Genomic DNA, 72,089 nt, shown 5'->3' on the forward strand with positions numbered 1-72,089 from the left:
ATATAAATGGCATTATGACGTGAGACTTGACTTGAGACGTGCCCTGAAAGACTTGAGACGTGCCCTGAAAGACTTGAGACGTGCCCTGAAAGACTTGAGACGTGCCCTGAAAGACTTGAGACGTGCCCTGAAAGACTTGAGACGTGCCCTGAAAGACTTGAGACGTGCCCTGAAAGACTTGAGACGTGCCCTCAAAGACTTGAGACGTGCCCTCAAAGACTTGAGACGTGCCCTCAAAGACTTGAGACGTGCCCTCAAAGACTTGAGACGTGCCCTCAAAGACTTGAGACGTGCCCTCAAAGACTTGAGACGTGCCCTCAAAGACTTGAGACGTGCCCTCAAAGACTTGAGACGTGCCCTCAAAGACTTGAGACGTGCCCTCAAAGACTTGAGACGTGCCCTCAAAGACTTGAGACGTGCCCTCAAAGACTTGAGACGTGCCCTCAAAGACTTGAGACGTGCCCTCAAAGACTTGAGACGTGCCCTCAAAGACTTGAGACGTGCCCTCAAAGACTTGAGACGTGCCCTCAAAGACTTGAGACGTGCCCTCAAAGACTTGAGACGTGCCCTCAAAGACTTGAGACGCCCTCAGACTTGAGACTTTCCATCTGAATGGAGACTTGCCATCAGACTGGAGACTTGACTTGACTTGCCCTCAAAGACTGGACACTTGACTTGAGACTTGCCCTCAAAGGCGAGAGGCTCACCTGGGACCTGTCCTCAAAGGCGAGAGCCTCACCTGGGACCTGCCGTCAAAGGCGAGAGGCTCACCTGGGACCTGCCGTCAAAGGTGAGAGGCTCACCTGGGACCTGCCGTCAAAGGCGAGAGGCTCACCTGGGACCTGCCGTCAAAGGCGAGAGGCTCACCTGGGACCTGCCGTCAAAGGCGAGAGGCTCACCTGGGACCTGCCGTCAAAGGCGAGAGGCTCACCTGGGACCTGCCGTCAAAGGCGAGAGGCTCACCTGGGACCTGCCGTCAAAGGCGAGAGGCTCACCTGGGACCTGCCGTCAAAGGCGAGAGGCTCACCTGGGACCTGCCGTCAAAGGCGAGAGGCTCACCTGGGACCTGCCGTCAAAGGCGAGAGGCTCACCTGGGACCTGCCGTCAAAGGCGAGAGGCTCACCTGGGACCTGCCGTCAAAGGCGAGAGGCTCACCTGGGACCTGCCGTCAAAGGCGAGAGGCTCACCTGGGACCTGCCGTCAAAGGCGAGAGGCTCACCTGGGACCTGTCCTCAAAGGCGAGAGGCTCCTCACCTGGGACCTGTCCTCAAAGGCGAGAGGCTCCTCACCTGGGACCTGTCCTCAAAGGCGAGAGGCTCCTCACCTGGGACCTGTCCTCAAAGGCGAGAGGCTCCTCACCTGGGACCTGTCCTCAAAGGCGAGAGGCTCCTCACCTGGGACCTGTCCTCAAAGGCGAGAGGCTCCTCACCTGGGACCTGTCCTCAAAGGCGAGAGGCTCCTCACCTGGGACCTGTCCTCAAAGGCGAGAGGCTCCTCACCTGGGACCTGTCCTCAAAGGCGAGAGGCTCCTCACCTGGGACCTGTCCTCAAAGGCGAGAGGCTCCTCACCTGGGACCTGTCCTCAAAGGCGAGAGGCTCCTCACCTGGGACCTGTCCTCAAAGGCGAGAGGCTCCTCACCTGGGACCTGTCCTCAAAGGCGAGAGGCTCCTCACCTGGGACCTGTCCTCAAAGGCGAGAGGCTCACCTGGAACTTGACTTGACTTGACTTGACTTGACTTGAAATCACCATGCTTTTCACATGGCCAGTTATATGTTGGATGCTCCTGAATTAGGAATGAAAATAATTTGCACATTTTTGCACCTGAAGGTAGAACAGAAAATATTGTGTACAAAGAAGCTTTATCATCAAAAATAGAATTAAATGATCCAATGATGATTTAAAAAATGTGCAGAACATGCTGCAATGGTGGTTTCTATTGCGTCAGTGCCTGCCTTCCAGGCTGTTCCTATTCCCCAAAGATCCCACCTGCTGCCCTCTTGGGCTGCAGCAGAAGCCAGCATTATTACATTTTTTTTGAAACGTGATGAATACAGTCAATTTTTTTTTCTATTTTCTTTTTTTTCTATTTTCACTGCAATTATGGAAATGATGTTCCCCCGTCTATTTGCATGACATTACGTGTGCACGACTCTATTGATGATGCGTATCTATGAGTTTCATCACACTGGTGTTGAAGATGCTGATGTGCCAAGCTTTTAACTGTTCCAATCGTGAGGGGAAACAAAATGCATGTATTCTACAACTGTGGTAAGATGGTGGATGTTGGGGTTATCCTTTATTATATACCAGCAGAGCCTACCCTTTACTTCGCTGAAGGACCAATTAGTTGAACTGTGTGCCAAAAATGTTGGGCGAGAAGGAAAGAAAGACAAATTTACTCAGCATAGAATGCTTTTCACACCTACTCCCCACCACCTCTCCCCATCCTCATGTCCCTTTCCACCCCTGTTCCCCTGTTTTCCCCTGTTCGCTCTGATGTCCCTTCCTGCTCGAAATGTCTCATGCATGATGACAGGTGGCGCTACGCAGTACAAATTTACATTGAGAATCTACCCCCTCCCCGCCCCCCGAGTGAGACCTAACCCCTACACAAGGTTGTATTTGTACCCCAAGTTTGGAGTTTGTAACTTTTAAGATGTCACCGTGCATGAGGAACAAAGCGAGAGAGCAAGAAGAGAGACACACATAAAATGGTCGAAGTGGTCTTATCTGTCTGAAGGATGTCCATCCATCCATCCATTGGGACCATACTCTGTGCAGCGCGTTGGTGTTGCCGAAGTAGTCTCCTTGGCTATTGGGCACAATCCTGGACGGGTCGCCACACCGACACAGGATACCAGCAAGCTGGCACTCATTTTGCCGACCTCAGAAGGATAACAGGTAGAGTCAACCCCACTTGGTATTAATTCAACAGCTGAGTGGGATTTGAACTCAGGATCTCAGGATTCCAAGCCCACCACCCAAATCATTAAGCCAACACCAGGCATATTGAAGGGTGTAAGGGGTCTGAATGTTGTTAAGGTCTGAGGGGTCCAAAGGGATGTCAGTGGTGTCAAGGTCTAAAAGTTCTAGGGGTCAAAATGGTGAAAGGGATTTAAAGGTGTGTCTGCAATTTTTCCAAAATTAGCATAATGGGTTTGAGGGTGATAAAAATAATATAAATTTGCCAATTAAAAATAAATGTATTATCAACCTTTAATGGAAAATGTACTAAATTATGACATGATTGTTACAATTATATGTGCTTGAACATGTATCTCTTTTAATTTGCATTTTAAATGACCGCCCAGTCTATCTCGGTTCGAACAATGCTGGATCAATGAAAGGAAAGGACAAGCACGGACAGGTTGAAACGTCAACAAGGAATTTTTTAATAAGAAAAATAAAGAAACAGAATAATTTTTTATTTCCTTGTGGTGAAAATAGGTGAATTCAAATCAATGAAAATAATTTCAAACAAATAAAGGATTAAACAGACATTGATAGAAAAATCAACAAAGAGCAGATGCTTATCACAATGCCTTACTTCATGATTAAACACAAAACAAGGGAACCCAGCAGATCATTCAGGGGGGAAAGAAATCCGGTCTCGGCTTACCAAGGTAGAAGTCGTCGTGCGTCAAATAAAATGTTCCAAAATGTGTGAGCGTGCCTTGGTCTGCTGCCAGCAACCTGCCACACAGTGCACCCACCTGCAAACAGGCTCGGACACCAATTGACGTCACCTCGTCACCCCCAGGAATCAAGGATGCCAAGAATCAGGTACGCCAAGAGCAGGTCCCAAGCAGAACTAGCAGGAACGGTCCAACCGTCATCCACTGACAGGGGCCACCAGGAGCCACAACCAACGGGAAGCTGTGAGGAGCTGTAAGAATCTGTAAGTCGCAAAGAAGCTGGAAGGCACTGAGGCACTGTGAGGAGCTGTCAGAAGCTGTCACCAACTGTCACAAAACTGTTAAGAAAACGGTCCTCCCGTCCTTCTTTTAGGCGACCAGTCTGGGTGAAGCCTCAAGCAGACCAGCCAAATCCACCTTGCCTATTAGCGCATCGTTGCACATGACCAACTGTCAGCCTCACGATCATTCCTTCCTCGTTCAGCCCGACATGAACAAGAGTCAGCCAGCAGCTGTGGAGCTGCCAAACGGGGCGTCAAACGTCGATGGAAAAAGGTGGACGTCAACGTCGGTGAAAGAGGTGGGTGTCGAACGTCGATGGAAAATTGGTGGGTGAGGTAAATGATCCACAGCCCTATTTGACCCCTGCGATTCATTCCCACTCAAGGTTTAATTACAATTCTACAAACTCCTCGTCGTTGTTATGAAACGGAACAATAATTTTTTGGCCAAAACACAACAACCCTAACACTGTGTTGTGGGAATGATGCTTTGGGGTTTATAAAGCTGCTTGGTATCGTTATGTCCTTTATATTTGTTTCGAATAAGCATAACGTAATTAATTGTGAGGTTAAATCTGCACACAATAACACACAGAGATGTTTGTTGTTCTAACCCCCGAGTCTAACCTCTGACTGTGTGTTTTTATGTTATTTTCATGTGTTTTCATTTCAACACACACACAAGAGCCTTGCATTCGAGACGGGGGAGAATGTGTGGCAAATGTGCATTGTGAAAGCCGGCAATTAGCTTCACCACACGAGGCCACGGCACAGCATGAGGTTTATCAGTTTATCTCGCATGATTGACAGATAGCTGCTCACGTGGTGAGACGGTCTTTGCTTGAGAGCACAAACTTTAATCGAGCTTGGAGGAGAACAGAAGGAGAAAGGGCTTTGAGTAGAACGACCGATTGTGTAGCGCTTTTAAAGCAGGAGTTTGAAGGGCTGAAAACGCTTGAGATTACCAGAGTAAAGAGATTTTGAGGACGCTGCAACAGACTCGAGTTTTCCATCAAGTAACGCCTGATTGAAGAGCTGTTATGCTGGGAATCGGCAATCGACGTGCCGATCTACGCTTCATAACTCTTGCACGGTTTTCACACCCACTGGTTTGAAAACAACCTCCCGACATTGTTGTGTATTTCCCTGTTCTGAGCTATCCTGTATTTGTCGATTTGATGAAACAGCTGGCCATAAGATGAAAATCATTAGGAATTTGCTGCTTGTTTGATTTGGACTGTTTTGACGGTGCATATCAAGTTGGGGTTAATTACTTTGTTGAACACATGGTTTTATTTTTATTGTCATTGCTTTAAAATGATTGCTCCCTTTCCGTGATTCCTTCTCGTGTGCCATTTGCTTTTTGTTCAGAAATATACCTGGTCCTGGCGTTGGATTCTGCTGGTTCTGGTTTCCTCGTTTTAATGGTTTAGATTGGATGTAGTGTCGTTCGGAAAACCGGCTCAAACTGACTTCAGAGCACGCTCAGGACCAATGGTGCTCGACCGGATTAGAAAGGTCGTGAGTGCCTGTCGGTGCTTTCTCGGGTTAATTCCACAGTCCCTTCGAGCATTGTAACGTGGCAAACAGGCCTGGGAAGTTACTTGGGTCTTTGAACTTACCTGGTGGTAGCGGTCATTTTGACCCGTCCACGGAACTTGAACCACGTAAATGGAACAGTCTGTGGCTATAACTGGACCATTAAATTATGTTGTTGCATGATGCAGTCGGGGTTAAAGGGAAAAAAACGTAGCATCGTTGTTTCATTTTAGATGTTCATCATAAGGCGTACAATATTTGTGTACGAGGATCATAACGTATCGATGCTCCTGCACTAATCCTCAAAGTCTTTTCCCTTTGTAATCTGTTTATGTGTGCCTTACTTTCTTTATAATCGATGCATGAGCTTTTCACCTGATGTCCATTCCACAGGAAACCGGAGGCCTTGAGTGGTGACCAGAAGCTGCGAGTAGTGACCTGACGCTACGAGTCCAAGACCTACAAAAGTGGCGGTAATTCAAAAGAAGCTCCATATTCCAGGCAGCATGATTGTATCATAAGCAAAATAAGTGTGCCTCAGTAATGCTACCTCAAGCAATATCTCACCATGTGCAGTTTCATGGGGGTTGTGTCCACTTTGGTAATTTCTGCATGCTCGCCTTTTATGCGTGTTCTGTTTGCGTGTTTTTGGAATAGTATTTGCGTGTTTGAGTTTATGCATGTTTGAATATTTTTGGAATATTGCGCACCTGTCATTTATACCTCTTTTTAATTTACGTTCACGAGCATTTGGAATTTCGCGATTCGAGTGCGTTCGTGAGTGATGCTGCGATTGAATTTTCACACTGAACAGCATGAAAATGTGTTTGTTATAACAGCTGATGTCGGCGAGATAGATTTCCTCCCTCGCCCTCGTTTTCCTGCCTTCTTCCCCTCCCTCAGTTAGTTTCCGGAAGGCGGAGACTCTCCATCTTCGTTTCGTGCGTTTTTTTAAGTGTTTACTATTTTGCGCGTGAATTGTGCCACTGTATTAAGTGTAGCCTTTGCAATCATGACTGGAAAGCATCCATGGTGTAGCGAGGTTGGTCGTGTGAGCAAAAGACAGAGGAAGGTCATCACTATTGAAGTAAAAATGGATGTTTTAGGATGGTATGAAAGAGGTGATCGTACAGCTGATATGAGGCATGCTCTGGGCCTTTGTGAGTCCGCGTTGCGAACAATAAGAAATTGTGCTGTTGTGGAATTTTGTTGTTAACCGACTTGGTGTAAATCCTATTTACGTTATTGTCTCTTTAAACACCCAAATCATCCACTGTCCACAAGGAAAAGTACATTTCGTCAGAGAACATTTATTTCATGGTACCACGGAGTTCAAAACACTGAGATATAAAACATCCGCAATGATATGCACTAAGCTAAGTTAAAATTTTCTGACATTTTTTGCTTACGTGGGAGTGGAGAGGGCTGGAAGAACAAACGGAGAGAGAACATGGTGACTTTCAGCTGGCCTTGGTGAGAATCAGACGAAATACTAAAAAAGCAGACAACCAAAAGGAGTACAGGATAAGACCGTAGGTTTATAGGTCTTACAAAGAAATGAATATAAGGAATTGTGTATATAAAAGGGAGTGAGTGCATGGGTCTGATAAGCATTAGGCAAAATAACTCAAACTGCAATATGTGTCCACTGGGTGAAAGAGAATGACAAAATCATGGCAAAAGTTGCAGTGTTATCAACCAGGTCACTTTGTTTCATCGTAAGACATTCCTTTTATCAACATTTAGGTCAAAAGACTCTTGGGTAAAGGGAAACATAACTGACAGCCAATTTGACTACAGCTGTGGTTCCCAACCTTTCTTTGGTGGCGACCCCATTCCAGATCTTAGCATCAGAGCGCGACCCCTCAAAGAACAAAGTCACATGTGTTCACTATGAAACATCATTATCATTCGCGTTTATTGCCCACTTATATTTTTGACAAATTATTGATACAATCATGATCAATGCGATGGCTGGGCCTGTTTCTCACCCACGAGTTTTGCAATGCGCGGCTCAACGCGACGATCACGTCTTTCTCGATTTCAAGACGATTGCGGAACTTCGTTTTCATCACAACCTTTGTAGAAAATGACTGTTCACATAAGTATGACGAAGGGTACGGTATTAAGAGCCGTATTGCCTTCTCGGATAGACGTGGATAGGATTCAAGCAAGCATTTTGCACCAGTAACTGGACAAAGACACGGACTTGTACAATGATTTCGCTCCGGAATCCTGCTTCAGTCTCACAAGCTCCTCTTGGGCGATATCATCGTCGGCGATGGCGTCGAATGGTCCACTGAATGGGTCTCGGGAAAGTAGTGTTCGAACTGATCAATCAGTGACTGAAGGTGTTCATTGATTTCGCCAGAAACATGCTCGACTTGGATGTCTTTGGATTCTTCAATTTCCAGGTGGGCAGAGAGGTGCGGAAATAATACGAAACGGTTGCAACTCACTTTATCTTTCAACAATGTTAGTGTGGCAAGAAACCCTTTCATTTTGTCATGGAAGAACATCAGATTCGTGTCTCTGCCTTGAAGCGTACGATAAAGCACATTGATACATTCAAAAATGTCACTCAAATAGCACAATTTAGCAAGCCAGTTACTGGACTCCAGCATTTCCACCCATTCATTCTTGTTTTGTGTACGTAAAAACTCTTTTAACTCTTCACGTAACTCGTAAGCACGCAGAACAACGTTTCCTCGTGAAAGCCATCGTACTTGAGTGGAGAACAGTAAGTTCATGTGATCGGCGTCCATTTCATGACAGAATAATCTGAATAACCTCGTGTTTAATGCGCTCGATTTGATGTGATTCACGATTTTGATCACCTGCGACAATACGTTCATGAGACTTTCGGGCATTGTGCGAGCAGCCAACGCCTCCCGGTGGATCATGCAATGCATCATAAATGCATGAGGAGCCACTCGCTGTAATTTAGCTTTAAAGCCAGAATGCCTGCCAAGCATTGCAGGAGCTCCATCTGTTGTCGATCCAATCAATTAATTGAAGTCCAGACCTTGATTGTAAAAGGTTTCGATTTTTGTAAAAATGTCAACTCCTTTAGTTGTTGTTTCCAATGACTTGCACATCAGAGGCTCGTCCACAAAATCACTATCTTTGATGAATCTGACCCAAACCATCAATTGTGCGCATGATGCAATGTCCGTTGATTCATCCAGCTGTATGGCATGCCAAAATGACTAATTGATATCCGTAACATTCTGTGTGGTAATGTCCTCACTCATGTCACAAATTCTACGATGAACAGTGTTATTCGAGAGAGGTATGATCTCGAGTTCACTAACTATGTCTTCTCCGATCATGAGAGAAACCATTTTCTTGGCACATGGCATTATCAGTTCCTCATCGATAGTGTGTGGCTTTTTAGCTTTTGCAATGAGCAACGAAACACGATAGGACGCTTCCACAGCATGTGCATTGGTCTGATGACATTTACCTTCTTTATCCAAGCGGGAATTCCTTAGGGCGGTTAACTTCCGTTCGAAAAATGAGCGATCTCTATCTTTGTATGCTGCATGTTTTGATGACAGATGCTGTTGTAACTTGTTATGTTTCATGGATTCACTCGAAAGTACTTCATAACAAATGACGCACTGAGGTTTCTGGACTCCACGCTTTGTCACATAATAGAAACCTAGCGCAATGAATTTGTCATTGTAAGGTCATTGTAAGCAAAGACTGGCTTGTGTGCTTCTCGGAGCTGAAGAGAGGCATCAAAGAGGGCTGGTGGATAGCTGCACAGTTCATATTTGAAGGCCGACTCCAGTTCTTCTGCTGTCTGTGCAACAGTGATCAGTCTCTGGAAGAGGAGTTGTGGGTCAACCTGGACTTGCTCTCCATCAATCTTGACAGACGACTTCATGCCGAGGGTGACAACTTCGTCTTTCCTCTTAAATGTGTACTCGGCAGGTGTTTTCCCATCCATAGATTTCAATATTTTGGCTCATACAGCATGTGCTGTATCGACGTTGACGGTGGGGTGTGCATGAACTCCAGTGGCAATTTTCCTCAGACGTGGATCACTACTGAACAGATTCCGTTCCTGTAAATAATGAAGAGCTGATAGTGTGTCCTTCCAGTCACGAGATTGTCTTGCCTTGGTCATGTCCTACTTCTGCTCTCCAGTGTTGTAGTTCACACCTGTGAGCTCCTGCATTGCCTGGTTCATTTCTGCACAGGCAGGCATTGATAGTAGCCATACCAGCCGTTGTTGCTCTGTCATTCCTCGCCCTCGTGTGAGCCCCCCGTTGGTCTTCAAACTGCTCATCAGAACATGTTCAATGATCAGGTCAGATGAAAGACCTGCCCACAGGCGATCACTTCGTCGAACCACATGGAACCCCACATCAAAACGTTGTTGGACATTGGGATGTTGAGTTTTGAGGTTGGACATCTGCTACAGATACACCTTTGCAGATTTGGCATACAGGTTGTGGCCTGTGGCTGCCAGGTAAGGCAGCATTTCCTGGATGGCCTGTAGATGTAGTGCCCAGTTCCCAGTGCTCTCTGCCCGGATGTATTTGTGTAGAATGTCTCGCATGTCCATATACTGAACCCAGAGCGCTGAAGTTCTAGAAGATATCTTTGTAGACTCGGCATGCTTCTGAAGGTGGACTTTGATTCGTTTCAAGATGTCAGACTTGCATACTTCTTCCACAGACTGGGGTTGGCAGAAGTGTGACGAGGGTTTTGTGCCATTTCAGACATCAATAGCTCCAGCTCCTGAAAAGATGTTACGTGTCATTAGGTGCAACTGCCAGGCTAAATGTAGCACCGTGAGATGCACATGCAAGAAGCACAACATTGAGTGCACTCCAGCTTGTGGAAACTGCAGGGGTTCTGGCTGCACAAACACTCCATGTGACAATGATGAGGATGATGACGACATTGTCGAGTTCTAACTTTAATACGCTTGATTTTTCTCAACATGTATAGTAAGTTTATAATGGATGTAGTTTCTGAGTTTAATGCGAATTTTCTTTTTCATTTCGAAACCTTTGTCAGGCAGATTTGATTGCCCCGAGTGGAATTGTGAATTTTGTCATGTTTCAATGATTTACATCATTATATTGTATTACCATAGACTTCATTTCATCTTGTGTCTTCAACATTTCTTTTTTTTGGTCCAGGAGTCAAACAAAATCAGTATCAGGCAAATTCTTTTTTTTTTTCGGGACAAAAAATTGACATTTTTGGACAAAAAAGCTATAATTTTTTATTTTACCCTCAATACATTTCACTTTTTTATAATTATTCTTGTATATCAATATACTGACCATAACTAGAAACAATTAGAATGCAGAAAAACATATATTTACATATTAAAATATCAATCTTTACAATTTTCTCATTTTCTCCGAAGTCTTGTGGCGGCCATATTGGATTTCCATGATTTCAGGACTTTCCCCCCGGAGGATCCCTTCGGACTTTTTTTTTTCTGTCACTGAGGACATATCCAGGAATCAAAATCTGTTGAGTTTGCTTTTGTTGCAATTTGTGGGAGGTCATCCGACATTTTGACTGGACTGTACAAGTGCTGTGCAGCGCATGAACAATACAGATGGCTCAATTTGGATATTCTTCTTGGAAATTTTAATGGCGTGTTTTGTTCCATTCAATAAATTAAAAGTGGCCCATATAATCATAAATAAAATAGAATACTAAAATTTAACTGACCTTTTCAATCCTTATGGCAGTATGGCACAAGTTCAGTCATGTTACACTGATTCCATAAATGCACAATGTAAACAGATTATAGTTATACTGCGTCTAACCCGTTACGTCATATTAGAGTAATATTAGATTAACAGTTCTATTACTATACATGATGTCTGATAAAGTGCACGAAGGATTCATTGAAACATACTCAGTTTATTACATTGGAAAAAAAAAAAATATATATATATATATATATATATATATATATATATATTTCCATTCTTTTTGTATCTATGCCCGATATAAAGTTCTGAATCAGTTGATTGCAAACACGGTTATGCCACCTTGAGAATGCTTTTATAAGATCCTCATATGGATGGACAATGGACATGGCACCTTTGTCTGTTAAACTCGAAGTATACGTAATAGGAAGGAATAAATACGAGTTAGAATAGCTTTATTTTCGTGTACTCATACATATCCATCTTTACCAGGGCGGTCTGGACTCCTGACGATGCGGCCGCAGAGCTTCGGTTTAACCCGTATATTGGCGGCCATCTTGGATTTTTAATATGACCTCTGTCGGAACTAAATTATTTTGTCATAGTAGGATAAAACATGTTATGTTTAATATATAAGCCAATTTGCAGTTCTCCAGTATCCCAGAAAAAAAAAGAAATCGATAGTTTCCTTTTTCAAACCCTTATTCTCGTTGTGCAAAAAAAGCTGAAATATCGACAAAATTTCAAAATGCCGTCAAAAATTTTCCCCAAAGTGATTTGCTCAGGACTTTTTTGCTGTGGTATTGGAGACATTGGTGAGTAGAAATCAGAAGAGTTTGATAACATAGTAATTTCTTCCCCAGATCACACCAAAAGGGATCCATTCCACCAGTATAATAGTACTTGAGCACTGGTTCAGCAGTAATCAGCATCTTAATCTCCTGCATAACTTTCTCGTGCTTCTTACCACCACCAGGTGACATCGTTCTGTGTCACTCTGCGTAGGGGCTTGCACATGTCACTAAGGCCTGGAAGGAATTTGCTGCGATAGTTGACAAACCCAATGAATCGCTGTACCCCTTGCACATCAGTTGGATTTAGTATTTGCACCACTGCTTTCACCTTTTCTGCATCTGGTTTGAGACCCTCTGAAGTGACTACATGACCAATGACGGTCACTTCTTTGAGTTTGAATTTCACCTTTTCCTTGTTCAGCTTCAAGTCTCACTCACTCCATCTCTCCATCAATGCTCTCACCTTCCTGTCATTGTCTCTCTGTCTCTCTCTCTCTCTCTCTCTCTCTCTCTCTCTCTCTCTCTCTCTCTCTCTCTCTCTCTCTCTCTCTCTCTCTCTCTCTCTCTCTCTCTCTCTCTGTGTGCTTGTGCTTGTGCCTTTCCTTTCCCAAACACCAGGATGTCATCTACTACTGACCTCACTCCCTGCACACCCTCTATTGCTTGGTGTTGTCTCCTCTAAAATTCTTCCGGGGCCATCGAGAGCCAAAATAGCATACTTCGCCATCTATATCTCCCATATGAGGTGTTGAATGTGGTCAAGTATGAACACTCCTCATCTCGTTCAATGTACCAGAAACCATTCTTGGCATCAAATACGTTGAACACCTTTGCCTCATCCAGTTCTGCCAGTATGTCCTAAATTGTAGTCATTGGCTAGTTACATCTCTCAAGTCCTTGATGAAGGTCTCTTGGATCCAAAAACTCTTCATTTCTCATTGGATTTCTCCACACACACACAAGCCTGGATACCCAGGGGGTCGGCCAGTCCACAGAGGCTACTGTCCCTGCCTCAGTCAGCTTATCTAATTCTGCATTCAGTTTTCCTTTCAGAGCAATTGGAATATGCCTAAGTGGATGCACTACAGGCCTCTTACTCTCATCAAGCATAAGATGGTATTTGCCTTCCAGCTTTCCAGTCCCCTCGAACACATCTGCAAATTCCTCCAGCAGTTGTCTCTTGTTGAGAGGGAAACTTTCTTCAGTTCTGGCATGTATGCTCTTCAGGTTGTCTGTGCGCACTGTTCTGAATGCCATTTGCTGTGCTGCCCTGCTTCCAAAAATGGGTATGCAGTCCTCTCCCAGTACTACAAATTCTGCTTTGTACTTTCTTCCATTTTTTTGGATTTTTTTATCGTGAGGTTGGATTTCCCCAGTGGGAGTACCGTTGTACCATTGTACATGGACAAAACTTGGTAGGTATTCCACAGCTTCCTGGCATACTTTCTTGTAATATTGCATATTGCACTGCTGTCCACCTGAAAGCAGACCTCTCTTCCTTCTACTTCCATTGTAACATAGATCTGCCTTGGGTATTTTGACCCCTCTAGGCTGTTAATTTTCTCCAGGTCCACTCTCTCTGGATCTAAAGTCATGACCTTTAGCTGTTCATATTCCAACATTTCATTGGAGCTGTCGGCTGCTTGATCCACAGTGTGGACTGGTCTCCCTCTGCATCGAGATGAGAAGTGGTTCTTCTTCCCACACTGTAGCACTTGCATCCAGATGCAGGGCACTTCACTTTGATGAATTCATGTGTGGTTCCACAATAGCGACACTGATGTAACTTCGAGCGAGCTTGATCATCTGATGAAGATGGTTTCTGTGTTCCATTACCTTTTCTCCTTGTGGGCACGTGCTTCACTGCATTTACCACCTGTCCATCAATGATCCCAAGCCGGTTATTTGACAACTCTGATGTGCGACAAATCTGCACGCAATTCTCCATTGTGAGGTCAATTTCTTGGAGGAGCCTCTCTCAATGCTGACTTATTCCGCAGATCATTCGATCCCAAATCAGATTGTCTTGCAAATTTCCAAAGTTGCAATTTATTGCCAGTAACTTGAGCTGAACTTCTAAATCGGCAACCATCTGCTTAGCTGCCTCAAGCTGTTCCTGCAAATATTTGTCTGACCTTGCCATACCCTGCTGGAGTTGTGCCTCGAAGGATTCTCCCTCTTCTTGATTCCTTATAAAGAATCTGTGGTGATCCAGCATCTCATTCTTGGGTGGGTTACAATGTGCGTCAAATGTCTAACACATTCTCAAGCATTTCCACGCTTGGTTTTATAGTCTGATACAACTCCTGCCCTTTACTGCCAACCAGATACAAAAACATCTCGATCTTAGTGTTGTCATCTTGAGCAGCCATGGCTAAATCGAGGTACAATGACAACTCTTCCTTCCACAGCCTCCATGCCTGTGGTAGGTTTCTGGCCTCCAAATCAAGTTGTTGTGGTGGCTTAAGCGACTCCTCGATAATCATTCATATAAACTCGAAGGTCAAGTGATCAAGATAAACACCTCAACTCCAGGAACAAAAAAGGCTTTTCCACCCAATTAATGAGAGTGGTAAAACCCATCCCCGAGAGCGAAGCGTCCATTCGAACATGAGCTGGGCCGGAGAAGCTTCTCACCTTTCTTTCTGACATCCACAGTTGATAACTCAGAGCGATTGCTCTCACGACTTCTGACACCATGTAAGATTCCTCGTCTTTCTCAACAGAAAACTCGTGGACACGTAGCTCGATTCACATGCACGGAGCAATCTTAATTCGCCGGTTCACACCGCTCTACCCGATGGAGACCACACCGCCCTCGTCAAATACACTCTCTCTTGTGCCCCCTGACACTAACCCTCTTAGAATGAGGATGTGATCAAGCTTCGTTTATTATATTTAAAAGTGCTATCATACCAGAAGATGTGATTTCTTCCTTCACAATTCTTGCTGAGATTATTGAAGCTGAACTTCTAAATTGGTAACCATCTGCTAAGCTGCCACAAGCTGTTCCTGCAAATATTTTTTCCGACCTTGCCATACCCTGCCGGACACTTCATGATCCAGGAGAACAACTCCAGGTTAGGGCAAAACATGCACCAGAAGATGCACAACTGTAAGTGCACATACAAAATAAGAACCAATTAGACCGAAATGTGTGGATACCACATGATACAAGTGTGAGAGAGTTAGAACATCTTTCCTTCCATCGTACCATTACAGAGACTGAAAGAGCTGTGCACTGTGTGGGTTGTCTTTCTCCAGTGCACACTCTGCCAAACCATGCTGCTTGTGGAGGGTTGAAGCTTTTCCTCAAAGATTGTTCGAGACACTTTTTCCATTTCCAATACAGTCTCAATGTCCCGTCGACGCACCTGAAATCAACCAACACCATGAAAGCAATCCACACTCAAAATATGAAAACATTCACTTCCAATTCACCTTCACTGAATAAGACATTTCTTCTTTCAAACCTCTTCACAAAAAACTCTTCCAAAATGTATTTTTAACCACCTTACTCTGCCTTTTACTCTGTCAGGAAAACCTATACATTATTTTTCTTCATCAAAATCTCTTCCTTTTCTCTTTGACAATGCTTATTGCCAAAAACCTCACTCCTGGAAGCTTTGTTCATCCAGCTACCTCTTCCACTCTCAGCCAAATTTTCCTCCATGCCTTCAACCAAAAACGTTCTCACCACCACTTAACCCATTAAGTCTGTCACAGGTTATCCAGTCTGGAAATCGTGAGGTGTCAATTTTGCAGAGGCTGTGTGGACAATAATTTCCACTTCATGTCCATTGATGGTGTCAAAGCACTCCATATCAGTACTATCTTCTCATCTGCTTCCCCTTGTCCCATGCCTTCTAAACTTCCACCTCGTCCTGCCCCCTCTCAATTTCCCCACCCCTCACGCACTTCTCCCCCTCCTCGCCAGCTATGTCCCTGCCCTTCCCAGCTTCACCCCTCCCCAAACCCTCTCAGTTTCAATCCTCCCCCTCCCCACAACCTTGCAACTTTCCCCTGCCCCATGCCTTCTCCTTGCTCTTTTCCACATCCCCAAGTCCCATCAGCAACTCCTCCCCTGTGCGGAAATGTTTGGATCTGTCTGTGTCTCTCTCTACCCCTGCCCCCCCCACCCCACCCCTCCTGAGGGGACCGTGGCAAAAGCCCTCTCACTTGCTTTCTCTCAACAACCCTTTCGAAGATGTTCAGTCACTGAAGTTCTTGTGTCTCACTCTCAGCCATGATCTCTCTTGGGCAAGCGATAATTCAAAGTTTGCCTCCTCCAAAGCCAGATCTCTGGGCTTCCTCAATCATGCAAAGTCCTTCCTTGGCACACCTGAGCAACTGTCCTCCGACAAGGTTTTCATCTGCAGATTAATGCCATGGAAATCAAGGCTTTCAAGATCATTGGAATCTCTCATCGTGGACTGTGCCTTCTCCGTACATTGTCCACTCCCCCCCCCCTCCAGGTGTCTCACTTCCACTCATTTGTTCTCCTGTGTTCCATTTTTTTGTTGTTCCATTCGCCCCCCCCCCCCACCTGTGGAACTAACTACAACACTCTTCAATCTCATTCTTCCCTGCAGGTCTTCAAGACAACTGTTCACCACCGTCTCAAATAATTCCCCATCTCAAACCATGATCTTTTTTACACCCATTAAACCACCCACCCACACCCCTCCCAAAACGTTGCTTCTGCATCTATCTTGTCCACCCTTTGCATTCTCCCCTTCCCCTTATCGTTAACTGCATCCATTGTTTGTCCATTTCCATCCATTTTTTGCTCCCCTTGCTGTTTCCACCTTCTCCTGTTGTTCCTTTTGTTATGTTGTGTCCTGATCCGTTCTGTGTTCTTGCTCTTCCATGAGCCTTAAATATGTTTACAAAAAACGAGGGTTGATTATATCCTCTATTCAGAGAGGACACTCTCACCTCTGTCTCCGAGTCTTGTTTGAAGTTTGTCAGATGATATTAACAGTAAACAACGCCATTCCATCCACACCCCAGAAACTTAATCTAACCATTCACTAAAACGTATCCAACCACTCACAATGACATAACCACTGTGGCGTGTTCTTAGCCATGAACAGATCTGAGCATTTCTACTTCGTCATGGGATGTTGGGGAAAGTGTTGCACGTGTATGTATGTATGTATGTATGTATGTATGACGAGTCATTCCACGCCCGGTCCCATTGACAATGTTGCATTTCTTGTAGTACCAGATTGTTTTTGGCATGGCCCCACTTCATGGGAAATGGAAAAGCAATCACATGAATGCAAATGTATGATTAAAGTAACAAATACAAAGGAAACAACAACATTTATACGAGTAAATTAACTCACCCGAACCATATAGATTTCAATGTTGGATTTCATGTGGGATAAACGCTCAGCTTCCAAATTCATCTCCAATACAGTTACCCGAATTCCCGCTTCCTATACAAATCAAGAACAATACAGGAGCAGAGCCAGGTAAGGATTCATCACACCCCAAATATTGATGTAAGGCGTTTCATTGTCACGTGATTCTCATTCATCATCAGGGTGACGAACACAACCTTGGATACAATGAATGTAAAAAAAAATTTGCATGAAGGTATCTTCTCACAGAGGAGCTGAATAGACAAAGAACAGCAGGTTAACAAAGTTCCAGGGGTATGGAGGGGATGGACCGTCCATCATGGACATATACATGAAGGAAATGGGGAAGAAAACAAACAAGAGTAACAATGGCCTGGAGAGTAACACAATGGGAAACAATCAGCTTGGGAAGAAGGGATCGTGGATGTGCATGGGTGAGAAATGAGGTAATCATGGGCAACATATTTGGAACTAGAGCAGCACTCGGAAGAGAACATACCTCCGCCATGCTGAACAGTTTACATTTTGTATCCCATTCATCGGCCAGATCTGCTTACCTGAACCAAAATCGAATCGGCTTGTTCTCGTCACCTCACCAACTCATCCACGTTGTTTCATCCAAATCCGTCCACTACTTTCTGAAATATCGTGCTGCACATCGTTTTTGACCCAATCTCTCCTTGGTGAAGAATCATATCAGGATTAAAAAAATTTTTGGGTATCTTCATCAAAGTCATATTTCTTCCTCATCACACTCCCGACCAATCCACCAAGTTTCGTCCAAATCCGCACACAACTTTTTGAGTTATCGTGTTACATACTGTATAGTTTCTCGCCTCATCTCTCAATGATGAAGAATCATTGAAATAAATTCAAGTCGCCACGTACGGATCTTGACCTTCACCAAAATCGAATGAATTCGCCCTTGTCACATACCCAACCTGCCCACCAAATTTCATCCGAATCCGTCCACAACTTTTTGAGATATCCTGTTCACAGACAGACACACAGGGATGAAAACAACCTCCATCCACCTTGGTGGCGGAGGTAAAAATGAAGTGGAGAAGATAGGACAACGGACACAGGGAAATGAGGAAGCCATGCCACCTGTGTATGTCATAAATAGATGTTCTTTTGTGACAAACACAAATCGAAGTTGAAATTTTCATAAGCACCTTAACTGCCTCTTGAAATCGTGAATGATACAATTGACATTCTTTCGTTTTTTCTTCATTGATAGTTGTCAGCACTTCAACCTGAAAAATGAATCAAACGAACAATGCATCGATTATAAACATCATTGTCGTGAGGAAACAATTTGACACATCGAACATGTAAAACCCATCACGATACAAAAATATTTCCTGAGCAATCAATTCCCACTCAAGGTTTAATTACATTCTGTTCTTGTGCTCTTGTGGCTGAATGGAAACAAATCTCTGCAGCAATGTTCCAACATCAAGTGGACAGCCTTCCCAGAAGAGTAGAGGCTGTTATTGCAACAAAAGGGGGGAAACCAACTCCACATTAATGCCCATGATTTTGGAATGAGATGTTGGACAAGCAGGTGTCCCCATACTTTTGGCCATGTAGTGCATATTAATTATGAAGCACCTGAATACGTCCGTCTACCATGGCATGGCATTCTAATGACAAAATATATAACAAAAGCAATGATAACATTGCAACAAAGCATACATTCATGAACACACATTATTTACAACAATAATTCAAAGGACACTCAGGAGAGCGCGTACCTCTGCCCTTATAGGCCAATTCCACGAGAACATATCTGGCCCAATATATTTTTGAAATATCATGTTATATATGAACATATGGTTGGTACTACAGAATTTTAAAATACATGAAAACAAACAGGACAATAAAAATAACACCGAAGCTTTTCATGCTGCACTTCTCAAGGTGACACACCGCAAAGAAACCAGAAACAATCAAATGTGCTTTTAGAAGCATATCCAAATAAAAGCGACACCGATTGGTTCTGCAGCCATGATGTCAATCAGATTCTGAACGCCCTTTGGTTCATTCCGTCACCACTATCTTGGCTCCGATTGTCTGGAGCAGAGTTGCCCGAGATCGCGTACCATTCGTGTCATTACGTCCAACCATTGTCAGAGTAATGTAATAAATCCCTGTAATATTTCTGTGTTGAAACAGAATAAGAGAATGAACAAATTCTTTTTGTCGATGCAATGTCAGGTCCATGGAATGGATGAACGTTGGTTCTGACATACATAAGTGCATTGGAGTTCAACCTCAGCTTAAAATCTTGAGCATGTCTGCATTGAACTGGTCTGCACAATCTGGATTGGCCTTCAGGTGCCGTGCAATGGCAGAGGAAGATGTAATGGCCGACGGTCTTTGAACATGTCACACATCATTTTTGAAACCCTTCTCTCAATGGTGAAGAATCACATTTAAAAATCGAGTGGTCGGATCCAGATCCGCATCTGGCACTTATTTTATCAATCAAAATCTAATCATTTCTTCCTTGTCACACACCGAACCTGTCCACAAAGTTTTATCTGGGTCCGTCCAGAAATTTTTGAGATATCCTGTACACAGACAAAGAGACAGAAACGGGGAAAACATAACCTCCTTCACCTTAGGTGGTGGAAGGAACAAGAAAATGAGCAATCCGCTTGACTTTGACGACCGGGTTATGCTCTGATTCTTAAGCGATACCTTTCCATTGACACGGCAATCTCACTCGCGACCACACCCTCAGCGCTACACCTGGTCATCTTCCACCGAGCGTAATAGATAGGTGCCGCCACAGCAAACAGAGCAAATCAGGTGGGGAACAACTTCCCGTCTAACTATGCTTGTACACTGTGTCTTTCCAATGAAGGAAAAGACAACCGAGACAGATTTGAAATAACCGCCTGTTATTTATTTCCACACAAACAAACAAGAAAGCAATATTTGAAAAGTGAGTATTTACAGGCAAAAGGCACAAAAGAGCAGATTTATCCTGAACACATGCTCTTATACAATCATATTTACCCAAGAGATACATGGCCACATTCAATCTTGGGAGAAGAAGAAGAAGACAAGAAGAACTTGAGAAGAAAAGAAGTACAGAGCGTGGGCTCAACTCCTTCCATCATCTCACACAGCCCAACGGGGCTGTGCCAGTCCAAATATACTGGGGAAGATGGGCAGTGAAGTAGAAATGCAGTGCCATGGGAGGCGCAGCCACTTCTCTGAGGTGTGCAAACCCAGTTAGCATGTTCTCTCCAGCATGCAAGACATGTGGCCTACAAGAAGCACCGTTTCTGCTGTGCCGTGAACCAAGCCACGTTCTGTGCTTTCTTCTTGCTCTCCTCCGCACCATGAGCTCCCTCCCACCTCTCCACACACTCCACACACCTTTCCACATCTCGCCAGACAAGCTTTTCGGCATCTCTTCCCGAACACACACTCAGCTTCTTCTCCTTCACAGTGTGTGGCTTTTTTCTGTCGCGTGTCATGTGAGCCTCTTGCTTATTGGTCCACATCGGATGTGGGAGGTCCAAGATACAGCTTGTGGTAAACTGCCGCCATTTCTGAGGGCACTTCAACGTGGCTCCCACCCCTCAAGTTTGTTGTACTTTATTTTGGGTTCGGGCTCGTCAATGCTTCCTTAACTCGTGGGCATGATCTTCATCTCAATATGTGGCACCAATAACATTTCTTCATACCTGCATTTTATGATCCAACCTCAGATCCAGTTTGTGAAGTGTGGATTGGTTGACTCTCTGTCGAAGGTTCTTTATACATTCAAATTCATCAAACTCAGAATCCCCGATGAATTTAATATTTCACATTTTTTGTGACATTAATAATCATTGCAACAATCAGTTCCAGTGAAGCCTCACTTCCACACAATTCTTCCTTTGAAGAATGAAGTTGCGCTTCCAAATGAGCAACTCGATGTTGAGCTTCTGCGAACTATTCTTGGAGACATTTCTCCAAATTCTCCATCTGTTCCTGCACACTGCAAGATCGACCACATGTCTCCGCATTTGTGAACAATGTACATCACAAGATACATAATGGGAACTGAACAAGCAAAATGAAGATGATTTACACAACAAACCACAGAAACCAATTGAAGAAATTCTGAGAAGACTTAAAATGGGCCTGGTTATGTGTATGTCCCTTTCCAGAGACTGTAAAAGCTGATCACTTCGTGCCTTCTCTTCCCTTTACACACTCTGCATCACGGCATGTTCCTTCAATAGGGATTTATTTCGCCCCTCTGCGATGATATGCGATGCTTTTTCAAACTTCAACCACAAATCAAGATTTTGTTGGCCAACCTACCATCAACACACACCATTGGGGTCATTCCCACACTCAAACCGTAAAAGTGCTGTTACGGCCAGGGGATTGGGTCTTGCCACGAGAGGAAACACTCGAGTTTCACCCGAACACCTGGTCCTGAGGCCACCGACCACAGATAACTCCACGGTCCAATTGCCTGTGTCCGCTTGACTTTGACGACCGGCCTTGCCGGGTTATGCTGTGATGTTTCCGCGACACCTTTCTATTGGGATGGCAATGTCACTCGCGACCACCCCCTCAGTGCCCCACCTGGTTATCTTCCGCCGAGCAGAATAGATAGGTGCAGCCCCGGCTCACAGAGCAAATCAGGTGGGGAACAACTTCCCGTCTATCTCGGCTTGTACACTGTGTCTTTCCAACGAAGGAAAAGACAACCGAGACAGATTTGAAATAACCACCTGTTATTTATTTCCACACAAGCAAACAAGAAAGCAATCTTTTAAAAAGCGAGTATTTACAGGCAAAAAGCACAAAAGAGCATATTTATCCTGAACACATATTCTCATACAATCATATTTACCCAAGAGATACATGGCCACATTCAATCTTGGGAGAAGAAGAAGAAGACAAGAAGAACTTGAGAAGAAAAGAAGTACAGAGCGTGGGCTCAACTCCTTCCATCATCTCACACAGCCCAGCGGGGCTGTGCCCGTCCAAATATACTGGGGAAGATGGGCAGTGAAGTGGAAATGCGGTGCCACGGGAGGCGCAGCCACTTCTCTGAGGTGTGCAGACCCAGTTTGCATGTCCTCTCCAGCATGCAAGACATGTGGCCTGCAAGAAGCACAAATTTCTGCTGTGCCTGCAGGATGACGAGCTCGCCCCATGAACCTTGCCGCGTTCTGTGCTTTCTTCTTGCTCTCCTCTGCAGCATGAGCTCCCTCCCTCCTCTCCACACACTCCACACACCTTTCTACATCTCGCCAAACAAGCTTTTCGGCGTCTCTTCCCGGACACACACTCAGCTTGTTCTCCTTCACAGTGTGTGGCTTTTTTCTGTCTGGTGTCGTGTGAGCCTCTTGCTTATTGATCCACATTGGATGTGGGAGGACCAAGATACAGCTTGTGGGAAACTGCCGCCATTTCTGAGCGCACTTCAACGTGGCTCCCACCCCTCAAGTTTGTTGCACTTTATTTTGGGTTTGGGCTCGTCAATGGTTCGTCAACTCGTGGACATGGTCTTTATCTCAATATGTGGCACCAATAAAATTTCTTCATACCTGCATTTTATGATCCAACCTCATATCCAGTTTGTGAAGTGTGGATTGGTTGACTCTGTCGAAGGTTCTTTATACGTTCAAATTCATCAAACTCAGAATCCCTGAGGAGTTTTATATATAACATTTTTTGTGACATTAATAATCAGTTCCAGTGAAGCCTCACTTCCACACAATTCTTCCTTTGGTGAAGGAAGTTGCGCTTCCAAATGAGCTTCTCGATGTTGAGCTTCTGCGAACTGTTCTTGGAGACATTTCTCCAAATTCTCCATCTGTTCCTGCACACTGCAAGATCGACCACATGTCTCCGCATTCGGCAACAATGTACATCACAAGATACATAATGGGAACTGAACAAGCAAAATGAAGATGATTTACACAACAAACCACAGAAACCGATTGAAGAAATGCTCAGAAGACTTAAAATGGGCCTGGTTATGCGTATGTCCCTTTCCAGAGACTGTGAAAGCTGATCACTTCGTGCCTTCTCTTCCTTTAACGCACTCTGCATCACGGCATGTTTCTTCAACAGGGATTTATTTCGCCCCTCTGCGATGACATGCGATGATTTTTCAAACTTCAACCGCAAATCAAGATTTTGTCGGCCAACATACCATCAACACACACCACTGGGGTAATCCCCACACTCAAAGCGGTAAAGTCCTGTTGCGGCCAGGGGATTGGTGCTCGCCACGAGGGGAAACACTCGAGTTTCTCCCGAACACCTGGTCCTGAGGCCACCGACCGCAGATAATTCCGCGGTCCAATTGGCTGTGTCCGCTTGACAATTACAACCGGCCTCGCCAGGTTATGCTGTGATGTTTCCGCCATACCTTTCTATTGGGACGGCAATGTCACTCGCGACCACCCCCTCAGCGCCACACCTGGTTATCTTCCGCCGAGCGGAATAGATAGGTGCTGCCCTGGCGAACAGAGCACATCAGGTGGGGAACAACTTTCCGTATAACTAGGCTTGTACACTGTGTCTTTCCAACGAAGGAAAAGACAACCGAGACAGATTTGAAATAACCACCTGTTATTTATTTCCACACAAACAAACAATAAAGCAATCTTTTAAAAGTGAGTATTTGCAGGCAAAAGGCACAAAAGAGCAGATTTATCCTGAACACATATTCTTCTACAATCATATTTACCCAAGAGACATGTGGCCACATTCAATCTTGGGAGAAGAAGAAGAAGACAAAAAGAACTTGAGAAGAAAAGAAGTACAGAGCGTGGGGTCAACTCCTTCCATCATCTCACACAGCCCAGCGGGGCTGTGCCCGTCCAAATATACTGGGGAAGATGGGCAGTGAAGTGGAAATGCGGTGCCATGGGAGGCGCAGCCACGTCTCTGAGGTGTGCAGACCCAGTTAGCATGTCCTCACCAGCATGCAAGACATGTGGCCTGCAAGAAGCACCGTTTCTGCTGTGCCTACAGGATGAGATGCTCGTCCCGTGAACCAAGCCATGTTCTGTGCTTTCTTCTTGCTCTCCTCTGCACCATGAGCTCCCTCCCTCCTCTCCACACACTCCACACACCTTTCTGCTGTTCGACAGACAAGCTTTTCAGTGTCTCTTCCTGAACACACCCTCAGCTTCTTCCCCTTCACAGTGCATGGCTTTTTTCTGTCTCGTGTCGTGTGAGCCTCTTGCTTATTGGACCACATCGGATGTGGGAGGTCCAAGATACAGCTTGTAGGAAACTGCCGCCATTTCTGAGGGCACTTCAACATGGCTCACACCCCTCAAGTTTGTTGCACTTTATTTTGGGTTCAGGCTCGTCATTGGTTCGTTAACTCGTGGACATGGTCTTTATCTCAATATGTGGCACCAATAATATTTCTTCATACCTGCATTTACGATCCAACCTCATATCCAGTTTGTGAAGTGTGGATTGGTTGACTCTGTCGAAGGTTCTTTATACATTCAAATTCATCAAACTCAGAATCCCCGAGGAGTTTTATATTTCACATTTTTTGTGACACAAATAATTAATCATTGCAATCATCAGTTCCAGTGAAGCCTCACTTCCACACAATTCTTCCTTTGAAGAATGAAGTTGCGCTTCCAAATGAGCAACTCGATGTTGAGCTTCTGCAAACTTTTCTTGGAGACATTTCTCCAAATTCTCCATCTGTTCCTGCACACTGCAAGATCGACCACACGTCTCCGCATTCGGGAACAATGTACATCACAAGATACATAATGGGAACTGAACAAGCAAAATGAAGATGATTTACACAACAAACCCCAGAAACCGATTGAAGAAATGCTGAGAAGACTTAAAATGGGCCTGGTTATGCGTACGTACCTTTCCAGAGTCTGTGAAAGCTGATCACTTCGTGCCTTCTCTTCCCTTCACACACTCTGCATCACGGCATGTTCCTTCAACAGGGATTTATTTCGCCCCTCTGCGATGATATGCGATGCTTTTTCAAACTTCAACCGCAAATCAAGATTTTGTTGGCCAACCTGCCATCAACACACACCATTGGGGTCATCCCCACACTCAAACCGGAAAAGTGCTGTTACGGCCGGGGTTGGGGCTCAGCACGAGGGGAAACACTCGAGTTTCACCCAAACACCTGGTCCTGAGGCCACCGACCACAGATAACTCCACGGTCCAATTGCCTGTGTCCGCTTGACTTAGACTACCGGCCGAGCCGGGTTATGCTGTGATGTTTCCGCTGCACCTTTCTATTGGGATGGCAATGTCACTCGCGACCACCCCCTCAGTGCCACACCTGGTTATCTTCCGCCCAGCGGAATAGAGAGTTCAGCCCCGGCAAACAGAGCATATCAGGTGGGGAACAACTTCCCGTCTATCTAGGCTTGTACACTGTGTCTTTCCAATGAAGGAAAAGACAACCGAGACAGATTTGAAATAACCACCTGTTATTTATTTCCACACAGCAGACAAGAAAGCAATCTTTTATAACCCAATATTTACAGGCAAAAGGCACAAAAGAGCAGATTTATCCTGAACACATATTCTTATACAATCATATTTACCCAAGAGACACATGGCCACATTCCATCTTGGGAGAAGAAGAAGAAGACAAAATGAACTTGAGAAGAAAAGAAGTACAGAGCATGGGGTCAACTCCTTCCATCATCTCACACAGCCAAGCGGGGCTGTGCCCGTCCAATTAGGCCTATACTGGGGAAGATGGGCACTGAAGTGGAAATGCGGTGTGATGGGAGGCGCAGCCACTTCTCTGAGGTGTCCAGACCCAAAAAGTAAGTTCCCTCCAGCATGCAAGACATGTGACCTGCAAGAAGCACAAATTTCTGCTGTGCCTGCAGGATGACGAGCTCGCCCCATGAACATTGCCGCGTTCTGTGCTTTCTTCTTGCTCTCCTCTGCAGCATGAGCTCCCTCCCTCCTCTCCACACACTCCACACACCTTTCCACATCTCGCCAGACATGCTTTTCGGCGTATCTTCCCGGACACACACTCAGCTTCTTCTCCTTCACAGTGTGTGGCTTTTTGCTGTCTCGTGTCGTGTGAGCCTCTTGCTAATTGTTCCACATCGGATGTGGGAGGTCCAAGATAAAGCTTGTGGGAAACTGCCGCCATTTCTGAGCGCACTTCAACGTGGCTCCCACCCCTCAAGTTTGTTGCACTTTATTTTGTGTTCGGGCTCGTTAATGGTTCGTTAACTCGTGGACATGATCTTTATCTCAATTTGTGGCACCAATAAAATTTCTTCATACCTGCATTTTATGATCCAACCTCATATCCAGTTTGTGAAGTGTGGATTGGTTGACTCTCTGTCGAAGGTTCTTTATACGTTCAAATTCATCAAACTCAGTATCCCCGAGGAGTTTTATATATAACATTTTTTGTGGCATTAATAATCATTGCAATAATCAGTTCCAGTGAAGCCTCACTTCCACACAATTCTTCCTTTGGAGAATGAAGTTGCACTTCCAAATGAGCAACTCGATGTTGAGCTTCTACGAACTGTTCTTGGAGACGTTTCTCCAAATACTCCATCTGTTCCTGCATAATGCAAGATCCACCACATGTCTCCGCATTCGGGAACAATGTACATCACAAGATACATAATGGGAACTGAACAAGCAAAATACAGATGATTTACACGACAAACCACAGAAACCAATTGAAGAAATGCTCAGAAGACTTAAAATGGGCCTGGTTATGTGTATGTACCTTTCCAGAGACTGTGAAAGCTGATCCCTTCGTGCCTTCTCTTCCCTTTACACACTCTGCATCACGGCATGTTCCTTCAACAGGGATTTATTTCGCCCCTCTGTGATGACATGCGATGATTTTTCAAACTTCAACCGCAAATCAAGATTTTTTTCGGCCAACATACCATCAACACACACCACTGGGGTAATCTCCACACTCAAAGCGGTAAAGTACTCTTGCGGCCAGGGGATTGGGGCTCGCCACGAGGGGAAACACTCGAGTTTCTCCCGAACACCAGGTCCTGAGGCCACCGACCACAGATAATTCCGCGCTCCAATTGGCTGTGTCCGCTTGACAATTACTACCGGCCTCGCCAGGTTATGCTGTGATATTTACGCCACACCTGGTTATCTTCCGCCGAGCGGAATAGATAAGTGCTGCCCCGGATGACAGAGCACATCAGGTGGGGAACAACTTCCCATATAACTAGGCTTGTACACTGTGTCTTTCCAACGAAGGAAAAGACAACCGAGACAGATTTGAAATAACCACCTGCTATTTATTTCCACACAAACAAACAACAAAGCAATCTTTTAAAAGTGAGTATTTGCAGGCAAAAAGCACAAAAGAGCAGATTTATCCTGAACACATGTTCTTACACAATTATATTTACCCAAGAGATACATGGCCACATTCAATCTTGGGAGAAGAAGAAGAAAAGAAGAACTTGAGAAGAAAAGAAGTACAGAGCGTGGGCTCAACTCCTTCCATCATCTCACACAACCCAGCGGGGCTGTGCCCGTCCAAATATACTGGGGAAGATAGGCACTGAAGTGGAAATGAGGTGTGATGGGAGGCGCAGCCACTTCTCTGAGGTGTCCAGACCCAAAAAGCAAGACCGCTCCAGCATGCAAGACATGTGACCTGCAAGAAGCACCATTTCTGCTGTGCCTACAGGATGACGAGCTCGCCCCATGAACCTTGCCACGGTCTGTGCTTTCTTCTTGCTCTCCTCTGCAGCATGAGCTCCCTCCCTCCTCTCCACACACTCCACACACCTTTCTACATCTCGCCAGACAAGCTTTTCGGCGTATCTTCCCGGACACACACTCAGCTTCTTCTCCTTCACAGTGTGTGGCTTTTTCTGTCTCGTGTCGTGTGAGCCTCTTGCTTATTTGTCTACCTCGGATGTGGGAGGTCCAAGATACAGCTTGTGGGAAACTGCCGCCATTTCTGAGGGCACTTCAACATGGCTCCCACCCCTCAAGTTGGTTGCACTTTATTTTGGGTTCGGGCTCGTCAATGGTTCGTCAACTCGTGGACATGGTCTTTATCTCAACATGTGGCACCAATAATATTTCTTCACACCTGCATTTTATGATCCAACCTCATATCCAGTTTGTGAATTGTGGATTCGTTGACTCTCTGTCGAAGGTTCTTTATACATTCAAATTCATCAAACTCAGAATCCCCGAGGAGTTTTATGTATTTATAACATTTTTCGTGACATGAAGAATCATGGCAATAATCAGTTCCAGTGAAGCCTCACTTCCACACAATTCTTCCTTTGAAGAATGAAGTAGCGCTTCCAAATGAGCAACTCGATGTTGAGCTTCTGCGAACTGTTCTTGGAGACATTTCTCCAAATTCTCCATCTGTTCCTGCACACTGCAAGATCCACCACATGACTCCGCATTCGGGAACAATGTGGATCACACGATAAATGATGTTAACTGAACAAGCAAAATAAAGATGATTTACACGGAAAACCACAGAAACCAATTGAAGAAATGCTGAGAAGACTTAAAATGGGCCTGGTTATGCGTATGTACCTTTCCAGAGACTGTGAAAGCTGATCACTTCATGCCTTCTCTTCCTTGAACACACTCTGCATCACGGCATGTTCCTTCAACAGGGATTTATTTTGCCCCTCTGCGATGATATGCGATGCTTTTTCAAACTTCAACCGCAAATCAAGATTTTGTTGGCCAACCTGCCATCAACACACACCATTGGGGTCATCCCCACACTCAACCCGGAAAAGTGCTGTTACTGCCAGGGGATTGGGGCTCGCCACGAGGGGAAACACTCGAGTTTCACCCGAACACCTGGTCCTGAGGCCACCGACCACAGATAACTCCCCGGTCCAATTGCCTGTGTCCGCTTTGCTTTGACTACCGGCCAAGCCAGGTTATGCTGTGATGTTTCCGCGACACCTTTCTATTGGGACGGCAATGTCACTCGCGCCCACCCCCTCAGTGCCACACCTGGTTATCTTCCGCCGAGCGGAATAGATAGGTGCAGCCCCGGCTAACAGAGCAAATCAGGTGGGGAACAACTTCCCGTCTTTCTGGGCTTGTACACTGTGTCTTTCCAATGAAGGAAAAGACAACCGAGACAGATTTGAAATATCCACCTGTTATTTATTTCCACACAAGCAAACAAGAAAGCAATCTTTTAAAAGCGAGTATTTACAGGCAAAAGGCACAAAAGAGCAGATTTATCCTGAACACATATTCTTCTACAATCATATTTACCCAAGAGACATGTGGCCACATTCAATCTTGGGAGAAGAAGATGAAGAAGACAAAAAGAACTTGAGAAGAAAAGAAGTACAGAGCGTGGGGTCAACTCCTTCCATCATCTCACACAGCCCAGCGGGGCTGTGCCCGTCCAAATATACTGGGGAAGATGGGCACTGAAGTGGAAATGCCGTGTGATGGGAGGCGCAGCCACTTCTCTGAGGTGTCCAGACCCAAAAAGCAAGTCCTCTCCAGGATGACGAGCTCGCCCCATGAACCAAGCCACGTTCTGTGCTTTCTTCTTGCTCTCCTCTACAGCATGAGCTCCCTCCCTCCGCTCCACACACTCCACACACCTTTCTACATCTCGCCAGACAAGCTTTTCGGCGTCTCTTCCCGGACACACACTCAGCTTCTTCTCCTTCACAGTGTGTGGCTTTTTTCTGTCTCGTGTCGTGTGAGCCTCTTGCTTATTGGTCCACATCGGATGTGGGAGGTCCAAGATACAGCTTGTGGGAAACTGCCGCCATTTCTGAGGACACTTCAACGTGGCTCCCACCCCTCAAGTTTGTTGCACTTTATTTTGGGTTCGGGCTCGTCAATGGTTCGTCAACTCGTGGACATGGTCTTTATCTCAATATGTGGCACCAATAATATTTCTTCACACCTGCATTTTATGATCCAACCTCATATCCAGTTTGTGAATTGTGGATTCGTTGACTCTCTGTCGAAGGTTCTTTATACATTCAAATTCATCAAACTCAGAATCCCCGAGGAGTTTTATGTATTTATAACATTTTTCGTGACATGAAGAATCATGGCAATAATCAGTTCCAGTGAAGCCTCACTTCCACACAATTCTTCCTTTGAAGAATGAAGTAGCGCTTCCAAATGAGCAACTCGATGTTGAGCTTCTGCGAACTGTTCTTGGAGACATTTCTCCAAATTCTCCATCTGTTCCTGCACACTGCAAGATCCACCACATGACTCCGCATTCGGGAACAATGTGGATCACACGATAAATGATGTTAACTGAACAAGCAAAATAAAGATGATTTACACGGAAAACCACAGAAACCAATTGAAGAAATGCTGAGAAGACTTAAAATGGGCCTGGTTATGCGTATGTACCTTTCCAGAGACTGTGAAAGCTGATCACTTCGTGCCTTCTCTTCCTTGAACACACTCTGCATCACGGCATGTTCCTTCAACAGGGATTTATTTTGCCCCTCTGCGATGATATGCGATGCTTTTTCAAACTTCAACCGCAAATCAAGATTTTGTTGGCCAACCTGCCATCAACACACACCATTGGGGTCATCCCCACACTCAAACCGGAAAAGTGCTGTTACTGCCAGGGGATTGGGGCTCGCCACGAGGGGAAACACTCGAGTTTCACCCGAACACCTGGTCCTGAGGCCACCGACCACAGATAACTCCCCGGTCCAATTGCCTGTGTCCGCTTTACTTTGACTACCGGCCGAGCCGGGTTATGCTGTGATGTTTCCGCGACACCTTTCTATTGGGACGGCAATGTCACTCGCGCCCACCCCCTCAGTGCCACACCTGGTTATCTTCCGCCGAGCGGAATAGATAGGTGCAGCCCCGGCTAACAGAGCAAATCAGGTGGGGAACAACTTCCCGTCTTTCTGGGCTTGTACACTGTGTCTTTCCAATGAAGGAAAAGACAACCGAGACAGATTTGAAATATCCACCTGTTATTTATTTCCACACAAGCAAACAAGAAAGCAATCTTTTAAAAGCGAGTATTTACAGGCAAAAGGCACAAAAGAGCAGATTTATCCTGAACACATGTTCTTATACAATCATATTTACCCAAGAGACATGTGGCCACATTCAATCTTGGGAGAAGAAGAAGAAGACAAAAAGAACTTGAGAAGAAAAGAAGTACAGAGCGTGGGGTCAACTCCTTCCATCATCTCACACAGCCCAGTGGGGCTGTGCCCGTCCAAATATACTGGGGAAGATGGGCACTGAAGTGGAAATGCCGTGTGATGGGAGGCGCAGCCACTTCTCTGAGGTGTCCAGACCCAAAAAGCAAGACCGCTCCAGCATGCAAGACATGTGGCCTGCAAGAAGCACCGTTTCTGCTGTGCCGTGAACCAAGCCACGTTCTGTGCTTTCTTCTTGCTCTCCTCCGCACCATGAGCTCCCTCCCTCCTCTCCACACACTCCACACACCTTTCTACATCTCGCCAGACAAGCTTTTCGGCGTCTCTTCCCGGACACACACTCAGCTTCTTCTCCTTCACAGTGTGTGGCTTTTTTCTGTCGCGTGTCGTGTGAGCCTCTTGCTTATTGGTCCACATCGGATGTGGGAGGTCCAAGATACAGCTTGTGGGAAACTGCCGCCATTTCTGAGGGCACTTCAACGTGGCTCCCACCCCTCAAGTTTGTTGCACTTTATTTTGGGTTCGGGCTCGTCAATGCTTCCTTAACTCGTGGGCATGATCTTCATCTCAATATGTGGCACCAATAACATTTCTTCATACCTGCATTTTATGATCCAACCTCAGATCCAGTTTGTGAAGTGTGGATTGGTTGACTCTCTGTCGAAGGTTCTTTATACATTCAAATTCATCAAACTCAGAATCCCCGAGGAGTTTTATATTTCACATTTTTTGTGACACAAATAATTAATCATTGCAATCATCAGTTCCAGTGAAGCCTCACTTCCACACAATTCTTCCTTTCAAGAATGAAGTTGTGCTTCCAAATGAGCTACTCGATGTTGAGCTTCTGCGAACTGTTCTTGGAGACATTTCTCCAAATTCTCCATCTGTTCCTACACACTGCAAGATCGACCACATGTCTCCGCATTCAGGAACAATGCACATCACAAAATACATAATGGGAACTGAGCAAGCAAAATGAAGATGATTTACACAACAAACCACAGAAACCAATTGAAGAAATGCTGAGAAGACTTAAAATGGGCCTGGTTATGCATATGTCCCTTTCCAGAGACTGTGAAAGTTGATCACTTCGTGCCTTCTCTTCCTTGAACACACTCTGCATCACGGCATGTTCCTTCAACAGGGATTTATTTGGCCCCTCTGCGATGATATGCGATGCTTTTTCAAACTTCAACCGAAAATCAAGATTTTGTTGGCCAACCTGCCATCAACACACACCATTGGGGTCATCCCCACACTCAAACCGGAAAAGTGCTGTTACTGCCAGGGGATTAGGGCTCACCACGAGGGGAAACACTCGAGTTTCACCCGAACACCTGGTCCTGAGGCCACCGACCACAGATAACTCCCCGGTCCAATTGCCTGTGTCCGCTTTACTTTGACTACCGGCCGAGCCGGGTTATGCTGTGATGTTTCTGCGACACCTTTCTATTGGGACGGCAATGTCACTCGCGCCCACCCCCTCAGTGCCACACCTGGTTATCTTCCGCCGAGCGGAATGGATAGGTGCAGCCCCGGCTAACAGAGCAAATCAGGTGGGGAACAACTTCCCGTCTAACTCGGCTTGTACACTGTCTTTCCAATGAAGGAAAAGACAACTGAGACATTTTTGAAATAACCACCTGTTATTTATTTCCACACAAGCAAACAAGAAAGCAATCTTTTAAAAGCCAATATGTACAGGCAAAAGGCACAAAAGAGCAGATTTATCTTGAACACATATTCTCATACAATCATATTTATCCAAGAGACACATGGCCACATTCAATCTTGGCAGAAGAAGAAGAAGACAAGAAGAACTTGAGAAGAAAAGAAGTACAGAGCGTGGGCTCAACTCCTTCCATAATCTCACACAGCCCAGTGGGACTGTGCCCGTCCAAATATACTGGGGAAGATGGGCACTGAAGTGGAAATGCCGTGTGATGGGAGGCGCAGCCACTTCTCTGAGGTGTCCAGACCCATAAAGCAAGACCGCTCCAGCATGCAAGACATGTGACCTGCAAGAAGCACAAATTTCTGCTGTGCCTGCAGGATGACGAGCTCGCCCCATGAACCTTGCCGCGTTCTGTGCTTCCTTCTTGCTCTCCTCTGCAGCATGAGCTCCCTTTCTCCTCTCCACACACTCCACACACCTTTCCACATCTCGCCAGACATGCTTTTCGGCGTATCTTCGCGGACACACACTCAGCTTCTTCTCCTTCACAGTGTGTGTCTTTTTTCTGTCTCGTGTTGTGTGAGCCTCTTGCTAATTGGTCCACATCGGATGTGGGAGGTCCAAGATAAAGCTTGTGGGAAACTGCCGCCATTTCTGAGCGCACTTCAACGTGGCTCCCACCCCTCAAGTTTGTTGCACTTTATTTTGGGTTCGGGCTCGTTAATGGTTCGTTAACTCGTGGACATGATCTTTATCTCAATTTGTGGCACCAATAAAATTTCTTCATACCTGCATTTTATGGTCCAACCTCATATCCAGTTTGTGAAGTGTGGATTGGTTGACTCTCTGTCGAAGGTTCTTTATACGTTCAAATTCATCAAACTCAGTATCCCCAAGGAGTTTTATATATAACATTTTTTGTGGCATTAATAATCATTGCAATAATCAGTTCCAGTGAAGCCTCACTTCCACACAATTCTTCCTTTGGAGAATGAAGTTGCACTTCCAAATGAGCAACTCTATGTTGAGCTTCTACGAACTGTTCTTGGAGACGTTTCTCCAAATACTCCATCTGTTCCTGCATAATGCAAGATCCACCACATGTCTCCGCATTCGGGAACAATGTACATCACAAGATACATAATGGGAACTGAACAAGCAAAATACAGATGATTTACACGACAAACCACAGAAACCAATTGAAGAAATGCTCAGAAGACTTAAAATGGGCCTGGTTATGCGTATGTACCTTTCCAGAGACTGTGAAAGCTGATCCCTTCGTGCCTTCTCTTCCTTGAACGCACTCTGCATCACGGCATGTTCCTTCAACAGGGATTTATTTCGCCCCTCTGCGATGACATGCGATGATTTTTCAAACTTCAACCGCAAATCAAGATTTTGTCGGCCAACATACCATCAACACACACCACTGGGGTAATCTCCACACTCAAAGCGGTAAAGTCCTGTTGCGGCCAGGGGATTGGGGCTCGCCACGAGGGGAAACACTCGAGTTTCTCCCGAACACCAGGTCCTGAGGCCACCGACCACAGATAATTCCGCGCTCCAATTGGCTGTGTCCGCTTGACAATTACTACCGGCCTCGCTAGATTATGCTGTGATGTTTACGCCACACCTTTCTATTGGAACGGCAATGTCACTCGCGACCACACCCTCAGCGCCACACCTGGTTATCTTCCGCCGAGCGGAATAGATAAGTGCTGCCCCGGCTGACAGAGCACATCAGGTGGGGAACAACTTCCCATATAACTAGGCTTGTACACTGTGTCTTTCCAACGAAGGAAAAGACAACCGAGACAGATTTGAAATAACCACCTGTTATTTATTTCCACACAAACAAACAATAAAGCAATCTTTTAAAAGTGAGTATTTGCAGGCAAAAGGCACAAAAGAGCAGATTTATCCTGAACACATGTTCTTATACAATCATATTTACCCAAGAGATACATGGCCACATTCAATCTTGGGAGAAGAAGAAGAAGACAAGAAGAACTTGAGAAGAAAAGAAGTACAGAGCGTGGGCTCAACTCCTTCCATCATCTCACACAACCCAGCGGGGCTGTGCCCGTCCAAATATACTGGGGAAGATAGGCACTGAAGTGGAAATGAGGTGTGATGGGAGGCGCAGCCACTTCTCTGAGGTGTCCAGACCCAAAAAGCAAGACCGCTCCAGCATGCAAGACATGTGACCTGCAAGAAGCACCATTTCTGCTGTGCCTACAGGATGACGAGCTCGCCCCATGAACCTTGCCACGGTCTGTGCTTTCTTCTTGCTCTCCTCTGCAGCATGAGCTCCCTCCCTCCTCTCCACACACTCCACACACCTTTCTACATCTCGCCAGACAAGCTTTTCGGCATATCTTCCCGGACACACACTCAGCTTCTTCTCCTTCACAGTGTGTGGCTTTTTCTGTCTCGTGTCGTGTGAGCCTCTTGCTTATTTGTCCACCTCGGATGTGGGAGGTCCAAGATACAGCTTGTGGGAAACTGCCGCCATTTCTGAGGGCACTTCAACATGGCTCCCACCCCTCAAGTTGGTTGCACTTTATTTTGGGTTCGGGCTCGTCAATGGTTCGTCAACTCGTGGACATGGTCTTTATCTCAATATGTGGCACCAATAATATTTCTTCACACCTGCATTTTATGATCCAACCTCATATCCAGTTTGTGAAGTGTGGATTGGTTGACTCTCTGTCGAAGGTTCTTTATACATTCAAATTCATCAAACTCAGAATCCCCGAGGAGTTTTATATTTCACATTTTTTGTGGCACCAATAATTAATCATTGCAATCATCAGTTCCAGTGAAGCCTCACTTCCACACAATTCTTCCTTTGAAGAATGAAGTTGCGCTTCCAAATGAGCAACTCGATGTTGAGCTTCTGCAAACTTTTCTTGGAGACATTTCTCCAAATTCTCCATCTGTTCCTGCACACTGCAAGATCGACCACACGTCTCCGCATTCGGGAACAATGTACATCACAAGATACATCATGGGAACTGAACAAGCAAAATGAAGATGATTTACACAACAAACCCCAGAAACCGATTGAAGAAATGCTGAGAAGACTTAAAATGGGCCTGGTTATGCGTATGTACCTTTCCAGATTCTGTGAAAGCTGATCACTTCGTGCCTTCTCTTCCCTTTACACACTCTGCATCACGGCATGTTCCTTCAACAGGGATTTATTTCGCCCCTCTGCGATGATATGCGATGCTTTTTCAAACTTCAACCGCAAATCAAGATTTTGTTGGCCAACCTGCCATCAACACACACCATTGGGGTCATCCCCTCACTCAAACCGGAAAAGTGCTGTTACGGCCGGGGTTGGGGCTCACCACGAGGGGAAACACTCGAGTTTCACCCAAACACCTGGTCCTGAGGCCACCGACCACAGATAACTTCACGGTCCAATTGCCTGTGTCCGCTTGACTTTGACTACCGGCCGAGCCGGGTTATGCTGTGATGTTTACGCTGCACCTTTCTATTGGGATGGCAATGTCACTCGCGACCACCCCCTCAGTGCCACACCTGGTTATCTTCCGCCCAGCGGAATAGAGAGTTCAGCCCCGGCAAACAGAGCATATCAGGTGGGGAACAACTTCCCGTCTATCTAGGCTTGTACACTGTGTCTTTCCAATGAAGGAAAAGACAACCGAGACAGATTTGAAATCACCACCTGTTATTTATTTCCACACAAGCAGACAAGAAAGCAATCTTTTATAAGCCAATATTTACATGCAAAAGGCACAAAAGAGCAGATTTATCCTGAACACATATTCTTATACAATCATATTTACCCAAGAGACACATGGCCACATTCCATCTGGGGAGAAGAAGAAGAAGACAAAATGAACTTGAGAAGAAAAGAAGTGCAGAGCATGGGGTCAACTCCTTCCATCATCTCACACAGCCAAGCGGGGCTGTGCCCGTCCAATTAGGCCTATACTGGGGAAGATGGGCACTGAAGTGGAAATGCGGTGTGATGGGAGGGGCAGCCACTTCTCTGAGGTGTCCAGACCCAAAAAGTAAGTTCCCTCCGGCATGCAAGACATGTGACCTGCAAGAAGCACAAATTTCTGCTGTGCCTGCAGGATGACGAGCTCGCCCCATGAACCTTGCCGCGTTGTGTGCTTTCTTCTTGCTCTCCTCTGCAGCATGAGCTCCCTCCCTCCTCTCCACACACTCCACACACCTTTCCACATCTCGCCAGACATGATTTTCGGCGTATCTTCCCGGACACACACTCAGCTTCTTCTCCTTCACAGTGTGTGGCTTTTTCTGTCTCGTGTCGTGTGAGCCTCTTGCTAATTGGTCCACATCGGATGTGGGAGGTCCAAGATAAAGCTTGTGGGAAACTGCCGCCATTTCTGAGCGCACTTCAACGTGGCTCCCACCCCTCAAGTTTGTTGCACTTTATTTTGGGTTCGGGCTCGTTAATGGTTCGTTAACTCGTGGACATGATCTTTATCTCAATTTGTGGCACCAATAAAATTTCTTCATACCTGCATTTTATGATCCAACCTCATATCCAGTTTGTGAAGTGTGGATTGGTTGACTCTCTGTCGAAGGTTCTTTATACGTTCAAATTCATCAAACTCAGTATCCCCGAGGAGTTTTATATATAACATTTTTTGTGACATTAATAATCATTGCCATAATCAGTTCCAGTGAAGCCTCACTTCCACACAATTCTTCCTTTGGAGAATGAAGTTGCACTTCCAAATGAGCAACTCCATGTTGAGCTTCTACGAACTGTTCTTGGAGACGTTTCTCCAAATACTCCATCTGTTCCTGCATAATGCAAGATCCACCACATGTCTCCGTATTCGGGAACAATGTACATCACAAGATACATAATGGGAACTGAACAAGCAAATACAGATGATTTACACGACAAACCACAGAAACCAATTGAAGAAATGCTCAGAAGACTTAAAATGGGCCTGGTTATGCGTATGTACCTTTCCAGAGTCTGTGAAAGCTGATCACTTCGTGCCTTCTCTTCCCTTTACACACTCTGCATCACGGCATGTTCCTTCAACAGGGATTTATTTCGCCCCTCTGCGATGACATGCGATGATTTTTCAAACTTCAACCGCAAATCAAGATTTTGTCGGCCAACATACCATCAACACACACCACTGGGGTAATCTCCACACTCAAAGCGGTAAAGTACTGTTGCGGCCAGGGGATTGGGGCTCGCCACGAGGGGAAACACTCGAGTTTCTCCCGAACACCAGGTCCTGAGGCCACCGACCACAGATAATTCCGCGGTCCAATTGGCTGTGTCCGCTTGACAATTACTACCGGCCTCGCCAGGTTATGCTGTGATGTTTACGCCACACCTTTCTATTGGAACGGCAATGTCACTCGCGACCACACCCTCAGCGCCACACCTGGTTATCTTCCGCCGAGCGGAATAGATAAGTGCTGCCCCGGCTGACAGAGCACATCAGGTGGGGAACAACTTCCCATATAACTAGGCTTGTACACTGTGTCTTTCCAACGAAGGAAAAGACAACCGAGACAGATTTGAAATAACCACCTGTTATTTATTTCCACACAAACAAACAATAAAGCAATCTTTTAAAAGTGTGTATTTGCAGGCAAAAGGCACAAAATAGCAGATTTATCCTGAACACATGTTCTTATACAATCATATTTACCAAAGAGATACATGGCCACATTCAATCTTGGGAGAAGAAGAAAAAGACAAGAAGAACTTGAGAAGAAAAGAAGTACAGAGCGTGGGCTCAACTCCTTCCATCATCTCACACAACCCAGCGGGGCTGTGCCCGTCCAAATATACTGGGGAAGATAGACACTGAAGTTGAAATGCGGTGTGATGGGAGGCGCAGCCACTTCTCTGAGGTGTCCAGACCCAAAAAGCAAGACCGCTCCAGCATGCAAGACATGTGACCTGCAAGAAGCACCATTTCTGCTGTGCCTCCAGGATGACGAGCTCGCCCCATGAACCTTGCCACGGTCTGTGCTTTCTTCTTGCTCTCCTCTGCAGCATGAGCTCCCTCCCTCCTCTCCACACACTCCACACACCTTTCTACATCTCGCCAGACAAGCTTTTCGGCGTATCTTCCCGGACACACACTCAGCTTCTTCTCCTTCACAGTGTGTGGCTTTTTCTGTCTCGTGTCGTGTGAGCCTCTTGCTTATTTGTCCACCTCGGATGTGGGAGGTCCAAGATACAGCTTGTGGGAAACTGCCGCCATTTCTGAGGGCACTTCAACATGGCTCCCACCCCTCAAGTTGGTTGCACTTTATTTTGGGTTCGGGCTCGTCAATGGTTCGTCAACTCGTGGACATGGTCTTTATCTCAATATGTGGCACCAATAATATTTCTTCAGACCTGCATTTTATGATCCAACCTCATATCCAGTTTGTGAAGTGTGGATTCGTTGACTCTCTGTCGAAGGTTCTTTATACATTCAAATTCATCAAACTCAGAATCCCCGAGGAGTTTTATGTATTTATAACATTTTTCGTGACATGAAGAATCATGGCAATAATCAGTTCCAGTGAAGCCTCACTTCCACACAATTCTTCCTTTGAAGAATGAAGTAGCGCTTCCAAATGAGCAACTCGATGTTGAGCTTCTGCGAACTGTTCTTGCAGACATTTCTCCAAATTCTCCATCTGTTCCTGCACACTACAAGATCCACCACATGACTCCGCATTCGGGAACAATGTGGATCACACGATAAATGATGGTAACTGAACAATCAAAATAAAGATGATTTACACGGAAAACCACAGAAACCAATTGAAGAAATGCTGAGAAGACTTAAAATGGGCCTGGTTATGCGTATGTACCTTTCCAGAGACTGTGAAAGCTGATCACTTCGTGCCTTCTCTTCCTTGAACACACTCTGCATCACGGCATGTTCCTTCAACAGGGATTTATTTTGCCCCTCTGCGATGATTTGCGATGCTTTTTCAAACTTCAACCGCAAATCAAGATTTGTTGGCCAACCTGCCATCAACACACACCATTGGGGTCATCCCCACACTCAAACCGGAAAAGTGCTGTTACTGCCAGGGGATTGGGGCTCGCCACGAGGGGAAACACTCGAGTTTCACCCGAACACCTGGTCCTGAGGCCACCGACCACAGATAACTCCCCGGTCCAATTGCCTGTGTCCGCTTTACTTTGACTACCGGCCGAGCCGGGTTATGCTGTGATGTTTCCACGACACCTTTCTATTGGGACGGCAATGTCACTCGCACCCACCCCCTCAGTGCCACACCTGGTTATCTTCCGCTGAGCGGAATAGATAGGTGCAGCCCCGGCTAACAGAGCAAATCAGGTGGGGAACAACTTCCCGTCTTTCTGGGCTTGTACACTGTGTCTTTCCAATGAAGGAAAAGACAACCGAGACAGATTTGAAATATCCACCTGTTATTTATTTCCACACAAGCAAACAAGAAAGCAATCTTTTAAAAGCGAGTATTTACAGGCAAAAGGCACAAAAGAGCAGATTTATCCTGAACACATATTCTTCTATAATCATATTTACCCAAGAGACATGTGGCCACATTCAATCTTGGGAGAAGAAGAAGAAGACAAAAAGAACTTGAGAAGAAAAGAAGTACAGAGCGTGGGGTCAACTCCTTCCATCATCTCACACAGCCCAGCGGGGCTGTGCCCGTCCAAATATACTGGGGAAGATGGGCACTGAAGTGGAAATGCCGTGTGATCGGAGGCGCAGCCACTTCTCTGAGGTGTCCAGACCCAAAAAGCAAGTCCTCTCCAGGATGACGAGCTCGCCCCATGAACCAAGCCACGTTCTGTGCTTTCTTCTTGCTCTCCTCTACAGCATGAGCTCCCTCCCTCCTCTCCACACACTCCACACACCTTTCTACATCTCGCCACACAAGCTTTTCGGCGTCTCTTCCCGGACACACACTCAGCTTCTTCTCCTTCACAGTGTGTGGCTTTTTTCTGTCTCGTGTCGTGTGAGCCTCTTGCTTATTGGTCCACATCGGATGTGGGAGGTCCAAGATACAGCTTGTGGGAAACTGCCGCCATTTCTGAGGGCACTTCAACGTGGTTCCCACCCCTCAAGTTTGTTGCACTTTATTTTGGGTTCGGGCTCGTCAATGCTTCCTTAACTCGTGGGCATGATCTTCATCTCAATATGTGGCACCAATAACATTTCTTCAGACCTGCATTTTATGATCCAACCTCAGATCCAGTTTGTGAAGTGTGGATTGGTTGACTCTCTGTCGAAGGTTCTTTATACATTCAAATTCATCAAACTCGAATCTCCGAGGAGTTTTATATTTCACATTTTTTGTGACACAAATAATTAATCATTGCAATCATCAGTTCCAGTGAAGCCTCACTTCCACACAATTCTTCCATTGAAGAATGAAGTTGCGCTTCCAAATGAGCAACTCGATGTTGAGCTTCTGCAAACTGTTCTTGGAGACATTTCTCCAAATTCTCCATCTGTTCCTGCACACTGCAAGATCGACCACACGTCTCCGCATTCGGGAACAATGTACATCACAAGATACATAATGAGAACTGAACAAGCAAAATGAAGATGATTTACACAACAAACCCCAGAAACCGATTGAAGAAATGCTGAGAAGACTTAAAATGGGCCTGGTTATGCGTATGTACCTTTCCAGAGTCTGTGAAAGCTGATCACTTCGTTCCTTCTCTTCCCTTTACACACTCTGCATCACGGCATGTTCCTTCAACAGGGATTTATTTCGCCCCTCTGCGATGATATGCGATGCTTTTTCAAATTCAACCGCAAATCAAGATTTTGTTGGCCAACCTGCAATCAACACACACCATTGGGGTCATCCCCACACTCAAACCGGAACAGTGCTGTTACAGCCGAGGTTGGGGCTCACCACGAGGGGAAACACTCGAGTTTCACCAAAACACCTGGTCCTGAGGCCACCGACCACAGATAACTCCACGGTCCAATTGCCTGTGTCCGCTTGACTTAGACTACCGGCCGAGCCGGGTTATGCTGTGATGTTTCCGCTGCACCTTTCTATTGGGATGGCAATGTCACTCGCGACCACCCCCTCAGTGCCACACCTGGTTATCTTCCGCCAAGCGGAATAGAGAGTTCAGCCCCGGCAAACAGAGCATATCAGGTGGGGAACAACTTCCCGTCTATCTAGGCTTGTACACTGTGTCTTTGCAATGAAGGAAGAGACAACCGAGACAGATTTGAAATAACCACCTGTTATTTATTTCCACACAAGCAGACAAGAAAGCAATCTTTTATAAGCCAATATTTACAGGCAAAAGGCACAAAAGAGCAGATTTATCCTGAACACATATTCTTATACAATCATATTTACCCAAGAGACACATGGCCACATTCCATCTGGGGAGAAGAAGAAGAAGACAAAATGAACTTGAGAAGAAAAGAAGTACAGAGCATGGGGTCAACTCCTTCCATCATCTCACACAGCCAACCGGGGCTGTGCCTGTCCAATTAGGCCTATACTGGGGAAGATGGGCACTGAAGTGGAAATGCGGTGTGATGGGAGGCGCAGCCATTTCTCTGAGGTGTCCAGACCCAAAAAGCAAGTTCCCTCCAGCATGCAAGACATGTGACCTGCAAGAAGCACAAATTTCTGCTGTGCCTGCAGGATGACGAGCTCGCCCCATGAACCTTGCCGCGTTCTGTGCTTTCTTCTTGCTCTCCTCTGCAGCATGAGCTCCCTCCCTCCTCTCCACACACTCCACACACCTCTCCACATCTCGCCAAACATGCTTTTCGGCGTATCTTCCCGGACATACACTCAGCTTCTTCTCCTTCACAGTGTGTGGCTTTTTTCTGTCTCGTGTGGTGTGAGCCTCTTGCTAATTGGTCCACATCGGATGTGGGAGGTCCAAGATAAAGCTTGTGGGAAACTGCCGCCATTTCTGAGCGCACTTCAACGTGGCTCCCACCACTTAAGTTTGTTGCACTTTATTTTGGGTTCGGGCTCGTTAATGGTTCGTTAACTCGTGGACATGATCTTTATCTCAATTTGTGGCACCAATAAAATTTCTCCATACCTGCATTTTATGATCCAACCTCATATCCAATTTGTGAAGTGTGGATTGTTTGACTCTCTGTCGAAGGTTCTTTATACGTTCAAATTCATCAAACTCAGTATCGCCGAGGAGTTTTATATATAACATTTTTTGTGACATTAATAATCATTGCAATAATCAGTTCCAGTGAAGCCTCACTTCCACACATTTCTTCCTTTGGAGAATGAAGTTGCACTTCCAAATGAGCAACTCTATGTTGAGCTTCTACGAACTGTTCTTGGAGACGTTTCTCCAAATACTCCATCTGTTCCTGCATAATGCAAGATCCACCACATGTCTCCGCATTCGGGAACAATGTACATCACAAGATACATAATGGGAACTGAACAAGGAAAATACAGATGATTTACACGACAAACCACAGAAACCAATTGAAGAAATGCTCAGAAGACTTAAAATGGGCCTGGTTATGCGTATGTACCTTTCCAGAGACTGTGAAAGCTGATCCCTTCGTGCCTTCTCTTCCTTGAACGCACTCTGCATCACGGCATGTTCCTTCAACAGGGATTTATTTTGCCCCTCTGCGATGACATGCGATGATTTTTCAAACTTCAACCGCAAATCAAGATTTTGTCGGCCAACATACCATCAACACACACCACTGGGGTAATCTCCACACTCAAAGCGGAAAAGTACTGTTGCAGCCAGGGGATTGGGGCTCGCCACGAGGGAAAACACTCGAGTTTCTCCCGAACACCAGGTCCTGAGGCCACCGACCACAGATAATTCCGCGGTCCAATTGGCTGTGTCCGCTTGACAATTACGACCGACCTCGCCAGGTTATGCTGTGATGTTTACGCCACACCTTTCTATTGGGACGGCAATGTCACTCGCGACCACACCCTCAGCGCCACACATGGTTATCTTCCGCCGAGCGGAATAGATAAGTGCTGCCCCGGCTGACAGAGCACATCAGGTGGGGAACAACTTCCCATATAACTAGGCTTGTACACTGTGTCTTTCCAACGAAGGAAAAGACAACCGAGACAGATTTGAAATAACCACCTGTTATTTATTTCCACACAAACAAACAATAAAGCAATCTTTTAAAAGTGAGTATTTGCAGGCAAAAGGCACAAAAGAGCAGATTTATCCTGAACACATGTTCTTATACAATCATATTTACCCAAGAGATACATGGCCACATTCAATCTTGGGAAAAGAAGAAGAAGACAAGAAGAACTTGAGAAGAAAAGAAGTACAGAGCGTGGGCTCAACTCCTTCCATCATCTCACACAACCCAGCGGGGCTGTGCCCGTCCAAATATACTGGGGAAGATGGGCAGTGAAGTGGAAATGCGGTGCCATGGGAGGCGCAGCCACGTCTCTGAGGTGTGCAGACCCAGTTAGCATGTCCTCACCAGCATGCAAGACATGTGGCCTGCAAGAAGCACCGTTTCTGCTGTGCCTACAGGATGAGATGCTCGTCCCGTGAACCAAGCCACGTTCTGTGCTTTCTTGTTGCTCTCCTCTGCACCATGAGCTCCCTCCCTCCTCTCCACACACTCCACACACCTTTCTGCTGTTCGACAGACAAGCTTTTCAGTGTCTCTTCCTGAACACACCCTCAGCTTCTTCCCCTTCACAGTGCATGGCTTTTTTCTGTCTCGTGTCGTGTGAGCCTCTTGCTTATTGGACCACATCGGATGTGGGAGGTCCAAGATACAGCTTGTGGGAAACTGCCGCCATTTCTGAGGGCACTTCAACATGACTCACACCCCTCAAGTTTGTTGCACTTTATTTTGGGTTCAGGCTTGTCAATGGTTCGTTAACTCGTGGACATGGTCTTTTTCTCAATATGTGGCACCAATAATATTTCTTCATACCTGCATTTACGATCCAACCTCAGATCCAGTTTGTGAAGTGTGGATTGGTTGACTCTCTGTCGAAGGTTCTTTATACATTCAAATTCATCAAACTCAGAATCCCCGAGGAGTTTTATATTTCACATTTTTTGTGGCACCAATAATTAATCATTGCAATCATCAGTTCCAGTGAAGCCTCACTTCCACACAATTCTTCCTTTGAAGAATGAAGTTGCGCTTCCAAATGAGCAACTCGATGTTGAGCTTCTGCAAACTTTTCTTGGAGACATTTCTCCAAATTCTCCATCTGTTCCTGCACACTGCAAGATCGACCACACGTCTCCGCATTCGGGAACAATGTACATCACAAGATACATCATGGGAACTGAACAAGCAAAATGAAGATGATTTACACAACAAACCCCAGAAACCGATTGAAGAAATGCTGAGAAGACTTAAAATGGGCCTGGTTATGCGTATGTACCTTTCCAGAGTCTGTGAAAGCTGATCAATTCGTCCCTTCTCTTCCCTTTACACATTCTGCATCACGGCATGTTCCTTCAACAGGGATTTATTTCGCCTCTCTGCGATGATATGCGATGCTTTTTCAAACTTCAACCGCAAATCAAGATTTTGTTGGCCAACCTGCCATCAACACACACCATTGGGGTCATCCCCACACTCAAACCGGAAAAGTGCTGTTCCGGCCGGGGTTGGGGCTCACCACGAGGGGAAACACTCGAGTTTCACCGAAACACCTGGTCCTGAGGCCACCGACCACAGATAACTCCACGGTCCATTTGCCTGTGTCCGCTTGACTTTGACTCCCGGCTGAGCCGGGTTATGCTGTGATGTTTCCGCTGCACCTTTCTATTGGGATGGCAATGTCACTCGCGACCACCCCCTCAGTGCCACACCTGGTTATCTTCCGCCGAGCGGAATAGAGAGTTCAGCCCCGGCAAACAGAGCATATCAGGTGGGGAACAACTTCCTGTCTATCTAGGCTTGTACACTGTGTCTTTCCAATGAAGGAAAAGACAACCGAGACAGATTTGAAATAACCAACAATTATTTATTTACATACAAACAAGCTGAAAGTTGTACCGGTAGTTGAATTTCCACACAATCCGGTCGTTGAAAGGTACTCGCGCGGCGACTCTGTCGTTGGAAGGTATTGCAGGTGGCGTCCAAAAGAGTTCAAGACGTGTGGGGTGGTGTCCCAGTTAAGGTTGGCCACCTGTTCTGATCAAACAGCCCTTAGGATTTCAAGGGTGGCCTCCTCTTCTGATGAAACAATGCCACGTTGTGCACCCCAGACTTGTGTTGTTGCTGCACTGGAGGTAATTTGTTGTCTTTACCTGAAGTAGGGGCATCATTCGTTATCTCTACCTGAAGTAGAGATATCCTTTGATGTGGCTGTTCCACCTGAAGCTGGAACATGAACTGGCTCATCTTACCTGGATTGGATTGAGTGACTAAATTTATGGGATAAATCGTGGGTTTATTGTTTTCCACCTGAGATGGAGGGATAAAATTGACCAAATTTATTGCTTCCCAGCCAGGAGTTGAAGGTGACATAATTGTGGGTTTATTTACAACTGAATGTTAGGATCGGGCTCTTTTGAATTTGTGTACTTCAACAGAATCTGTGTTGACTTTCATTGAATGTTGTATGTGCAATGAAATGTATTGTCTTACATGTCATACTAAGGCCTAAGTCACATTTGCTCTACGGCGAGGATACGGCGGCCGTACACCCTCTGAATTGACAGAAATGTGCGGCGGCCGCAGAGTTTCTGAGGTGGCCTCAGGGTGGACCTACGCCGTATGGCTATATTTTACAGGCCGTAAGGTCGCCGTGGAATTATAACACGGAGTTATAACTTTTTTCATTTCTACATTCGCCGTAGCAATTCGACAAGCCGGAAAAAAAAAAACTGGTAAAAAAAAAATTAACCCATTCGTTACCATCCGTCTGGCCACACGTTCGCCTGAGGGCCCCCCTGCGGTCGCCTTGCGGGCACCTTGCGTCTGCCTTGAAAATTCTATGGCCTCTGCAGGAGTGCCCTAAGGTCACCGTGGGACATCAAATCAAAGACCGTACGGCAACCCCACGTTTTCAGTCTCCACAATTTATAAATACGCCGTGCAGCTCCCCGAAAAATAAAAAACACACGTGACTGCTACATTGTGTGACCGTGGAAATACTGCGGCCGCCGTATAATTGCTCGTGGCCGTAGATTTCGGAGACCCCATGGCCGCCGTGGCAAATGTGACCTTGGCCTTAGTGTTGTATTATTTGAGTTATTACATGTAGGCGAGTGTTTATATCGTTTGTGTATGATATATCGGTGTTTCAATTTGTGTTTTGTGAACTGTTAAACTTGTGGGATTGAATAAGTACGGAAAGTAGAGATGAGGATTGGTCGTCACCGTACGCTGTGAAGACTCTGAATGAAAAGAGACGTGCACATCTCATATCAAGAGGAGTACGATCACGTCAGATTCCTCACACTCTGTTGTAGCTTCAGCGTGTAAACAAAATAATGGGTTTATGGCTTGTATTGAAAGACATCACCCTGGCATTATGGTGCCGTCTCTTTGGAGTGCAAGGCAAATGCCATTGAGAAGTGTTTTTAGACCAGATAGTGTATGTGAATTTGATTTTGTTCCACATCTGAAGTAGAAGCAATTGTGGGCTCAATAAGGAACTGAAGATTACTGTACAATGTCATAATCCTACTTATATTACCGAGAATGTCTTGTTCGAAATGATATTGCAACAACTAATGTGTGAAGAGAAATGGACATTCATAAAATACAATAATTAAGTACCTCAGCAAGACAGTTTGCGGGCAGATTACCCACATAAACAGCCGAAGTGCTTGAAAGGAATCAATTGAATGTAAACTTCAGACAGAGAGTTGAAGCAGCCTGTGTTTGAACTTTTCTGTTCGTGGTTTGGTGGCTGGCTCATGACGTTTGTTGAGTGTGTTGTTGATCTCTTCTGTTTGCTGTTTAAGCATGAATACATATTGTGATCGATACTTAAAATATCCCTCAGATATGGTGCATTTCTCCAAATAATGAACTAATGGAATGTTTGTGAGGAGGGGTTGATGGTGAGTGTGCTCTGTGTGAGAATTCCCACTCATCCAATGGTTAAACGGTGGGAGTTTTAAGTTAAAGTCGATTCAAAGCTCGGGCTTTCTCATTGTTTGATAACTTTGTGTGCTATTTTGGTTTTCAACACTGTACGTTGCATACATAATAAATGGATGGACTCTTCGGAGCATGATTTGAATATGTGTTCTAAAAATAATAATAATAATGCATTATATAGTCTTGTACAATAATAATAATTATAGTCTTCGGGTTACATAAGTCGAGAGGCCACTTTGGCTTGATGCTTATAACGCAGAGGCCATGGGTTCTTTCCCTGCAGGGGCCAACAATAAACTGGAATCTCTATTTTGCAGGCAGGAAAGGACATAAATGTGTGTGCTGTCCTTTGGATAGACGCTGAAGCAAGTGTCAGTGTGCTCGGACACGCTGTGGAGTCGTAAATATGTGTTGATGTCATGTGAAGCCATAGGGGTCGGTCTCTTTGATCGATCTTGGAAACACCATCGAGCCTTGGTTTGTGAATGTAAAAATGTGATTTGTAATGATTTTAAAATGATGAAAAGTGGGAAATTGCCTCTTCCTGCTCAGCCCAGCAAACTGAGTTGTTTTGCACACCTGTGTTTAAATACCAGTCTCCTTGCAACATAGATGTTTTATAATTCATTATTTTGACAACGTTCTTGTTTTACAAGCAGCTGTTAGAACTGCGAAAAGATATTTTATGGGTCCTGAAACCCTCCATTCAATTCATAAGCGGATTTCAGGGTGTGAAGTAATGCCCCCCCCCCAGGCCCAAATGGTGTTAATTTTCCTTCAGTAGTCTGCCCTCCATAAGGAATTCCACATGGCTGCTTTTTCTTCTTCTTCTTCTTCTTCTTCTTCTTCTTCTTCTTCTTCTTCTTCTTCTTCTTCTTCTTCTTCTTCTTCTTCTTCTTCTTCTTCTTCTTCTTCTTCTTCTTCTTCTTCTTCTTCTTCTTCAACTTCTTCTTCTTCTTCTTCATCTTCTTCTTCTTCTTCTTCTTCTTCTTCTTCTTCTTCTTGCGTCTGGCAGCTTAGCTGCCGGGGTAGCTATCATTTCTTGGAAGCGTGACTGTGTTGCTGATGCAGTGCCCCTCTACCAGTACACACTGGTACTCATTTTGTCGACTTCGGAAGGATGACAGGCTGAGTCAACCCCCTGGTGTATTAATTCAGCGGCCAACGGGGCATAGCTGTTTCAAACATTTCATTATACCCAGTTATAAACTGTCATCCAGATGTTTAGCAGGTAGCGCAATTCATTAATGTATGCGTGATCCCTCGGATTGGCGTTAAGCTTGGCGTGCTGTCTTCATTAGTTGATGGATGTTAAAGACAAATTCCTGCCCAAACTACTGCTGGGAAAGCAATGGCAAACCACCCAGTGTAACCCTTTGATCGACTCAAGTAGGCAAAATTCCTTGAATGTAATGAATGAAATCATGTTAACTCAAATCAGAATTATGGAATTGCTGCAAGATTTGATTAATTAATTTACTGCAAGACTTTATCATTGCAAATACCTCTAATGATGATTGATCTGCGAAGGAAGTACATCAAGTGAAGAAAATTTGGGTTAAAATAGTGATTTATTAATATGTTATTTGGATAAATGTCAGACATCCAAGAACCAGGAAAAAGACATTTCTGTCTTTGTCTTTTTGCTTTTGACGGGCCGGGCTGGTGCTTCTCAGACCCACAGCCTCCGAATGTTTATCACAATATTCCAAAAGCTTGAAGCCAAGCCTCTTCATCTGCAGGCTGACAACCAAACCAAAGTCGGCTTTCTCGCGCAGGAACCAAAAACATCTTTATTTTTATGTAGTTTGTTATGTGGGCCTATATTTGTCAGGAATCAAGGTTAATTGCAGAAGCTACTGTTTAAAGTGTTTGGAAAATTTTGGTATCTTTCAACAATGTTGTCAAAGTTCTTGTTTCCAAATGAATGCTCTGCAGCCAAAGTGTCGGCCGGGAGCAATGTCAAGTTCGGCAGCTCGACATATCGCACTCCTGGGATGTCAAAAACCGAGTGGCATGGGGAGTTCGCAGAGCTGGCAGTGCCGATAAAGACTCCTGGGTGGCCGCCCTGTGACTACAATGATGGACTTTCTTGTTTAATTACTCCTGTTAATTAATGTAACAATGTGAAACCTAGCAACAGCACACCAATGTGCTTTGACCTGTGTTGTAGTGATGAAGAAGTGATACTCGTGATAATGTTTGCATGTGATGGTCATCAGAAAAGTGATTTACACACACCTGTTTTCTGGGTTGATTGTCAAATACATAAACATGAGGAATAGTTGGTAACGAGTGGAGGTTGAGTACACAGTAACTGAGTTAATTACTTTCAGACTCAGCTCATCAAAAATGATGGTATTCTCCATTACAATTCATTATGGTATTCGAACCTTCATGTTTCTTTTGGGTTGATTATACACGAGGTTCCTTTGGTCTTTGAGTTGTATTGAGAGGTTTTTCTTTGTGATGATTTTATTTTGCTTATCTCATCAACAGATTAAGTTTGTTTTGAAATTGTTATGTCTCGTAATCATAATTTAAATGTATTGGGGTCTTCCAGTGAAAGAGTATTCTCCTAATTTGTTTTCTTTAACTTCTTCCTGAATGGATCGAAATTTGTGGAGTAATTGCAGTCCACACCATTAAAACCAGTAACTTGGAACACATGTAAATAATCGGTTATATCACAGTAAGGTATGCCGCTGATTACTGGTGGCTTGTATTGATTGATTGATATGTTGTCAATCACTGTACCAATGGACAACGTGACATGGATTGATCTATTATCCCAAGCCCACCACTCGAGCACAGATTGGTCAATATTATATATTAGCAATCATAAGCCACTTGAAAGGGAAAATCAATATATGAGGAAAATCAGCATCATATTTATATTAACCATACTGCAGAAATATAAAGAATGTCGAGACCAAACAGCAATTATGAAATCAATTAATGGAATTAGGAATTGTACCATGTATTGTAATTTTATTGCTCTCACTGATTAGCAGCGGAACTGGCTGAACTGTAATTTAAGTAAAATGCCTCCATATTTTGTGGAAAGGCAAACAAAAGATAAAACAGAATCATGCCCAACGCAGAAAGAATTAGAGAAATGAATGTTAACCAGATTAGAGTGTAATAATTATATTATTTTAATCGTGTCATGATACAATTAAAATAATACCCATTCTATTTGTTTTCTGATTAATTGGTCAGGTGCGTGTTTTGTGATTAAGTGGTACTTTGTGTATGTTTACATACCCATTTCCCATTTCAAAATTTGCAACGAAGTAAGTGGGGTATTTCGAACACTGACTTGGCCTTGTGACCATCTTTCCTCAGTATGGAAGTGCTAAGTTAGCTGAAAAATAAATAAATAAATGGCAGTTGCTCTGGAACTGCTTGTGAATGAAACTGTGGATTGTTTAGTCGATAGCAGGTTAAAATAATTGCAAATGTTAAAATGGTAACTGTGCAAAATTTTGGATTTGGTACTTGCTCCAAAAGGGGGGAGTCTGTCTGTTTGTTGGGTTTCAATGTTGTATTTATAGCTCAGACAAATTAAAACACACTGAAAAATAAGAAGAAGAAGAAGAAGAAGAAGAAGAAGAAGAAGAAGAAGAAGCTAACTTTCATAATTATTATACAGATGATGGAATATTTTTTTGACTAAAAGGGATCTTTTGATGATGATGGAAAAAATTATTGATTTTTGTTGGACATGTTATTTGTTATCATAGTACTTTTCAATTGTGCTACCACAACATTGCCCTCACTAAAGGCACCTTTACTGATTGCCTCATGCTTAAAGAGGGGGTAATTTTCCTCTCAAAGCATTCCTCTTTAATGGGACAAACTGAAGAGACCTTTCTGGAATTGTGCAGATTGGAACCCTAAAAAATACTGCTGCCCTTTCTACATGCAAATAGCAAATGTGATGATACGTACAACTGAGATTTCTTTAGATTTTAGCATATCATTTAGGTGTGAAAAGAAAAAAGAAGGGTAAAATTTTGATATATCATGTAATGCAAGTTAAATGCTTCTTTCAGAACCTTTGTCAGTCTTATTGAAATAGATGAGCCCACGACGTTTTATTGTTTGTCGTGTTTAAACAGTGTTTAACCTTGATTTTGTTTGTTTCGGAGTGTTGAGAGCAGTTGAACGATGCAGTATATGAGTTCGTCTAATAAAGCTTTGGAAGAACTTCCACCGAAAGATTGGATGATGGGGAGAACCCAAATTTGGATGATTGGGCATTCATCACGTGATCATGACACTACCCCCTTCCTGAGGAGATGAGACGAGCATGTAAAAAAAGGAAAAAAACCCACTGAAGAGAAGGTTGAATAAGTCAAACCCTGAGAAGGCAAACACTTAACATTGCCATTGCATGGTGCCTGCCTGGGGGAACGACATCGACCACACTCGCAAACCCTTGCTCTGCAGATACATTGTGAACTTGCTGTAATCGCACAACGAAGGCCCTGAGGGTCCATGCAGCGAGTCATTGCCACACCTGCTGATCATTGCTGCTCCTACTCCTGCTGACGCAACGTGTGCCCAATGGTGTGAAGGCCATTGCATCATGAGGACATCGGTGCTGGAGCCATCACTGTTGCCTCTGCCGTGCACAGCTCGTTTTGGTGAAATTAATTTGATTGCCCGAACTGCCGCTTTGGGGCCCCGAGTTCTAAGTTCTGCTGAGGCTGGACTTCTGGGTTGTGTCTCAAGCTCCTGTTTCTTCAAGGATCATCTGCAACCCATTGTCAGGCCCAAGCTCAAACCGGCTGGGGCCTACCTTCTATGTGGTATAGGTAGCGTCTAAACTGTCTTTCCCATTGGGTGCTACCCTATCTACACCCTGATCCCCTTATCATAGACCTCGGGTAACACGCCTTCACAACTCATGACAGTTGGTGACGAACAGGCCGTAAACTAGGCGGAAACACGCTCATTAACCCGTCTGGGGCGCAATCAAATATCCGTCGTTCAGCATTCTTCTCCTGTGAATGCTCGTTGCCGTTAATGTGGGTGAACTTGTGAAACACATGTCTTCTCTGCTTTTGGAATGGGGTATGGTGATCACGTGTAATATAATTATGCAAATTTGTCCTAATAGGACAAAAGGGAGGGATGTGGAGGAAATAAAATTAATTATATTCATGTATTCTCAATTATGTTATCCTTTGTTTTTAACAGTATAGAATAAGGTGTTACTTTTGTACTGGAATCAAATTGACTCGGTAAAATCTCTTTTTGCAGCCTTTTGATCTCCATAGTGATGTCGATGATATACAAGCAAGATAAAATGGTATCTTACGAAATATTATGTGCTTTATCTCTGAAATATATATCCAAATTCGTATATCCAATGTTTAAATGAAACTGCTCTGCTGCTCAAGAGAAGGACGCTTTACTGCTGGCACCTATTTCCTGGTGGTAATTAAATAACTCCTGAAAGGCGATTGCAATAGACGCCTTGTTGTCCAAAGACGATTATATGACAGCATAAAACGGAATGTCGAATTTTGAGAATCTGGTTACTCACTGGGGAATGGAAGGTATGATCAAAGTAATAGGCTTGTGTCTCCATTCACTCGGCCTCTTCATATTTTGTCTTAACTTTGTTGTCACCCTCTCCTTCTCATGGCCGGCCTCGCATTCCCAAACTGCAATCATGATCTGAGCGTGTCTATCACCCCTTCCCTCCCAAAGTGGCCATGGCTGCAGTTCCCTTTCTCATGCTCGCCGGCTCCCCTCCATTCGCCTTTGCCATGTCTTTTGCAGTCCAGAAAAGTATAAAAACAATTGCTCTGCGCATTTTAGGGAAAAAGAGGATCGTATTTGTTATTGCTTATCTTGTTATCCTTTTTCCCACGTGCATGTTTGTTGTTATTTGTAATTTGATGTGTGCTGTTAATAAACGGTTTCAGACTGAAAGAGAAGAACTGAATTTCTTCCACAGAATGAAGGAGGGACTGTTGAATTGAAGTTTGGTGAAGGGGGTTATTGGTGGATTGAGAAAGGCAAAGGGTTTGGAACGGACCGATGAAGGTTGAAAGTAGCAGAGGATTTGGAAGGGACTGATTGGGTTTGAAAGTAGCAGAGGGGGCAATGTTGGAACTGAGCAATGGGATGGAGGAGGAAAGATTGAAAGGAGCAGAGGGGGGAGGGAAGATATTCACCAAATGTGTCTACCAGTGTGTCTGGGGATGGTTACACAGCCAGAAAGATCTTACAAGGACAAATGAGTGAGCCAGTGGTATAGGAGAACAGATTGGGAATGCACTTGATTGATGAGGAGCTATATTGTTCCCTCCCTAACATAATTATTCGGTTGTAATTTTTGCATCTTCTTCATCAACCTCCATTAATCAAAAATGACCTGCTTCGTACAAAATGGAGCATTGTCACAAGTATGTAACCTTTGTACCCTTGAAACTTTCTCCAATGAAGTGTTTTTTGAGCTGAACATCAAGTTTGTTGCACTTTATTTCGGATTAGGGTGAGTCAATGGTGAGTTAACTCATGGGCATGATCTTTATCTCAATATGTGGCACAAATAACAATTCTTCACTCCTGCATCTTATGCTGCAACCTCGTATCCAGTTTGTCAAGTCCAGATTTGTTCAGTTTCTGACGAATGTTCGTAATAGATTCAAACTCATTAAACTCGGAATCCCCGAGGGGGTTTATATATACACTAGTACGGGCCCGTAGGGGCGGGCCTGTAGGTGAGTACCAGTATGTGCAGCCCTCTCTCACTCCCCCTCTCTCGCCCTCCTCTCTCGCCCCCTCTCTCACCCCCCTCTCTCACCTCCTCTCTCGCCCCCCTCTCTCGACCCTCTCTCGCCCCCCACTCTCATCCCCCCTCTCTCTCCCCTCTCTCACCCCTCCTCTCTCCCCCCTAGTCTCACCCTTCCTCTCTCCCCCCTCCTCTCAGCCTCCCTCTCTTGCCCCCCTAGTCTCGCCCTTCCTCTCTCCCCCCTCCTCTCTCGCCCCTCTCTTTCGCCCCCACTCTCATCCCCTCCTCTCCCGTCCCCCTCTCTCGCAGATATTGGTCGACAGATAAATATCCGTAACTTGGGAACCGCTCGTCCGATTAATATAAAACCTTGAAAAGCACATCCGCGGGTCCCCGGCAATATTCCTGGCAAGTTTCAATCAGATCGGACCGTCAATCGTGCAAAAAAAATAATAATAAATAAATAAACATTAATTGTGACGTCATTCGTGATGTCATAGCACCTTGTCTTGTCATTGGTCGACAGATAAATGGCCGTAACTTGGGAACCACTCGTCCGATCGATATCAAACCTCGAAAAGGCACATCCGCGGGACCCTGGCAATATTCCTGGCAAGTTTCAATGAGATCGGACCGGTGTTCGTCAAGAAACGGTGGTCGCAGACAGACAGACAGACACGCAGATTGCTGGAATTATAGATCGATAACGGACCTGCAATAAAATATCAATCAATAAACACAATATTTTATTAGCCTTCAGTCAAAACAAGTGGATTAATAGAAATGTATTTCCTCACTTTTTATGGACAACTAGATGACCCGTGAACCCGTCGGGTTCCCGTTGTGACCGGTTGATAAAAAATCATTAAAAAAAAAAAGATAGCTCCAGCGAACTACACCGCTGAGGTTGTTTGCATTGACCAAATTCTCCTGAAGAGTACTTGACTGAATCGGAAATTTATTTTTAAATCCTCATGGAGGATCTCGAAGTCTTACTCATGTTGTTGTTCTTGTGGACTTTTTTGTTTCACAGCCTACAGTTTTCATCGAAACTTCCTGAAACTTGGCGTATATATGTAAAAATACTCTGCGCAGACAGTAACCATCTCCGATTTTGAAAATTCCTCCGAGAAAAAAGTTATGACGTCAAAATATCTCTGCTAATGGAAATCGCCTAAAAAATTATCTCCAAAACTAGGCAAGCTTTTTGTATTCTGTTTGCGGGAATCGAACAGGGCATTAGCAGAGATGAATTACCGCACATATGATGCATCACTATGACGTCATATCAATTTTATGACGTCATTCCTATTTTTTGTCATTTTTAGATCCTCGTGGAGGATCTCTAAGTCTTACTCACGTTATTGTTCTTGTGGACTTTTTAGATCCTCGTGGAGGACTCAAAGTCTTACTCACATTGTTGTTCTTAGTCTTCTTGTGGACTTTTTTGTTTCACAGCCTACAGTTTTCATCGAAACTTCCTGAAACTTTGCATATATATGTAAAAATACCCTGCGCAGAGAGTAACCATCTCCGATTTTGAAAATTCCTCCGAGAAAAAAAGTTATGATGTCAAAATATCTCCGCTAATGGAAATCACCTAAAAAATTATCTCCGAAACGAGGCAAGCTTTTTGAATTCTGTTTGTGGGAATCGAACAGGGCATTAGCAGAGATTAATTACCGAACATATGATACATCACTATCACATCATATTAATTTTTATGACGTCATTCCTACTTTTTGACATTTTTTGTTTCACAACCCAGAGTTTTCATCGGATCTTCGTGAAACTTGCCATGTATATGCAGAAAGCCCACGCGCAGGCAGTAACTATCTCCGATTTTGGAAGTTCTTCCTAGAAAAAAAGTTGACGTCATAATGTCGCCGCTAATGGAAATCGCCGGTACCATTATCTCCGAAACTAGGCAAGCTGTTTGAATTTTGTTTGCGGGAATCAAGCCGGGCATTAGCACAGATAATTTATTTCAAACCTGATACATCACAATGACGTCATATTCGTTTTTACGACGTCATCATTAAGAGGACGAAGATCTGAGCTCATTTGAGCTTGTTTAATCATTTTTTTCGTTGCCTGATTTGAACGAAACTTGATACTGCACACACACTGCAGGAGAATGGTGAGTAAGGGGGGGCCTAAAATTTTTGCGCTATTGTGTACCGTTTTAGCTGTGTTTCGGGAACATACATCCATACATATATACAAGATGAGAGTTTTGGTCATATATATAGATGACAAGTGAATGTTTGTTTTCAAAGATTAACCGAAACTCGTGTGACAGTTGTGATCCCCAGGAAGGACAAATCACATGCACATCGGATTAAAGCCAGTTACGTCTTCATATTCTGTTTTGTAATTCAGAATCTATCATTTTCATGTTGATAGATGTGTTGCAAATGTGAGTGAGAATAAGTTGATGTTCTTTCCTTTCCTCACATTCTCAAATCAAACCATTTCTCACACACACACACACACACACACACACACACACACACACACACACACACACACACACACACACACACACACACACACACACACACACACACACACCACCGACAACAAATTCCCACGTCCTTTTCTTCAGCGTTCAACTGGGAGCAAAGCTTCCCCATTGAGAAGGGGACAGCGGCAAGTTTAAACTCCTTCCATTCCCTGGACAGAACCTCCACAAAGGCCGCACATTGCCCAATTGAACTGCGTTGCTGGGCAGAAAGCAGAGACCCAGCCAATCAACACCAGGGGTTGGCGACCACACCCCACCAGCTAGGACCAATGGTGAACGTTCTGGTGTCTGGATCCATTTTCATAGAAGTGCTCGATAATTGTTTAATGGATCCGATGGCAGGTATTTTGTTGGGGATAAGGTGAATGCATCCGTGCTTGTACATTTTGAATAATGCTTGCATTACTTTTCCTGATTATTCCGGCCATTTCCCAGTTCGAATTCCCCAACCGCCATTTCCTCCACCAATTTCCTGCTTGTGTAATAATTTGATGAAAGATGACATCGTATCTCGACTTATTCTGCTCGGGTTTGATCTGAGATCGGGCTTCTGAGGCAACTGGCCCAAGTGATTCATTGGTCTGATAGACAATAGGGTGCGGCACGTAATGCTGGTTCACTCGGTCAATTTAAATTCCTTAAGCAGCTGCCAGCGCGGTTCCTCCTCTGCCTCATTCATTGGATAGGTATGGTGCAACGACCCTGGGTGCGAAGATCCAGTCAGAGGTGAGTGTTGAAGATGGCGTCCGCGGTATTTTGATGGACATGCCGGCCTTCTGGAGTTATCTGTGCCATGTCAGTAACATGATGTTCAATCAAATTTGTCTAAGTTTCACTTCCTGGCAAACTTTATCCAGTAATCTGGGAATGTGAGATTTGCTTCTTGAATGTTCAGAACTTTGTTTGGGGAAAAGTTTCCTTCTGAAACAGGATTTCTGAATCATCTGAACTTGCATTCAAACTTTTGATGAACTCGATTCATCTCAATTTGAGTCTCACGAAACATTTAAAGAAAAAAAAAATCTTTAACCTAATATTAAAAACCTATCTCATTCACATCTTCATCGACAATATACAACTTTGGAAATGACGTGTGAATGGTCAATGAGGGCTTTTGCGCATGTGCTGTGTGTGTTTTCAGTAACTCAGTTTTGCTCGCCAGGCACTTTTATCCCACCATTGCTGGAGTGTGAAATGTGAATTCAAATCATCTTTCAAATATCATTTCAGCATTTAAACAGAAGTGGGAATTTTGAAATTGAAAAGTGGGAATCACACTTTAAAACAAAATCATTTTTAATACAAGTTGAAGTCGGAAGTAAAATATTCATTATCATCATGGAGAAAAAAAGCCCAGTGTGGGAATACTTTGAAAAATTACCGTGTGTCAATGATGTGTACATCATGTATGTATACGGAATGAGCCATTGGACCACTGGGAATTTTTGGAACCTGCAGAGAATTAAAAACAAAAAAAATACCGATATGCCGTCATATACTGGAATGATCCCACCGATATATCAAAATCGAAAAAAATCGATGCCGACGAAGCCTATCGATGAATTGTAATATAGGTTTTGTAAAGTGTAATGTGTGTTGCAAAGTATGCATGGATATGCTGCAAAGAGGTGCGGAGGAGGGGTGAAAAGAGGGGAGAGAGAGAGTCAGAGATAAAGAGAGAAGGGATGCAGACAAAGGTGGTTTGAATCTTACTTCACGAACAATGCATTTCCCTGTCCACTGATACGAGGGGAGAAGTAATCTGACCAAACAAAATACTACATAGATATCTAACCCAGGGTTCCTTTATGTGTTGGATGTGACTCCCTGGGGTCTTCCAAAACTGGAAAAATATACACAAGAGCCGTCACAGCTCCCGTCGCTCCCCCCCCCCCCCACCCAACATGATTAATAATGAAATCCCTCAAGAAATGTCTTTAATCGCATTTCCGAACTAAAAATTAAAAAAAAAACAGTTTGCTATGCTTGTTCACTTTCCATAAACCATTCTTTTTTTTCCAACTCCAGTGCCAACTCACCTCTCTCACCGCTCTCTCTCAAAGCAACCATCACACTCTTCTCCGTCCAAGCTTCCCTCTCACCTTTCTCAAAAACACCTCCTCACCTTTCTCCCTCAACTCTCCCCACTCACCCTTCTCTCACCATTCACCCCCTCACTCATCCTTCTCAAAGTTGCCCCCCTCACACCCACAAAGCTGCCTCCTTCCCCTGCCCTCTCACCTCCATCTCATCACTCCACCTCCTCAAATCCTCAACTGCCTTCTGCCCCCTTTCTTCCCACTGTTCCTCAACCCAGCACCACAGAGCCTTTTCTCCTTCTCATCCGGCCCCCTCCCCAAGCTCTTCTGCAATCCCCCACACTCTTTCAACAACTCCCCTTACCTCCCCTCCTCCTCCCTTGTCCTACCATCCCCTCCCCTCCCAACCTCTGCACTCAAAGCCTCCTCCCCTCCATCTTCATTAACAGTGTGGACCTCAAATATCTGGGACCTTCGCTCAAACCTGACAGATCTTTCCACACAGGTTGCCACTGACAAACCAGACATAATCTGCCTAACAGAAACTTTCCTCCCTCAAGACGTCTCCGACTCCCAAGTATCTCTCCCTGTTACTCCCTCCTCCGGTATGACAGACCTGAGTCTTGTCCTGGTGGAAGAGTTGCTCTTTTCACCAAAGACTATTCCTCACTCTCCATGCACTGCCCTCACTCCCCCACATACCCAGAAATACCTCTGGCTATGGCTTCCCCTCCACTCCCACCTCATGTTTATATGTGTACTGCACCATCCACCAAACAGTGATGACTCCATTTACATCTCATTATCCAAAAACATCGACCAACTTCTCTCTTCTCATCCGAACTCTCTCTCCCTCATGTATGTGGTAACTTAAATTGTCATCATGCCAATTGGCTATGTGTGGGTACCTTTCTCACCTGTCATGGCACTTCAGCAAAAGACTTCTGCGACTAATTGGGACTGACTCAATCGGTCAACTTCCCGACCCGGATCTCAACAAATGGTACTCCATCTCTTCTGGATCTGATTTTAACCAATTTCCCTGAAAATATCTGCTGTTCTTCCTTTGCTCCAATCGGTTCTTCTGACCACGTGATTGTCAAAGTGGACATCTCTGGCTATTATCAGAGAAGCACCTCAACGCCGTCGAGTCTGGCATTTCACTCAGGCCAACTGGCAGGGTCTCCAAGCAGCCATCAAACTTCAAGACTGGTCTCCCATCGCTACTTTTTCCAACATCAACTCGTCCTGGGAATTCTTTCAAAGAAACTTGCTCTCCCTCATGCACAGATTTATCCCCTGTAGTCTTCAGTTGTCCTACCTTTCCTCCCACCCATGGTTTACTGAAGCTTGTGGCGAGGCAGTTGTCCTGAAACAACTTGCCTTTGGCTCATGGAAAGAAAACCCAACTGAGGGTAATCTCAGTTCCTTCGATAAAGCTCAGAACAAGTGTGTGTCCACCCTCAGGAGAGCCAGAAAACAACATCTTTCGAAGCTCAAGTCTGAACTCTTAAAACTCTCTCCCTCCTCCAAATCCTGGTGGCATCGAATCAAATCTGTTTCTGATCTATGTCCCCCCTCCATCCCCTCCGTTACCTCAAATGGCCGCACTGCTGATACCGCATGTAAAAAGGCTGAATGCCTAAACTCGGTGTTTGCATTGAAATCTTGTGTCCAAAACCCATCGCTTTGTGTTCCCACCTTACCCAGTCGCACCCAACTGTCCCTGGACTCTGTGTCCTTTTCTCCTGACAAGGTGGAGAGTTTGCTGTCAAACCTCGACTCAGATTCTGCAACCGGTCCAGACGGCATCAGCCCACGTGTCCTTAAAACCTGCTCCTCTGCTCTTGCTCACCCTCTGTCTATTCAATTCACCCTCTCATTTGCTCAAGGTCATCTGCCATCTGCTTGGAAATCAGCAAACATTACCACTCTGCATAAAAGGTGCAAAAACAGATCCCTGCAACTACAGACCAATCAGCCTTCTCCCAATCATCAGCAAGGTTATGGAATCCATCATCGTTTCAGACATTAAATCCTTCCTCTTCTCCAATGGCTTAATTTCCAATCATCAATTTGGTTTCAGACCAGGTCACTCCAGCCTGAATTGGCTGCTTCTGCTCTCCCAACAATGGACGGAGGTCCTCAATGCCAGACATGAAATCAGAGCCATATCCCCAGACATATCGCGTGCTTTTGGCACGGTCTGGCACCCTGCCTTGCTCACCAAACTCTTCCTATGGTATCCAAGGCCATCTCCACTCATGGCTCGCAGACTTCCTCTCCTGTCGCAGCCAACGTGTGGCCCTAAATAGAGTTCTCTCATCCCCTCTTCCTGTCCAGGCTGGAGTTCCTCAAGGTAGCGTTCTGGGCCCTGTTCTTTTTCTGGTTTTCATCAATGATCTCTCGGACTCTCTGGAAAATCCTCTATTTCTCTTTGCCGACGACTCCACCCTCTGCCATACCATCTGTCATCCCTCAGACCGGCATGCAACAACTTCTTCCCTCACTGAAGATCTGGATAAAATCACAAACTGGTCCAACATGTGGAACATGTCTTTCAATCCTGACAAATCTCACACTCTCACTACGTCTCTCCGAAAGGACCGTTTGCAACCCCACTCCCCACCCCCCCCATCTACTTTCTCAACAATCTGCTGGAAGAAGTCCTTTCATTCAAGCTTCTCAGTCTCACTATCTGCCATGATCTTTCCTGGGAAAGCCAGATTTCCAACCTGGCCTCCAAAGCCAGTCACCGACTGGGAATCCTCCATCGTGCAAAGTCCTTCCTCGGCCCACCTGAGCTCCTGACCACATACAAAGCTTTCGTCCGCAGCCTGATGGAGTACTGCTCTGCCTTTTGGGCTGGTGCTCCTGCCTCTCACCTTTCTCAGCTTCACGCAGTGGAAAACCGAGGCATTTAGGATCATTGGTATCTCCCATGGTGAGGCTGAGTCTTTGGGCCTCTCACTCTCTCTCACTGCAGGCAGGTCGGTGGTCTTTCTGTCTTCTGCCGTCTCCTCTCTGGTCTCGCCCCCCCTGCTCTGTCTGCGATTGCCCCCCCCCCATATTTCTGCAGGACTCTCAAGGTCTACCAGCAACCCCCTTCTGGTAAAACGACCAAAATCACGAATCACTGCTCACCTTCACTCTTTCATTCCTCATTTTTTCCCACGTTTGGAATAAATTCCCTCACTCTCTTCAATCCCGGCCTTCAAAACAGCTGTTCACCACCATTTCTTATCATCCCCCATCCAAATCCTCGATCTTTTCTACCCCCTTAATCCACCTCAAACCCACCTCCTTCAAATTCCTTACTTTCCTTCCTGAAAGTCCCTGTAATGTCCATCTTGTATTCCCCATGTTACCCGCCCCATCACTCTCCCTTCCACAGATCTCCAAATGTCTCTGTTCCCCACTGTTTTGTCCTTCTCTCTCCCACCCCTCTTGTCTCATGCCCCCCATTGCTGTGCGGTGTGTGTTAGCGCTCATACGAGCCTTGGCAATGTATGCAAAAAAAAAAAATCATAATAATAATAACAATAAATATTTGTTTGAACCCCCGGAGAAGTGCGAAACACCAGCACATGGGGTAAAGCTCGTTATGTCTCACAGTATTGTGCACCGCTCCTTCCCAATTCCATATCCTGGTGATGCATGATGTCATCGCCAGGCACTGAAGGAATGGAGTACTGTACTTAGTTTTTACTTCGTGTCTTGTTAATTGCCGGAATCCTTCGGATTTCGGCAATTATGTTGGTCGGTTGTGTGTTTCATTCTGTGTGTGTCTGTCTGTCTGTTTGTTTGTGTATTTGTTTACCCAGTAGCAGCCACATCGTTTCAGCGATCATGACCAAACTGGTAAAGACGTCGGCCATGGTCCAACTTAGACACTTGTCGTTTTTGGTGAATCTCGGTCAAAGGTCAAGGTCTAGGTCAAAGGTCAAGGTCACCAAAAAACCGAAATTCTTATTTTCACAATAACGTCTGCTAAAATGGTCGTATCGACTTCAAACCAAATACAAAATGTGCATCTTCCAATTCTGCATCCAACCATATGAGTCCAGCAGCCATTTCTCATATGAGGCCAAATAAGGAAATTCGTTCAACACCCCCTACAGAAAAGGTTTGACTTGACAGGGTGGTAGAATCGACCCTATAGAACACCTCCAGGTAGTATGCAGTTTCAAATTGTGGTATCATTAAAATTCTACAGGCCATTATACATACCAAGGGTACTTACCAAGAGGGTCACTGTGGTCTAGCAAAATTTAGGGGGAGTGGTAACGTAAACGTGAATATCTTTGTCGAGACTCAACCAATTTTCAATATTGAGGTATCATTGGCTTCCTATTATAATTCTCTATCAGAGCATGTTCAGTTATTTGAAAATGGCCTTTGCCATGGCATCACCAAAGCTAAAATATCACACTAATTCAAGCTTTCTGATATTTTTAATTGTGTTCTCATGTGAAGGTGAACGGTGTTTCTCAATTACTACTGGTATGTATACATTTTGGAAATCAAACGCTTAAGAAAGTATTGTTCTGCAGAAATTCATGTACATACAGAGGCACGCATAAAGAAAACTGCAACTGTTATTTTTAGCGTTCGTCTTTTACGAGTGTATAGCAACACGGAAGCACATACATCAGAGCCGAGCATAATAGTTGTCTTTTGCAACACGGAAGTACATTAGTGAAAGCCGAGTATAATATAATAGTTGTCTCTGGCAGTACGGAAGCTACTCATTCATCATAGTGGATGATAATAGTTATCATGGTCGACAGTGGGAGCTGTGCATGACAACACAGAAGTACATTCGTGAGAGCGAATCATAATAGTTGTGCATGGTTGCATGGAATCACATTCGCCATGGAAGCATGAAGATGTCATCTGTTGTAACTTTTAGTCAGCGTCTTCTTCACCACTGGATTCAAAGATTGTTCTTGGATTTTCACAAGTTTCTTCGGCCATACGTGCACATGCTTCTGTGCATGGCATGTGGTTGGTTCTGCATGTGCAGTCGGCTCGGCGACATAGAGACTTCTTGCAGTGACAGACGGTCAGCTCCGGAAGACCCCATGGTGCTGGATCTTTGGTCGTGAGCACCGGCTGCAGGGCACCGTCCTGAATTTTCCAGCCATGTCCAGCGGCTGGTGGAAGGCTCTGTGTAGGCTCCAATGCTCTCTTCCATACATAGGCCTGGTCATTTCCTCGCTTCATATGTTGCTGTAAGCTGTCGAATGTAGGGGGGAGATTTTCATTTCTTTGTCCCTTTTGACAGAACTGCCAGTATCTCACATTGTTCACTTTCCTCCCAGCCCCCTTGGTTGTTGAGTACATTGCACATATGAAGGCTTCGCATGCTTCTGAAGTGCTGTTGTTGAGCTCGGGTTCTTCTCCAAGCTGTCCCAGACTGGTCTGATGCTCTTTACTGTCAAGTAAGACATTGAAACCCTTTTTCTTGCCGAGTCCTGAGAGTGCACTGTTGGAATCGCACCCAGTGAGTGCATGGAAGCCGAGTAAAGCATTACACAGCTCAGGTCCTAGTTTATGTGCCAAGCTGTGGATAGGAATATACCTAGCTTTATCCTTGATTCCAGTCCGAAACCACAGCTCCCGACACTGGAGGTTTCTGAAGTGTGTGGCACAGAGGACAGCCACATCTGTGTCAGGTGATTGAATCACAATCCTGTTGTGATAATGAGAGGCATGTTTTGCATGTAGCAATATTCGTGTGTCTGCCTCTTCATGATCTGACTTGAGGGGAACCAGTTCTTCGCAGTGCCCTCTGATGACTAGCACAAACTTCTGCGGGTTCTTGAAACCACCACCGATGACTCGGTGTTGACCATCAAGCAGAGTGTCTACCCCCATGTGGCACCATGTGTCTGCCAAGAAGGCACACAAGTTGACTTTGTTTTCTACATTTCAAATGTATTTGATCCACTGCTTTGGAATAGGAGTGGCTGGCCCTTGGATTGTCACCTCTAAGGCTGCAGATGTTCCTCGTTTCTCTCGCTCCCCAGCTTTGATTGAGAGGCTGGAGTACCGGTCGAAGACAACATCAACCCACTGACAACCATTCCGACGTAGAGGGGGCAGTAACCAGGCTGTAATACTGGAATGCCATTTCACCGAAGTTTGCAGCATCAGCGGACTTTGTCATCTGTACCAGCGCCATTGCATCGACGATGTGAGCTGTGGACCTCTGGCTGGTTGTGACTTGTGGCAGTTTTGGATGGACATCCATCTTCTTCTCTAACTCAGCAATGAGTACGCTCTTGTTGGTCTTCCTCAAGCTGCCATCGTAATGGGCCAGGGATAATGGCACTGTTGATAACTCGTAGCTGAGGAGTTCTCTCAGATTGATGTCCCTTGACTTTCCTGTGATCAGAAGGTGGCCAAAGAGTTCACGGTCAGCACTAAGAGTGATAACTTTGTCATCAGTTTGCTTCACTGTTTTCTTCTTGCTTAGTGTGGCAAATGTTTTGATCTTCAGGTTTGGCAGGGAATCCCAAAATGTCACTTCATTGGTATTCAGGCTCTGTTCAACAAATGTTGTCATTTGAGCTGTGCCGATCTGGTAGGAGTTAACCATGTGTGTAGCAGCATCTGGGGGCATCCTGATACCTGTGGCAATGTTAATCAGTGACGAAATTCCATCATCAACGTTGTCTAGGGAAAAGGGATCGGTCATAAGCTCTGACGTGATGACGGTCAGCAGCTTCTGAACATCACTTTCATCTCTCTCCACCCTCTTTGGTGCTGCTTCTCTGTGGGTACCAACACAATCTGAGTCCTGTATGGCACACATCTCCTCCATTGTGGTTGTGATGATAATGATACCTCAATATTGAAAATTGGTTGAGTCTCGACAAAGATATTCACGTTTACGTTACCCCTCCCCTAAATTTTGCTAGCCCACAGTGACCCTCTTGGTAAGTACCCTTGGTATGTATAATGGCCTGTAGAATTTTAATGATACCACTCTCCCCTCCCCTCTCCCCTCCCCCACTCTCCTCTCCTCTCCCCTCCCCCACTCTCCTCTCCTCCCCTCTCTCCTCTCCTCTCCCCTCTCCCTCCCCCACTCTCCTCTCCCCCTCCCACTCTCCTCTCCCCTCCCCCACTCTCCTCTCCCCTCCCCCACTCTCCTATCCTCCCCTCTCCTCTCCCTCCCCCACTCTCCTCTCCCCCTCCCACTCTCCTCTCCCCCTCCCACTCTCCTCTCCCCCCTCCCACTCTCCCCTCCCCCACTCTCCTCCCCTCTCCTCTCCTCTCCTCTCCCCTCCCCTCTCTCCATGAATAATAATAATAATGTACATGACATGAAGCACCACAGACAAGCAGACTTCAAGCCTTCGGCCTGGGTGTTAGTCCATGGCCCACTACAATTGGAATGACACCAGGTATATCACCACGATGTATTTATTAAATGTACACATCTACCATATACATGTTTTTTCCTCGTGTATGTACATCGGGTTATTTTTAATATGAAAGTCTCGGCGAGACGAGAAACCAAAAAAACACAGTGGACACAAAAAAACTCGGTGAAATGAGAGCGAGAGATGAACCTTCAGAGTTTAGGCTTTATTCCATTTGATTGGAGCCGCTTCTGTGGGCACACCAGGAAATACAGGTTCAGCTAGGAGTACATAAGCAGAAACGTATACATGTGCAGTTAACCATTGCAGACTAAATCCGCGTAAGCACGGAGTTCGATATAATCTCCATTCTCACCAGTCAATGAGCACCTTCAGTTAACGAGCATCAAGTGGACAGCCGATGTCAATAGCAATGCCCCGGGGACAATCCACCCGTGCCGCAGAGACCTCCCCTTATACGCGAGACGCACAACATGTGATCCCGCGTCATATCCCTCAATTCACGTTAATTCACCACATTCTCCCCACCTTTAAAATGTAACTAGGGGCCCATCTTACGCACCATGATTGCTTTAGCACTATAGGAGTATACATTTCAAGCAACGCGAACTAATAGATCTACAGGAGCATACATGCCAAGCAGTGATTATTTTGAGTTGTAGGAGCATGGAAATGAGCATCGATATATGATATAATGGGCATATAGGAGCATGAGCAGCGAGAATGCCGATAATCTCCTTCACAGATTGAGTCGTCGAGGGGGCCTTATTCGTCGACCTCTCCGGGAGTAAACGGCAGTTTCACTTGAGGGAGACTCCCGATCCTCTTGGTGAGCCTCGACTTGTGCCGGGGATGACTCCTCGATCGCTCTCGGGCGGAAGGCGCCAGCCCCGTCGCCTGGCGGGGTTCCTGGGGAAATGTCAGAAGGAGGAGTGCCAGGAGGTGGTGTACCGGCGGGAGGAGTACCGGCGGGAGCCAGATGGCGAACCGACACAGTGGTCTCCCTGCCATCCGGGAGCCTGACATGAGCATACTCTGGATTAGTGTCAATGAGTTCGACCCCCTCCACCAGCGGTTCATACTTGCTTTGTCGTACCGGGCGTTTCATGAACACTGTACCGGGGTGGGTCAGCCAGTTGGGCACCGTTTGACTGTCAACATAACGTCGTTGGTGAGTAAACATACGTTCGTGAGGAGTGGCATTTGTGGACGTGCAGAGCAAAAAGCGTATGGAATTCATTGCGTCAGGAAGAGCAACCTCCCATCGCTCGGGGCCCAGTCCTCTCGATTTCAGCGCCAGAGTTATGGCTTTCCAAATAACTCCATTATACCTTTCCACCTGCCCGTTTCCCTGTGGGTTGTAACCCGTCGTTCGACTAGTTGCTATGCCGTGCTCTAATAGGAATTGTTTTAGCCCGGCCGACATGAAACACGGCCCTCTGTCTGAATGTATGTACGAAGGTCTCCCAAACATAGCGAAGAGGTCAGAGAGACATTTTACGACAGTGCCCGAGGTCATATCCGAGCACGGAAACGCGAAAGGGAACCTTGAATATTCATCAACAACGGTGAATATGTATCTGTTGTCTGTCTCGGTGGGCAGGGGCCCTTTGAAGTCGATGTTTAGTCTCTCGAAGGGGGAAGTAGCCTTGATCAGTCTGCCAGATGCCGCGCCAAAGAATCTGGGTTTTAGTTCAGCACAAACAGGGCATGAAGCATTCATTTGTTTAATATCTTCAACAGAATAGGGAAGATTTTGTCTGCGTACGAAATGTGCCATCCTGGTTACCCCTGGGTGGCACAGAGACACATGGAGGTCTTGCAAAGCCTGACTGATTGTTGCCGAACTGTAGACCCGGGAGAAGGTATCTGCAGCAGGGTTTTCCTTCCCGGGCCGGTAAACAATGTCGTACCTGTAGCAGGCTAGGTCTATCCGCCATCTCATAATTTTTTCATTCTTAATTTTCCCGTTATTTTTCCCATCAAACATGAAAGCCACGGATCGTTGGTCCGTAACGAGCGTGAAGTGGTTTCCCAGTAAATAATGTCTCCATTTACGCAGCGCTTCGACGATGGCGTACGCCTCCTTCTCTATTGCCGAGTGTCTCTGCTCGCTTCTAGAGAGAGTTCTCGAGAAGAAAGCGACCGGCCGCCCAGACTGATTAAGTGTTGCAGCTATGGCGTGATTTGAAGCGTCGGTCTCCACCACGAAGGGCACCGACCTGTCGATCGATAAAACCACGGACTTACTGATATCATCCTTGAGATCGTGGAAAGCTTTCACGACAGCGGCATCTGGTGGAAAGTTTTTGCAATGCACTAGGGGATGTATTTTCTCGGAGTATTGCGAAATCCATCTGGCATAGTAAGCGAACATCCCGATCACCCGGCGCATTGTCTGCAAGTCCTGAGGTGGTGGAAGCTCACGGAGCGGGCGCAATCGCTCAGGATCAGGCTTAATTGTGCCGTCGGCTATCGTGTAGCCGAGAAGGTCAATTGACCTTGCCGAGAATACGCATTTCTCGTAGTTGAGAGTCAGATTATATTTTCCAGCAATGCTCAAGAATCTGTCCAGATTCCTATCATGTTCCCTCTGATCCCTACCGCACACTGTGACATTATCCACGTAAACAAAAGTGTCTTCGAGGTTTTCATCTGAGATGATGTCGTCCATAACCCGTTGGAAGCAAGCTACTCCATTCGTGACACCGAATGGTATCCTTCTGAACTGGTAGAGGCGCCGCCCTGCCTGGAATGCAGTGTACGGTTTGTCTTCCTCTCGGATGGGAATTTGATGATAGGCGCTTCGCAAGTCGATGGTACTGAATACCTTATAATTGGCCACGCGTTCGACCATCTCATCTATGCGCGGCAGGGGTAGGCGTCGAGTTGGGTGAAGCGATTGACCGTTTGGGAATAATCGACAACCATCCGTCTCTTATGGTTCTGACTGCTGGTTACTAACACCTGTGCGCGCCATGGCGAATCGCTCGGTTCTATAATTCCCTCCTCCAGTAATCGCTTGGTTTCTGAAGTGATGAAATTCATGTCAGCAGTGGTATATCGCCGCGATTTGATCGCTATCGGTTTGCAGACCGGCGACAAGTTAGCGAACAGGTGGGGGACGTCACCTCCGCGGTGGTCAGCGCATTTAAAATTAGACGAGGCTTGCTTCCTCCAAAGGGTATTTCGACGCTCGTGTGCTGCTTGAGGACATTATGACCCAGAATTACGTCTGCGCACAAATCACGAAGCACCAGCACCTTTACATCCCGATGCGTGTACCCTTTTACGTCCAATTCAACATTGCAGTACCCTCGTACGCGGGATTGTAGTGAGGTGGCGGCCATGCATACCGTATTGTCAGTCGGGTGGATTACCCATTTCCTGCCCTTCACTAGCGAGCTGTTGACGAAACTTTCAGAGCTACCGGTATCAATCAGTGCCTCAGCCATATGCCCGTTAATTCGCACGTTGATGATAGCCTTGGATAGATTCCCCGGGGAGGCTGCAGTCAATTTATTTTGCGAGTAGAGAGCCGCAGAAGTGGGTTTATTCCTCCTTAGAGTAGATTTACATACCCTGGCATAATGCCCTTTCTTGTCGCAATTCATGCATGTGGCATCTCTGGCGGGACATTTTTGACGAGGATGCCTTTTGTACCCACAAAAGAAGCATTTACCGACCGGAGCAGTTGCTGAGGAGTTTGACGAGGTCTGGGTATCCGGCTCCTCGGGTGTTTCTCCATCCCTCATGTCTGGCGGTGTCTGTGCCAGTGGGGTTCCTTGGGTTCCCATCGTAGCAGCGTTCATGAGCAGCATCGGTGTCCCAAATGACTCAGATTGCTGCTGAGCCGTATCCATCGCTCGAGCCTGATCGACTACCTTGTCAAGAGTGGGTTGCGCTTTCTCTAGTAAGCGTTGCCGTATGTGGGCTGATCTGAGTCCTTGGATGAATGCCTCCCGTGTGGCTTCCTTTCGGTGTTCCTCGGCGCTTACCGCCCGGAAGCTGCAGTCTTTTCCCAGCTGATTCAGAGCTTGCAGGAACTGATCGATTGTCTCCCCGGCTGCTTGCTTGCGTGTGTTGAGAAGATGTCGTATGTATACCTCGTTCTTGGGCTTCACGTAGAGCGCCTGCAGCACGTCGATCGCTGCTTCGTAAGTGTCGCACTCCGAGAAGAGCCTGTACACGCCGGGCGAGACATGATTCACGAGAGCGGCAAATTTGTCAGCTCCCTCCGCGATGATGGTCAGATAGTGTGAGAAGGAGCAGAACCAATGTGACCATTTCATTTCTGCGTCAGTCGTGTTTGGGTCTGCGTCGAACCTCTCTGGTTTGTAGATCTTGTCCATCTTTGGTTGAGAGAGCCGAGAAAATCAAATGGAATAAATTGAAATGAGAGCGAGAGATGAACCTTCAGAGTTTAGGCTTTATTCCATTTGATTGGAGCCGCTTCTGTGGGCACACCAGGAAATACAGGTTCAGCTAGGAGTACATAAGCAGAAACGTATACATGTGCAGATAACCATTGCAGACTAATCCGCGTAAGCACGGAGTTCGATATAATCTCCATTCTCACCAGTCAATGAGCACCTTCAGTTAACGAGCATCAAGTGGACAGCCGATGTCAATAGCAATGCCCCGGGGACAATCCACCCGTGCCGCAGAGACCTCCCCTTATACGCGAGACGCACAACATGTGATCCCGCGTCATGTCCCTTGATTCACGTTAATTCACCATAAGAAAGGTTCTTCTTCATTTTTCTGGTTCCAGCTCCAACGTGTGTTGACGTAAACTAATTTTTATCCCTGGTTTGTTGTCCTTGTTGTCTTTATTGGTTTCTGTTCTCCACAAGATATCGTTCTGTTCTCCACAAGAAATGGAAATATCTTTTCCTTTTGTTTTGCCGAATATCCCCAAACACGGTGAGGCGTCGGGTTTCTTCTTCTTCATTCGAACCGGAAGGGGACGTGTTGCAAATCACTTCTCCCTCGTGTTCTGATTGGTTCTCCATCCCAGTTGAGCTGACCTCTTCTTCACCATTTTCGTGAGCTTTCTTTGTCGATGCCAAATGTGTCCAATTCTTTTGTTTTTTTTTAATCTTTCCTGCTCTTTTATCATCTCCCAGTTGTGGGTGTTTTCATGTT

The 72,089-nt window shown here is 45.4% G+C and overlaps 1 long non-coding RNA gene across 1 annotated transcript; it reads left to right on the forward strand.

The window, feature by feature from the left end:
- Positions 1-3,940: 3,940 nt before the first annotated feature.
- Positions 3,941-54,201, forward strand: LOC147015217 (uncharacterized). Its single transcript, XR_015050242.1, has 3 exons — positions 3,941-4,217; positions 5,851-5,930; positions 50,169-54,201. It is a non-coding gene; the product is annotated as an uncharacterized LOC147015217 (long non-coding RNA).
- The last annotated feature ends 17,888 nt before the right edge of the window (positions 54,202-72,089 follow it).

The sequence above is a fragment of the Eptatretus burgeri genome, chromosome 12, assembly GCF_056783735.1.
Source record: "Eptatretus burgeri isolate ZD-2024b chromosome 12, Ebu_testis_v1, whole genome shotgun sequence".
In the NCBI taxonomy this organism is placed as follows: Eukaryota; Metazoa; Chordata; class Myxini; order Myxiniformes; family Myxinidae; genus Eptatretus; species Eptatretus burgeri.